The 72,089-nt window shown below is 24.3% G+C and overlaps 2 long non-coding RNA genes across 2 annotated transcripts; both read right to left on the minus strand.

Annotated features, from left to right (window-relative positions):
* Positions 1–27,579: 27,579 nt before the first annotated feature.
* Positions 27,580–28,613, minus strand: LOC135923613 (uncharacterized). Its single transcript, XR_010571252.1, has 4 exons — positions 28,484–28,613; positions 28,337–28,438; positions 28,100–28,267; positions 27,580–28,048 (listed from the first exon to the last, which is right to left on the minus strand). It is a non-coding gene; the product is annotated as an uncharacterized LOC135923613 (long non-coding RNA).
* Positions 28,614–29,208: 595 nt separating this feature from the next.
* LOC135923614 (uncharacterized) lies at positions 29,209–31,216 on the minus strand. The gene is made up of 5 exons (XR_010571253.1): positions 30,864–31,216; positions 30,296–30,437; positions 29,947–30,256; positions 29,558–29,852; positions 29,209–29,515 (listed from the first exon to the last, which is right to left on the minus strand). It is a non-coding gene; the product is annotated as an uncharacterized LOC135923614 (long non-coding RNA).
* Between the last annotated feature and the right edge of the window lie 40,873 nt (positions 31,217–72,089).

Below are 72,089 nucleotides of genomic sequence, written 5' to 3' on the forward strand. Positions count from 1 at the left end.
CATATTATTTTCAAAATATTTTTTAGGATAATGTTTAACACCTAAATATACAAGTATAAACCAAAAATGAAGAGATTTTGATCAATAACGCCAGCAATATGTTCCTTACAAACTTACTACTATTTTTCGCTTCTAACTCATTAATTAATTCTCAAAGAAACCTCTATTTTTAAAATTTTTTTTAGGTTTTTCACATGTATTTACACCCAAATACAAAAAAAGCGCTATCCAATATTTATTCTGGTTACCTAAGAATATATTTTCATATTTATGTATTTAACGCCCTCTTATGGATATAAATTTGTTAAATTTTGTAATTGAAAAATAAAATATAAGTTATAATAAGCTAGTAAATATATTTTTTTTCCAATAAAATTAATTAAAAATAGAATTTTAAATTATTTGATATTTATTATCAATTTTTTAATTAATTAAAAATTGATTTATGTAAAATAAATAAAATGTTTTTGAAAATTTTTTTTTAAAAGATATTATATCATCAAATTATGATTAATTGCTTTTTAGCAAGACAGTTTAGAAAGACAGTTTAGCAAGACAGTATTTAGTCATACCGGTAATACAAAAATACTTATTAATTATTTTTGCATTTTCTTTATATTATATTTGATGGGTGATTTTTAGATACAACTTATATATATATCTATTTTAAATATTCATGAAATACATAATATAACAAAAATAAAATATAAATAAATAATTATATGCCTTTCCATTTATTTAAATAATAACTGAAATGTATTAACAATTGAATGAACAAAAATAAATTAAAAATTATATTTTTCAATATATATAAAATATATAAGAGTTATTAAAAACCTATGCTAAGTTTATAATAGAGTTATACATACTTCTCTATAAGAAAATATTTAATATCTAAGAATGTTATATACTAAGTATATATTTTATACTTATATTAAATTAAATTTATAATTTATATTATATATGTAAAGCAAGGATCACAAAATACACTTGCTTTAAAGCGAATGGTTTAGCCCCAATATAATTTTAAATAACATCGTATAAAAAAAAATATATGTGCTTCTTTTATTACACTATTATAAATATATATATATATGTATTCACTTAAATAAAAGTATCAATTTATTAAATTATCGTTTATAATATTAAATTTAAATTACTTAATATATTCTTATAAATTATGCAAATTAGTTCATTCTTACAGTTAAAAACTTTATATTAAATACTACATTATCTATATATAAGCGTATTCGATAGGCGGTGTCCAAAACTAAATAAAATATTGAAAGTTTTAAAAGTTACGAAACATTTCCAAAATAAATTTGAAATATTTAAGTATCGTTTAAAATCTTCAATAAAACATTAACAATGTTAATTTGACGAATAGTTCTATTTTTTTTAAATATTTGATACTTTTAAAAATAGTTGCTCAAATTTTTTAAATGTAGAATAAATATGATAAATTAAAATAAATATAATTTATTTTAGAAATATATATGATTATTAAAATTATACAACTTAATTTTTATAATGATTGCACATTTCCAAATTTTTCCTTGTCAAAATAATAAATTTTTGTATTACACTTAATAAATAGTCTTGAATTTATTCTTATAAATAATTATAACAAAATTTGTTATAAAAAGTTAAAAGTTGCAATTAGAAGTTAAAAGTTGCAATTAGAAAGATATTACTTTAATATTAACAGCCAATAAATAGTCTTAAATTGCTAATATAGTTGATTTATTTGTATTATACCTTAAAAGTTACTTTTATTGCTACTTTACTTTAATACTTTCGATTATAAATAGATATATCTCCTTTTCTAAAATAAAACTAAACATTGATATCTCAATAATTCAATAGAATTATGTTTAATAATTATAGGCTAAAATCATTTACTTAGCATTCCTCTTTTTAATTTTTTTTATTCGTTTCTTTTAAAATATAATATATTTTCTCTTATAAATATATTTCTTTTTATATTTTACTATAAATTTACATGTGTATATATATTTTTTTAATTAAAAAAATGATTTTTTAGTTTTTATATTGCTAAAATTGAAATGCATAAGAAAATAAAAATGTAATTTTGTAATGATATATTAAAGATATTTCTTATTCATGATTTAAATGAAAAAAAATTATAGTTTGTCAAAGAGTGTGATTTAGACAAAAAATTTATGTGTACCAATAATTGTGTGTAAATTCATTCCACAAAAATTTTTTTTAAAATTGGTATCTTAAAATATGTAGATTTTATTATAATTTATATAATAAACAATAAATGGAAAGGCATCAAGATACAATTAAAATTTTTTAACCCCTCTATGAACATATTATTATAAATATATCTAACCTAAATATTAACGATATTATAAGGTGGCTTATTGCCAATAGAATGATATATAATATGGCCAAGTCATTTATCTGTTCTAATACTTACTTTCTTTCTATGATATTTCAGCCTAAGAAAGTTATATGGTATCGATAATAAATAATAAAAAAAATAACCTAAATTGAAAGTTTCAACCACTTTTTATAAACTGACATGATTAATTTGCTAACCATTTTTTACTCTCAACCCACTCTTTGTTAATGGCGATAGTGTTTTCACAACTAACTACCAATCATAAATCTCGCTTCATACAATTATTATGGACTGCGCTCTATAATTGTTGTCTATTCGTTTTAATTTTTTCGATGTCATAAGATTTTTATATCCATATTTTTTTTTATATATCGATTAATAAAAAAAAAATTTACTTTTATATGTTTCTTTTGTTCCAGTTTACCATTTAATTATACATAAACGATTTATATTTCTAAAATTATATATGGTAAATAAGTATTAATATATTAATTTTCTTCAACTATAAATATATTTACTTTTACTTCAAAATAAAATAGTTAATTTTGTAATATTTATATATAAATGTCTTCCAGGGCATAGAAATTATTATAAAAACATGCGATAAACTTTCCATGTCATTCCCAACTATGGGGTCTACTTTAGAAATGCCAAACGATGCTAACTTCTAGTCAGTCCCTATTTGAATACATATAAATTTTATGCAGTTAATATAAAAAGTAATTATATACAATTAAATTTAAAAATAAGTTTATATAAAAAATAGAAAAAAGATTATAATTCTTATATAGAGAAAAAGTTTCTAAAAAAATAATATAATTATAATATACATATTAATAAAATAAATCATTATCAATAAATCACAATGAATTATTACGATAAATAAATAATGATAGTCCGTCAAGCCTCAAGTCAGTTCTTCTCTTTTTAAAAAATAATTTATTAATCGGGTCGTGCTACAGATATATGGATACATATTACAACCCGACAATAGCTCTAGCACGAACAAAGTTTTCAAAGAAATCGAGTTGAGACCGGTCGGGTTTTGGAGAGTCCGTGTTGGAATACAATGACATTGCCCAATAAACTGTGCGCTATCCAAAAAAAAACATGCATGTGCATGAATTTTATTATATATACGTAAATAAATCATTGTCGAAATTGTGGTACTAGCTTAAAGATTATAAGATTTAGATAAGGTCTGTGCAGCAAGCTTTTTCTATCTACGTTCGATTCATAATATAACGGGATTTATTATTTATTAAATTCAAATAAATTAGAGGACATATTTTGGTTAACGGGCATTTGTTAATAATATCTTAATCAGCCAATCTATATGACAACTCTGTCTATACTTAGCCTTTTTAAAGAAGATGGATGACATCTTTTGTTATCTATTTTTTTTTGCTTGTTACAAAATTTATTCTAATAAGTCTTTGCTCCAAAGGCAAACATTATGATTTTCAGTAATTTCTTATTTTGTGTTAATATACTTAATATTGAAATAGTCAAGATAACATTTGGAATTATGATTTTACCGAAATTGTATCTATAAACATAAAATATTTTTTTGATATATTTTTTTTTTCTACGTAGTGAACGGTAATATTTTTTTATTAAAAACATTGTTTAAATATATTTCGATTAAATTTTTTGAAAATTGCTTTATAAGTGTCTTAATAATTATTATTAGATTTATAGATAATTTTAAAAACGCTATTTCAAAAATCAAAAATTTATTTTTAGCTAATGAGTGTAAAATTTAGTTTAATTATTTATATAATTATATTTTTTATTGTTTTATAATGATCTAATCTAAAAGAATTTTAGATTTTCTTTGAAAGAGAAAACGATTACATTACATTTACAAAATTATAATACAATTTAATCAAAATATATTTTTTGCTATATTTTTTCTTTCTTTATTTATTTTCTAAGCTGAGAACGGTAATTTTTTAAAACTTTTTTTAAATATATTTCAGTTAAGATTTTTGATAATTGATAAATTTATTATAATTATTATAAGATTAGATGATTTTAAAAACGATTCATTTATTTTTTTAGCTAATGAGGGTAAAATTTAATTTAGTTATTTATAAAGCTATGTTCTATTTTAACTGAGTGAAAAATATACTATTATTTTATTTAAACAATTTTAATAAATTTCAACAATCCAAAAAATAAATTTAATGCTTGATTTGTTATTTCCTGTCCTCCCCATATTTCACTATATCCTAGGTTCTTGTGAAAAAATTACTTTTAAATAACTCTTAAATAATTCCCAAGCTAAAATGAATAGTTAAGTTGGATTTTGTTTGTTTTGTGGTTAACTGACAATCCAATCTACTTAATAAAATAATAGAACGAGTCAATTATAAAATTATAAGCTATATTTTACCTTATTTACATATATCCAGATAAATTTAAACTTTAAAAATGCATTATTATTCCTTTTGACTTTGATTATTTTGTATGAATTTCTGATAAACATATAATATTAAATAATTTTTATTTTCTTTTTTAAAAAATTTTCATAAGATGAACAAGAAATATTATTGTCATTCTGTCTAATTTGGGTCCATTTTAAAAAAATTCATTATAAAATTTTTAGTTAGAATTATATTATGTAAGCCTCTCAATTCTGTTATCTATAAGCAAAATCTCCAGACTTAGAAAATATTACTTTCGTTAAAATCTTGATATGGATCTTTTTAACAAAACTAATAATGTTCTGCTGTTAAAACTTTATTTTTGCCACAATATAAAACGTTCTAAGTACGTTATTATAAAAAAAATAAATAAAAATATTTTAATCTTTTTAAAAGCAAATATAATTTTTTTATTAAAAGGACAGCAGAATTAGTGACTTTATATAATTATGATTTACTAATTATCATATTTTTTTTCAATATTTGTGATTTAATATTATCAATTTATTTCTGATATATCGTCTATATAGCTATATTCAATCTCATTTACGTTATTTCCAACACAAATTAGACTGTTAAAATTATAAATCGAATGTTTAAAAATCTTTTTAAAGCTGTATCAAAAATATTAAAAATTAAAAATTTGCATTTTTAAAACTTTAACGAAAAAGGAAAAAATTGGTTTTTTTTAAATAAAAATTAAAAACATATCCAAATAATTAATTCCAGAAGATTTTAAAAATTTCAAAAAAACATTTTTTTAAGAGATGTCATTTTATTCAACTAAAACTTTTTAAATATATTTTTATAATTATGATAATATATAATAAACAAATACATATATTAGTAATAAGGAGAAAAATAACAAAGAAAAGGGAAACGGTCACAAAAATTATTGAGGTTAAAACAAATTATCTTGTGGGATGGGGCTGCCTATGAAGCTAATATAATTTGCCTTTTGTATCGCTATAACGAGTCTTTGTTAAAAAGAAGCCTTTGCGAAGTTCACCAATTAGTTGACGAATGTGAGAGCCAAGTTTCTTGAAAAAAGATAAGGCGCTAAGTTGTAAGGGTCGTGGAAATGATGGGAATGAAAATGTATTCTTGAGAAATTTCAGAATATTTAGCTATTTTAAGTGACTCCTTTTTCTCAAGAATATTAAATGTTTGGTTGGATGGTGCAAATGGATAAATACAGGAGTAATTCCAGACCAAGAATTGACCGCGCTTCCAATTTGAGAAATCCCGCCAGCTGTTTTCCATCAAATCTTAAAATATCGGAAGGTTCAAGAATAGAGGGGATTTGAGCAGATCTCAAATAATTTTACAATTTTTAAAACAGATTTTGGAAACAACTTTAAATAAAAATTTTAACTTTTTACAAATTAAATGATTTTTAAGAATTACGTTTAAAAAAAAATCTACAAACTAAAACAAATCTAAAATCTACCCAAACAAATCCTAGAAACTTAACCAAACTTTCTAAAAAACGAATCGTCAAGAATTATATGAAATTATCAAATCAAAAGACAAATAAAACTACAATATAAATCCAAAAATTTTATTCAAAAGAAAATTCATTTCTTTATAAAAAAAATATCCGCAATTTTTATAAAAATTAATTAATTAAAAATATAATAATAATCCACATATAATATATTACATCTAATCTTTCTATCCAATCAACCTTATTTTAATTGGTTGATTGGCATTTCGCGTAAAAAAAAATATAAAACGTTCACGTATTTACAAATACGACATGCCACCCCCTTATGGGCTCATGGCATGTCGTCATATATATATTTTTGTTAAAAAAATAATCGATATATAACGGTGTTGCATGATCAATCAAATTGCTATAACAAATTTATAAAATTTTATAAAGTCCTTCAATTTTATATAATTAATTCAATAATATCATGATTACCTTGAATATTTCAAAGAAATAGCTAATATAGCTAATTTCAATGTGAATGATCCATTGTGATAGTGGATATATCTATGAGAAACACCAATCCGAAAGGAACAATGGATATTTCCTAAAGTATTCAATTTCAGAATCGTCATTAATATTATTTTACACATTAACATTAAGTTGTTTTGCCGGTGATAATAAAATCCTTGTCAAATCATCTGCTACGTTTCCTGCTTCCTTTTTTTCTTTTGCAATATCCATTCATAATAAAGAATGTTCATTGACTAATCATTGATGGAACTGTGATTCCTTCGTGTACTGCTCAAATCAACGACGCAGAGAAATATAGCCGGGTGGTTGTCATTGCTCCGATTAGTTGATTAAACGATAATTCATGAGCATTGGCTTGATAATTAACTTGACACGAGTTTGTTAAGACTGTAATCGGTTAATACGAGTTTTTTGGGGAATTTAAAAAAAATAAACAATTTTATAATTTAAAAAAAAAATCTTTTACAAAAAAAATTAAATTAAATAAACACTTTTATTATTTAATTTTCATAAAAAAAATTAACACTTCATACACAAAAACAAAACCAATTCATGATTGCATTCCGAAACATAAACACATTTTAAACTTTACATATTTCCTTTTACGGAATTCCACACATACACGGATCATTAAATTATAAACAAGAGAAAAAAGGGGGGAGAAAAAAAATAAAGCAAAACTTTTTAATTTTAATTCCTCTTTTACAAATGTATTCCTAATACCAAATAACTCAAACACGCCGCACGTGCTAACCAAAAAAACAATTTTTTTAAAGAAACTTTTTAATTAATTATATCTTTTTCTTTAAAAAAAATATTTTCCCAGTACCAATACCAATGTTCAACAACCGTGATTTATCCTATAAGGCTATGAACAAAAATGTATTCACAAAATGAATTACAACTTTTCTATTCCTTTTATTTTTTACACTTTTATTCATTTACAATACATATATTACCACAATTTCAATCTTTTTTCCTTGTTTATTACCGACAGCCGGAACATTAAACCAGTTTAACTTAACATTACATATACATACATATACTTCAATTTCTCGTAATATTACCGAGATAACCTCCTTATTCAATTTCACTTTTTTACATAAACATCTATCAATAAATTCTAATACCATCATATAATAATACATAAACTCAAACAAAAAGGTTACCGACCGTTCACGTACATTTTACTCCTTCATGCTTTAACTTTGCATAAATATATATATTTACCACTTTAAGATGAGCCCCTCTCCTATTCGATCCTTTAACTTCCCATTCTCACATACAATATGTTACCTAAACCTTCATTTACACATTATATATTTGCTCGGAAACGAGTCTAATCCTTCGGGATGCACCTTCATTTTATTTATATATATATTTTCATATTTATATTATCATATGAGGTACCTCAGATTTACTCCCGCGGTCTTAAATGATCATTGTGGCGCATAACTGTGCCGCCCATTTCTAATTGAATCAAATTCAACGTTGAACCTCTGTTTACCCCAACAATGCCCTTGGCCCATTTCTTGCCCCTCCCGTCAAACAAACGAGTCCATACTTTTTCTCCAACTTCAAACCTAATCTTTCGGTCCTCCAAAATTCCCTTCTCGTGACTCTCGGCCCTTAGAAAATCTAGGGGAACCCTAGTCCACCGACCCAAAAACAATTCAGCAGGTGTCACTCCCTCCTTATTCCTAGAATTGAGGTAATACAACTGGGCCAAATACACCCCATTCCCCTGATTACCGGCCTTCCTTATCCAATTTTTAACAATTGCTACCATCCTCTCAGCTTGACCATTTGAGCTGGGATGATAGGGCGGGGTCAAAATGTGTCGAATCCTAGACTCTTTACAAAACTGCTTGAAATTTTCGCTAACAAAGGCAGGTCCTCCATCAGATACAATGGTATCCGGCAATCCGAACCTGGCCATTAATGCCCTCAATTTCCTTACAACAATTTTCGTGGTATATCCATGTACCTCCTCGTACTCTATCCATTTCGAATACGAATCTACTACTAAAAAATACGACCTTTTATCTAAATCGAAAAAATCAACATGTAAGCGTTCCCACGGTTTTCTCGACCTGGGCCATATCTGACCCACCTCCTTCTGGGGCATCGTCATGCACGAATTACACGGCTCACATGTCCTTGTGATATTTTCAATATCTTTTCCCATACCCGGCCACCAAACATATTCACGGGCCCACGATTTCATCTTCCCCTGACCCTGATGTCCAGCATGTAACAAATTTAAAATTTTACCCCTTAATTTGAACGGAATTACGGCACGATTACCCCTCATTAAACAATCATCTACCACAGACAACTCCTCCTTCACCTTTTTAAAAACTTTACAATCCTCCTCCCAAGTCTTTTTCCCCATTACACATAACTTTATCCTAGTCATTTCTCTATCTCTCAATGTACTCAACTTAAGATCCTCCCAATTGGTAGGACCCCCTTTGAGCATATGCGAAAGCAAACAAACCAGGGCTTTTTCACTGTTTCTAACCTTATCCTTGTTCCCTTCATCATTTCCTTCATTTAATCCTAATCGGGACAAACTATCAGGCAAACAATTCTCTTTACCGCAACGATATCGGATCTCCACATTAAAGCTGCCCACCGACAACAACCAACGTTGTAACCGGGAAGACATCATTAACTCCCGATTGTTTTTCCGAAATAAGTGAATTAACGGTTTGTGATCAGTAAAACAAATTTTTTACCAATCAAATATTCACGACATTTTGTCAACCCGAAAATCACAGCCAGGGCCTCCTGTTCAATCACAGAATACCTGGTTTCCACCTCACGAAAAACACGCGAGAAAAACAATACGGGTCTCTCCAAGCCCTCTATTACCTGTAATAACGCTCCACCAACTCCTTTATTTGAAGCATACACCGCCAAAACAATTTCCAAGTCATTATCAAAACACACCAAAACTGGCTCCTTTCCAATTTTTTCCTTTAAAATTTCAAAAGCAATCTGCTGTACATCCTTCCACTCATAATGAATTCCTTTTTTCAATAAATCATATAACGGCGCCGCAACCTTTGCAAAATCTTCCACGAACCTATGGTAATAATTGACCATACCCAAAAAAGACTGCAACTCAGCCTTAGTGTCAGGCCGTTTCATGTTCGATATATTCTTCAAATTTTTATCCAAAGGTTTCACTTCAATTCTATTAATCCGATGACCCAAATATTCAACCTCCATTACCCCCAGAACACTTTTCTCCTTACTAATTCTCAAGCCTTTATCGCGAATTCTCCTAAACACTTCCTCCAAACGTTGATTATGCTGCTCCGCCGTCACTCCAGTGATTAAAACATCATCCATATAGTAAAATACTCCTTCCAATCCTTAAAAAACTGACGCCATGGTCCGTTGAAAAATGGGAGCAGATACGCTCAACCCAAATGGTAATCTACAAAACGCAAACAACCCCTTTAGAGTCGTTATCGTCAATAATTTACGGATTTCCTTTCTCAAAGGTAACTGCAAATACGCCGACGAAAAATCCACCTTGGAAAAATATTTCGCACCCTTCAACTGAGCCAAAATCTCCTCAATCCTAGGCAATGGATATTTAACCTCCACCACCCATCGATTTACCGTGACCCTGAAATCCGCACAAAGTCTCAATTTACCATTTGCCTTTTTAACAGGCACTAACGGAGTTGCCCAATCGCTATATCCCACAGGAATAATAATGCCGTCCTTCACCCATCTATCCAATTCCTCATCGATCTCCTTCCTCCATTCGAAAAGAACTCGTCGACAAGCCAAAAAGATCGGTGAAAAACCCTCCCTAAGTTGAACATCAACTTGGTAATCATTTAAACAACCTAGTTTTTCATCAAAAATAATTCCATCTGCCTCACTAGAATAGGAATAGCTTGATTAACCTTATTCCAATCCTCTTTTTCCCCGGCCACAATTTGCTTATAATTTCCCTCATCATTATAATCCAACTTACTCGATTTCTCCATCATCTCCTCCGAAATTTCACAAATTTTATTATCAGTAATATCCAAATTTTCACTCTCTCCAACATCCACTATTACATTATCACTAGTATTAAATATATTCCAATAATTATTGGGAGGACCAAGCTTGGTAATCCAATCCCAACCCATAATAGTCTCAACATTTTCCTTTACTACCCATAAATCAAGGAAAAACATAGTATCCTTAAGAAGCACCCCCAATTACTTTTTCCTAAAACCACAATTTCAGACCCATCGAATTGTCTGACACACATAGACTCCCTCTCAAGTGTTCTTCCAGGCAAATACTTATAAAAATTTTCGCTAGACATAATCGAAATGCTAGCTCCCGTATCGAATAACATATCTATATTCTTATTGCTAACTTTCATATTAACCTTCGGACACAAACATTGTCCATTTAAGATCTCCGTCACTAAAATATCATACACTTTAGTAGGAGGATCCATGCTCACTCCACCTGAAATAACCACTTCATTAGAATTAATATTATCTCCCAAATTCAACTCGGAATTTAGAGATTTTTCACTGGCAATCATATTTCTTTTCCCCAGATTTTTGGGACATTTATCCCACCGAAAACCCCCGACATCCCTTCTATTCAAATATCGGACAATATTCACAGGATATTGTTTCCATTTAAAACCATTAATATTTTGTTTACGAGAATTAAAGGAAGAAACACTTCCTTTAATTTTATTATTACTATTATCAAGTTTTCCATTATCATATTCGTAACTATACCAATCTTCTCAGGATCTCGGCCTCCCAACCCCTATATGATTAATCCTGCCATCATATAGTCACCGAAAATTTTGAGGCATTTCATTGCATCGCATGGCCACATGACCCAGCTTACGACATTTAAAACATATTCGAGATTCATCCACCCGAACAACTTTTACACTGGCATTTACAACCTCAGATTTCTTTAACGGAAAACCATCCTTACTCTGCTCTGGGACTACGAAGGTATCCCTTTTATGTCCTCTCCATCCGCAACGATGGCAAATGATCATTTCTACAAATTTTTTATTTACCGAAACTTCACTATTTTCCTTGTAATCATTGAATTTCTTATTAATATTTCTACCATCCCCTTGGCTCTTAACCGTACTTTTGCTTTCCTTTATCAACGCATTGATGGCTTCTTTCATTTCTTTCATTTCCAGGAGGATCCTATCTGACCTCTCCCCAACATTTACAGCCTTGATTTCCTCTAAAACATCTTTTAGATTACTTTCCAAGTCTGCTATTTTCTTCCCATAAATATCCGATATTAAATTAAAATACGTTTCTGCCATTTTCTTTTTATAAACATCTGATACCGCAGTGTCCTTCTTCCAATTGCAATACATACCTGCCAGTACAGCAGTACCCCTTTTTATCAAATATTTCACCATAATGATCAATATATAAATTATTACCAATATTCCAATTACCATGCCCTGCTTAATTAAATCCAACTCATCAAACTTTTTATACAAAACTTTAAGACCCAAATTCTTATATAGTGAAATCTTAGCAGCCACACTATAATCATCATGATACCTAAAAAAATGAACCATTTGGTGATGAATCTTTTAGTCAATACCAATACTCAATTACAAACACTTTAAATATTTGTAGAAAATATTAATACAGCACCTTAAATAAAAACTTCACTATCAAAATCGTATAATGGTTAGTACAAATGCGCAGCCAAAAAATTTAAGAAAATTATATAATTTAAAATTTTTTTGTTTTACCTTCTAAACCGAATAACTCCTAGGAAACTATCAGCGTCACGCGCACCACTAAAAAAAAATCTACAAACTAAAACAAATCTAAAATCTACCCAAACAAATCCTAGAAACTTAAACAAACTTTCTAAAAAACGAATCGTCAAGAATTATATGAAATTATCAAATCAAAAGACAAATAAAACTACAATATAAATCCAAAAATTTTATTCAAAAGAAAATTCATTTCTTTATAAAAAAAATATCCGCAATTTTTATAAAAATTAATTAATTAAAAATATAATAATAATCCACATATAATATATTACATCTAATCTTTCTATCCAATCAACCTTATTTTAATTGGTTGATTGGCATTTCGCGTATAAAAAAATATAAAACGTTCACGTATTTACAAATACGACAACGTTTATAAAAATACATCTAAAAAGAGAATGGCTTACCGATTTTAATGAAGAACATAAATAACTGGAAGCCAATTGCTCAATAATTTTTCTAAAATAATTCCTATTCTTAATTTTCTGCTAGCTTATATGGTTTTTCCTAAAGTTGTTTTAATCTATTACTGGTTAAAGATACAACCAACATATTAAAATTGAATATTTTTAAATAAAAATATTGTTTTGCTTTGATTCGACTAAGATACCTTACTAAAATAATGTTTGAAATAGTTTTATGAGTATTTTTGACATTTTGCCACATGGCAATGATCAAGTAAAGTTTTTTAAAATATATATTAAATTCCTAAAATTTTATTATATACAATAAATTAGATATTATTTAATTAACTCTATGAAGCTAAATAAAATGTTTAAAAAAAATTATCAGAAACATTTAGAGTATAATTTGAATATTCGCATCTATTATTTGAACAATCTTTCGAATAAAAATGGGATTATTCTAATATTTATTTTCACTTTTCGAGTTTACTATAATTATAAATTTTCTTGACAGTTCTTAATTTATTTAAATTTATTAATTTTTTTTTCAATTATTAGCAGATATTATTCAGAATCCTCCCGAAGAAATGGAAGGTTTTTTTTATAAAAAAAATGCATATTAACCCATTAATAATCACACTAAAGGTCTGCATTGAGGAAGTTTTTCGCTTGTCCACCCAAGCTCGCCCACCCTTACTTTAAATAGGGGTATTCGGGTTTTTAAAATATTTTCAATATTGGACCTGTGGCGGGCGGGTTTTAAAATTTTTTTAAAGTAATGCGGGCCTAGGAGGGTAAATTATTGATATTTTTCAGGTAAGAATGAGCAGAACAGACTTCAATTTATTAAAAATAGTAGTTTTATTTCATAATATTTAATATTATAATATGTTTAAATAAAAATACATTAAATAAAGAACCAAAACACAGCCATTAAAATAATTTTTAAACATTAGGCGGGCGGGCGGGTTAATTAAAATTTATAAATAGGCGGGAGTAAATATTTTTTTAAAAAAATAAGTAGATGGGTTAAACGAATTTCAAAACAACGAATGGGAGGGCATTTTGGCTATAAATCCGCCCATTACAGACCTCTAGGTGACAATTTTTCTAGCTGATAAAATTTTTTGATTTTTTCAAATTTTATTAATTTAGTCTAACTAAGATATCGTAAAAAAATGGGCACGAAAAAATTATAGATATAATAAATTTGAACCGTTGTATAATATCTGCAACTAGTGTTGTTAAACGACTCGATTTGAGCCGATTTTTAAAAACGGCTAACTCAACATTATAGCCAGGAAAATATTTACTAAGCTTCGAGATTTCACCAATAGATGTTCAATCCTATATGCTCTTTATGAGCAAAATCTTTAGACTTGCATAATATTTTTCTGGATAAAATATTGAGTTAGCCGTTTTTAAAAATCGGCTCAAATTGAGCCGTTTAACAACACTATCTGCAACCATTAGGTGTATAAAAATAGATAAATAATTCGAAATACGATAGATAATTTCGAAATTTATTTATTCCGAATAACTTAAATATTCGATCAAATTATTTGAATAATATTTTAAATAAAAAGAATTATTTTAATATTTATTCTAGATTTTTGTGTAGTTCAATTTCTGTTTTTATATATGTAATTTTTAAAAAAATAGTAAAATTCATAGAAATTTCCATATTTTACTAAAATGATTTTTTTATCCTTTAAATTGATATATATAATATCTAATGTCTGATAACGATCAATTAAAAGATTACTATTATGGTTGGTATTGTATTATTATACGATTATCAACAATTACAATATTAGAGAAAAGACATCTTTATCAAAGTGCATAGGAAAGGATCACCTTGGATTAAGCTAAGAAATTAATTCTTAGTTTTATTATTAGGCCACATTTTTATATTGTAAGGATTACCTAAATAGGTGTCGGAGTTCGTCAGATAACTCGTATCTGACGTTTAAAGATTTGTTGGATCATAGTTAGTATATGATACTTACTCCAAATGGTTGGAAAAAGATCTATTGAAGTCTAATTCGAATAATAAGAAGAAAGTTTTTTTTTAATTACCCCCTATTAATATTTTAAAAAAATTAATTTCTGGGATAATAATAGTCAAAAAAATTATGTTTTTTTTTTCAGACAGAACCAAATTAATGAATAAATTATATTTTAAAAATATATTTAAAAAGTTTAATATTCTTAAATAAGATTATCCAAATACCTTAAATATATTCAAATACATTGCCATTATTTTCATTTAGTATAATTATTCGGATGCCTATTTATTAATATTCCTTAAGTAACACGCTAGAGTCATTGTATTTAAATTTATAGTATGAAAATTCTTTATTTTGATTGCCCGCGTACTCATTTACGAAAGATATATTTTGATTTATTCTTACAAGACAGTTTATATATTAATTAACCATTGAGTTGTTTTTAAGAAATAATTTTTTATTTATAAAAATTTCATATATATTTGCACGATAATTAATTGTGGCCTACCTTCAGGCATATAATAAAAATCAAAATTGCAATAATATTTATGTAATAAAATATGTTAGAAGAAGTTGTATTTTCTGCAAAAGATTTGTTTTTTTCTATTTAAGGAAAGTTTAGCATAAAAATTTTAATCGCGATGACTCATCTCTCATAAATGTCATTTTAACCAAGGTTTTATTTATAAAATTTTCGGGTTAGTTAAGTTTTGTGAAATTTAAGTTTAGGACCAGTAAACACATGATGTTTTAATTGGCTATGAATTATAATCTGAATATTTATTATTAAATAGTAGGTAGAAGATGTCATTGGTAAGAATATTTGTTTTATGAAAAAAATTAAATTATATTTTAATTAAAATATTATCTTAATAAAGAGTATATAAAATAAACTATATAAAATATGAGAAAAATGATTGGAAGAATATAGGATGTAATAAAAATGAAAAATAATAATAGAAAAAAACAAAAATACCCGAAAGAAAGATAAAAATGTATTTTATATTAAATTGTCAATTTTTAAAATATGGTCTTTGAGATATTTTGTTATATTTTTAACAATAAATTTTTTAATGTACATCTTTCGCTATTAAATATACTATATTTTTATCATATCTATTTAAGGCCATTTTTAAACTTAAAGATTAAAAATCTAATGATGTTGCTATTACTTAAAGAACGAAAATAATATTAAATGGTATTCAATCTTTTCTTTCTTTCTTTGTATTTTTATTTGTAAATATGTAATTGATTATATGTAAATTGGTCAAATATAAAAAATATTTTAACATTTGTTTAACACCTCGAAATGAGCCGCTCTTTAAAAACGGTTAACGCAATATTTTAGCAAGAAAAATATTGCCTAAGCCTAGAGATTTTATTAATATATTTTTAAACCTTTGTGCCATCTATGATCAAAATCTTAAAGATTGCTCATTCAGTTAAGAAATGAAGCTCATAAAATTAGATTAAATCGTATTTATAGCAAGCCTATGGTGAAGGTCATAATCTTCGCTCTATCAAAAATGCTCTTACCAATCTAACATATTAGTTTAAGAGCTTTTTAAGCGTCGACTAGGGTTATTATGTCTGGTATCTATTCTGACAAGATTATTATGCTCTAGTGTAGAAGTAATTCCTGCAAAAGTTAAAACCCGTTTGAGAGTTTTGTTTTACTGGAATTTCGAGGAAAACAACCTTTACATGACAAATTATATGAAATATTTAGATGTGTTCACACATACCTAGATTCATTTGCAAAAAAATTATATTTTTTAATAAAAAAAAATGTGGAGGGTACTGCTGAAGAAAAAAATAATAATCACACATTAACTTTTTAGGATTATGAAAAGTTATAATCTTTTCATCCCCCCCCCCCCCCCATATAAGTCTTTAAATTCTGGTTATGATATAATTTGTATTACTAAAGTTTATAATTTATAATTGTTTTTTTTAAAACAAGATTTGGAAGAATTTGCTGACGTTAAAAATATTGTTAATAAAGATATAGAAACAAGGTTGCCAAGTCTATCACAATGACTTGTATATTTATACAATTTTTTTTAAAAAAGTGTAAATATACCACAAACTCTTCACAATTATACCATATTTTTTTAATTTATAATCCAAAACTTGCATAAAACTTTAAACATTATTAATATTTTTCACAAATTATGTTTTTGATATAAAAATATTATGTATTATGCCAAAAATGTAAATTACCATTTCTAAAATTTATTAAGTTTTAACTGATAATCAATAAAAGAACAGGTATTCAAATGAGTAATGGCCACAATATATTAACACATTTGTATAAATTTAAATGAAAAAGAATAAAAAGAAACAAAATATCCTCCCTAGATATTTATAAATATTTTATAAATAAATTAGTTTTTTTTTTAGTCTAGGAAATATTTTCCTTTCTAATCCAGCATGAGGCCTGAAAAGATGGAGTTTGGAATAGAACCTCCAAACTATTTATTTTATGAAAATCTACCACAATCAAAATAATTTCTACCTGGCAACTCTTTATAGAGACGTAAAAAAAAACTAAAACAAATAGGGTCAAGTCATGACAAAACAACACGATTTTATTATAAACCTGTGAATAACCAATATGTTTATTTTAAATATTATACTATACAAAACAAATGTCGATGAATTATTATCCTCTTTGTTTAAAAATAAAGAAAATGCCAGAACATGCCTTAAAAACCGCTTTGAAAAAATGTTCTGTCTGGAAATGGCCTAAGAGAAATAAAATCAAAAAATAATAAAACTTTATGCGATAACTATAATTGAAAGGTCCAGGAAAAAAAATTAAGAAGAAAGAATATTTTTTCTAAAAAATTTTTTATTTTATCAAGAAATGGAAGAAGAAATTGTTCCGGGTAAGAATATTTATTTTGAAGCAAATTAATTTTATATTAATATCGTCATTTAAGAATATGAAATTAATACAATTCTGAATAAGTTAATTTTATACGATTTACTGAGATTTTTTACACTAAAACTTTAAGTCAATATTTATATGAACCTTACATTTTTTGCAAAAAGATTAAGAATCCCTATGAATTTCATATTCCGTTATGACATAATATCTTTAAAAAAATATATATATAAAATATGAGAAAGAAAGATGAATAGGATAAATTTTATAAACTCGATAATGTATATTTACGATTATTAATTTTTATTTATATTCACGAGTTACCTATTATTATATACAGTACAGATGAAAAGCTTTCTAATCTCTTAACACTATTATTAACTTCATATCAAATATTATCCTACCCCCAACCCCGATATACAAATTAAAAATTAATATATTAAATAATATATAATAATTTCATTTAAATATGCATTAATTATTTCTATTAAAAAATAAAATTATTGGTAGATATAAAAGTTAAGATAGAAAAAAGGAAGTTAAATATTTTAATCTTTACTAATATAAGAAAAATTCACAATAAAAAAAAAAAGGTTGTTTTAAATTTTTTTATGAAGTTTCAAATAAACATTAATAATTAAAAAAAAAATAATTTTGTTTTCAACAAAGGAGAAAATTTTTATCCGTTGATGCAGATGTCACACGAAGATGCAAGTTTATCTTCTAGGTGAATATTGCCAAGCCATTTGTACTTAAGTCATAAAAAAATTCTATCGAGTATATGATGTTGGCTCTTTTTAGGACAAAAATATTATGAACAGTGCAAATTTTCTCGATCCAAATATTACAAAGAGATGTATAGAAAGAGAGGTTACAATTGTTAAGGAGTCCGGTAGATGTTCTCTAATTTGCTGGAAGATCAAGATGTGAGATTTCGTTATCTAGATAGCATATCGTATGGTCATGAATTGGAATGTTTCACGTATATAATGTTGGAACTAATAAAAACGATTTGAAGTTTAGATTTTAACAAATAAAAATATGTAAGAGGTATTTCATAATAACACTCCTTAATTTTATTTATTAGATTTTTTTAAACAAATGTATAATAGTAAATAGAAATAACTACTACAAATCATTAAATTACACGAAATAGAAAATTTGAATCCTCAATGTACTTAAATATCTTAAGGAAAAACTAAACTTATTTATTTTGCATTTTTAATATTGAAGCTAATCATTAACTTTATCATTGGTGTCAATGTTAACATGTACAAAAAGAGTTTAGTTTTTGCTTTAGAAATTTAGGAACATCGATGATCCTACCTATGATGTATAAAATTGTTTATTTTGTATTTTTTGTAAAATTTTTATTTTCATTATTATATTTATTATATGAATTTGAATAGAAAAAAAGATAATGCTATTTCATTACGAATAAAATTAGATTACAAGAATTACTTCTTATAATATATTTTGTTATCTAACTTAAAATTTATTTAAAGGAAATAAATTTGATTATATAATAATATAATACCTTATTATTCTTTTTTTTAACAAGCATAACACGCGATTATAAAATAATATAATATGATAGAAAGTTTGTTCATATTAAGCAATAAAATTTGTTAAATTTAAAGAATGGTGTGCAAGCACAGTTATTGAATATAAAATTTTGTTTTAACTCTAAATATTTAGGCAATGCCAGGCTAGGAAATAGTCTTTTCTTTGGGGTATAAAGTATACGTTTTAAAATTTCAGAAATATATATTTATGGGATGATATTTTATAAGAAATAGACAGAGTTATACTATTATTCTGATAATTAAAAATACCGATATATATATATAACTTTTTATTAACAATTTGCATCAGAAGTTGCTCTAGGTAAGAATATTTAATATATAAAATTCATTCTTACCTTTTATAATATTAAAAATAGAGGATGTTAGAAGATAAAAGAATAATAATCAAAAAATATTTTATATTAACTGTTGTTTTAATTTTATATATCTTTTTATTAAAAAGTTATAGAAGAAGAAGCTGTACCAGGTAATAATATCAAGTTCTATATTTTAAAAAAAGAAACAAAATGATGATATAAATTAAAGAATTAATATTAAAATTATAGTTAATGTCTCAAACATCTCTAATGAAATAACCAATAAAAATTATCACTAAATATATTTTTATTCAACATTAACTACAGAAAATATATAATTATTTTTATACGAATACCAATGTTAAAAATAAAATAATATTTTAATTTTATATTATTTTTTACCTAATCAGTAACAAGTAACGTTTAGCATTATGAACACGGTGTTTTGAAACAAACGAATATAGTTTAAATAAATAACGCTATTAGTAACGATGTTACTTTAAAGCTTAAAATCAAGTGTTGATATATCTAATAAATTGATTTCCTACATTTTCATTATTGAACTTGACTCTAATATGCAAACGATATCATGTTTTTAGAAGTTCTTGCCAATTTAAAATATATAATTTTTTTAAAAAATGTATAAATACAATCAGTTGCTTTTTTTTTAGGGTAAACCAAAATTAAGAGACAATTTTAGAAAAAAAATTATAAGGGGAATTAATTTATTCATATTTTAAAAAATATATTATTGTACACTAACAATTTTTTGAAAGAATTTGAGTTATTATAACGTTTAAAAAAATCTAATAATGTTTTTTCGTTTTTTAAATTCTTAATTTATTTTGATTAAATATATATATCAAAATTTCTTTAGAAATAGAGGATATAAGTAATATTACTACTATTATAATAAATAATATAATCATTTTTATATACTTTAAACATTTTTTTTTAAATAATTATTTATTTCAACATTTTTTTAAAAATTTTTGATTTTGTGAAAAATATATTTCCAGCAATTTGTAAAATAAACCTATAAATTTTAGATTATTGCTAGATAATACCCACATTGAGAAAATTGGGGCATATTGCGTAATTGCTAGGAAAATTTAGAACTTTTTAAAATGTTTATTAAAATATTTTTTCTACAATTATAGTTGTATAAGGGTAAGATCAATAATATTTTTTTAAAATTTAGTACTTTATTTTAACAGATTTACCAATAAATGTATCTTTTTACCCAGTATCTTGATTAATTTCTTAATAAATATATTTTAATCCCCATAACTTTAATTGTTTTAACTTTATAATTTTAATTAATTTATGGTCATTATAAAATTTTTAAAATTGACATAAAATTTATTAGATTAGAAAAATTTCAAATATTTATAAAAAAAATTTTCTAAAAATCACAAAATAAATTTTTCTACACATGCTGGAATACGTTTCCACTAAAGTTATGTTTTGGTGATTTAAAAAATGCACACAAAAAATGATTAAAACATGACGCTAAACAGATATATTAGATAAATTAATATATTATATAAAATTTTATTTATTACTATCATAATATGCTCTATTTCTCCAACCCCAATAACCAAGGTAAACAAGGAGGAAGGTGCATCAAAATGATATAAGAATATAACTTATAAGGGTGTATCACTCCTCGTTATAATAATTTCAAGTGTATATTACATCACCCCTCTTAATTCATATTTTAAAACTAATTAAAGTAAATATGTAATGAGGAGATTTTCATTGCTTCCGTCTTCCCCTCCTTCCAAGATCAATAATATTGAATATTAATGGTCATGATAAAGATATCTTAAATAATTAATTTATTCGTTAAATATTTTCTAATTATATAAAGGGCCTCTACCAAAGAAATCAAATTACCAATACCCATTATTATCAATATACCATATATAATTTTTTATCTGGTGATGGATTCAATGCATTTCTTTATTTATTTGATTTTATAAAATTATTAAATAAATTTTTATTCCTATGTAAACAGTCACTTAATAATCCATTTTATATTACTGGGAAATTTATCAAAATCATTATATATTTTACTGCTATCAAAATAAAAATATTTTTTATAACTTAATATCAGATAATGGCTTAAGGCTATATGGTTCAACTCTTTTCCTTGGTCTTTAGTTAAGACCTTAATTTATGACTTTACGCATCTGTATTTCTAAAAAATTTTAATTCTAGTACTGTTGACATAGCCGAGAAATTAGGGGATAGATCTTTATTACTTATGTAACCTATGAGAGTGTTTACTTGATAAAACTATATTTTTAATTATAGAGGAGGGGGGGGGGGGAGGGAATATGAAATAAACTTCTCTTAATAATAAATAAAATATAAAACGTAATAATTTTTATATGCTACACTAAATAATTAAAAAGATCCCTCTAGATTAAAGATGTCAAAATAATGACCGCCAATTAATATGGTTGGACCTTTTAACTTGATTATTTAAAACCCATGTAGCTATTTTGTCTACTTTCCACACCTAAGAAATAAAAAAAAATATTTAACAGATAAGTAGATATTTTTATTTCATTTATTAATAAAAACTAATAATTCTTTTGTTTTAAAAAAATTAATAAATTATAAACAGATGATATTTTTTTATTATAGGTTGAATTTAATTTTATAATATATAAGTTAATAGATATTTATGTGGATATTGTTATGAATTTGTCGATTTTTTTCATTTAATATATTAACGCTAATTGAATTATTAAATGACTGGTTTTTTGAAGCTCTGAGGTAGGCCTCGACAGCACTAATATGCACTTTTAAATTTTCATGTATTTTAATAACTGAGTGCATGTGACGAAAATTTGTAGAGCCTGTTGTGAAAGTGTTTTCACATATTGCAAATGCCAGGCAGATTGAGCAGTACACAGCTTGGGCTCTATTGCAAATAATTTTTATGGTAATCCAATTTCTAGGTATTTTTTTACTCATTACTATTCGATAATATAATTTATCATATTTAATGTTTATTGGTTGTATAGGATGTTGCATTAAAAATCTAAGTTTTGCTGTTAATTGCAACTTAAAATTTTCAGGTGTATGCATATCCAATTCTGATAATCCACTTTGAGAAATATCAGAAGGCATTATTGATGTAGTTGCTTCTGACAAGTGTGAGGATAGTGGCAATGATTGAACTGATGCCATAATACATGAAGATGTTGCAGATAAGGTAGTTGTTTCAGGTAGTGGTGAATGGGAGGCAGTTGTTGATATCTCCAAAAAAATAGTTTATTTACATGAAGTAATAGTATTTGAAATACTTGGTATTGATTTATCAAAAAAAGATAATTTAAGTTGTTTTGGATCAGCACCAGCTGCTTTGAGACCAGCAGCATTTTTTTAATTTTTCAGCTCCACCTTTAAATTTCCTTTTGGCATTTCTATGCATATATGAAAATATATCAATTCAACTAAAATAAAATTTATTATAATTTTTTTTAAAGAATTGTATTTTAATATAAAGCATAAAGTAATCTGTTATGTTACAGGCCAGTACTAATATAAAAAAACATTCCTATCTTTGGGTTATGAAATATAAATAAGTTTTTTAAAAATATATAAATTCAACTAAAATAAAATTTATTATAATTTTTTTTAAAGAATTGTATTTTAATTTAAAGCATAAAGTTATCATCTGTTATGTTACCAGCCAGTAATAATAATAAAAAACATTACTATCTTTGGGTTATGAAATATAAATAAGTTTTTTACTTTTGACTATTTACATACATCTCCACTTGTAAAAATAGTATATCAAGTTGATTCTTTTCTTATATTATGTTTGTTTGCTAATGATCAGTAAATTGTTGTAATACAAATATTAGGCGCACAAAAGTTTTCTCTACAATAAATTAATGTATAAAATATAATATAATAAATTAATGAAAACTTAGCTTTCACTCTATTCAAGCCCAAGCTCAAAAGGATCAATGAATTAAGAACAAGAAATATAATCAATCACAATAGTTTCCTGTATACCATAAATTAATGTATAAAAATATAATATAAATTAATGAAAACCTAGCTTTCACTCTACTCAAGCCCAAGCTCAAAAGAATCAATGAATTAAGAAGAAGAAATACAATCAATCACTATAGTTTCCTATATACAATAAAATGTATATAAATTAATCAAAACTTAGCTTTCACTCTATTCAAGCCCAAGCTCAAAAGGATCAATGAATTAAGAACAAGAAATATAATCAATCACAATAGTTTCCTGTATACCATAAATTAATGTATAAAAATATAATATAAATTAATGAAAACCTAGCTTTCACTCTACTCAAGCCCAAGCTCAAAAGAATCAATGAATTAAGAAGAAGAAATACAATCAATCACTATAGTTTCCCATATACAATAAAATGTATATAAATAAATCAAAACTTAGCTTTCACTCTACTCTAACTCAAACATAAGCGTTTTCACTTCCTTTGAAAAAAAAACGAAAAGCACGTGGTAAATGATATATAGCGTCAAGCGACAAAATTGATATTTTATGCATTCAAATATAGTAAACGACATGATAATTCTTCTCAGGGAATGTTATATTCATATAATAGATATCATTAAAAATAAATAAATGATAAGAGAAAATAATGAGAACAAAATAATATATTTTTTTCCTACCGGCCTCTTTTTTGATATTTTTCTCTCATCGGCCTCAAAATCGACATTTTCTCGCCGCCTCGTGGGCAAAATGCCCACTGGGTCTCATGGCCAGTCCGCCCCTGAACGTGTGAAGGACTCCATATTTTTTTCCCCCTAAATCAAATGCCTAGTTTGATAGATTTGATGAAAACCTAGCTTAGCTCTGTCTATCCACAACTATAGGGCAAAACGTTTTAAATACGTATCAGAAAATTACAAATTTCTTAGGGTTGGTTAAAAGAAAAATAAGTTTTTATTAAAAACAAAATTAAGGTAATAAAATGTTTTGATTAATAAATTTTAACCTTTTCGAAATTCTATAAAAGTTAATTCAAAATAATAGTTTTACCAACTTAAAATTTGTAATGCTTATAAAATGCTTCCAAAATTTAGTTTTATTTATTTTATGAAATGTGCATAAAGGTAGATTATATATAAAATATTTCTTTATTGTAAAACAAAATGTTATTAACATAAAACGTAATAAACCTATAAATATAATAATTATATATTCATATTCATAATCTTCCTTCGATCTTATATTAATGTAATTTGTATCTGATAAAATAAAAAAGATGTTAAGTTAATAAATATTACTAAGTTTAGGCCCCAATTATAGTAAGTACGCGTAATAATCAAGCGTTGCCTTATTACAAAATAACAAGAGATAGGTTTAAATTTATAAATATGAAGCGTTATGATGATAACGCTATGATAAAATTTGAAAAACATATGTTGCGATGCTTCGATAAAATATATGGATACCGGTTATAAAAATAAGATGACGGGGCTACATTTACGAGTAGTAGGAGACACTTAACCACTCATTTCATGCTAGCGTGTGTGAGCCATAATAGGTTAATTAAGAGCAACTTAGGAATTTAATATTAAAACGGACAAGAATAGGGATAATAAGAAGCGCAATTATAAAATTAAAATAAAATTGGCGCAAAACGTTTTTGTGAAAGGGAGTTGTGTTTAGTTTTATACATAATTGTGGATTAAAACCAACTTCCTTACACTTTTCGGAACACAAATTATATCTTCAGATTCACAACTATCTCCGGTATACATAAATTATCTAATTTCTAATTAATTGAATACCTTACAAGACCCTGATTAAAAGAAAACACAAAAACCATATGTTTTACTTTTAATATAATTAAATCAAACAAAAGGGTGACTCTAAAAAAAAATCTATGCCTTTAAGGTTAAAAGAGGAACAAAAAGTAAGAGAAACAATCTTTAACAATAAATAAAAGCGAAATTCAATAAAAAGGTATATGGTTTTTCTTAAATATTATATAAAATTTATATATCTATTAGTGATCTGCATCGGGCCTAATTTTTCAAACCCGGCCCAAACCTGAAATTTTTTTTGAAAAAATTTACCGGCCCGGCTCGAAAATTAATTTTTATAATTACTCAAAATAAACGGCATGTGTTATATGTCGTTTAGTTTCAATAAATTAAATCAAATATTTTTATTTTAGATAAAAAATCAATATAAAATTGAGAAATTTAGACGAATTTTAAAAAAAATTCAATATCTGACCCGACCCGGTGTAACGTGTGAAAGAGATCTGTGAGATTTCGAAATCTCACGCAATCACTTTCACACGGATGGGTTGTGAGATTTTGATGATAATGGCCCCCAATGTTTTTGAAGCGATAAATCTAAAGCAAAAATTTTCATGACATGAATTTAAATGATAATATAATATAGAGACATGGTATAAAACCTAACTGTTAAATTATAATGCTTTGCAAGATATATATCGTTTCATTTTAAGAACTCATCTTTATTTTTTTAAGATCATTAAGTCGAAGATTAAAGATAAGGATATAAAATATAATATAGAGACAATAATGGTATCACACCTTTATAATCTATGTTTTAAAATAATATTTTAGTAAATATTGTTTCATTTCAAGAGCTCATCTTTATTTTAACATCATTAAAGTTAACAATATAATAAAATTTCTCTTTTTGAAATTTAATTAAAAAATAGATTATATATAACAAATAAAATTAAGCATTAAAAGGTGTGATGTGTAGTCTAGTTAGTAAGACTTACATTACCTATCCTCAAAATGCGGGTTCAAAACCATATAGCGTACATTTTTAAAAATTTTTTTTTATCTATCTTATCTAAATAGTCGCCGCCTCTCTATAGTTTTAAATTTATATTTTTAGTCTGCATATCATACCAAATACTGTGTAATAAGATATGCAGATTAGAGGTCTGTAATGGGCAGTTTTTAGCGAAAAGATTTATTTAACCTGCCCTCGCTCTCACTTATAATTTTTTTAATATATATTTTGTTTTAAAATTATTTTATGGCTGGTTTGGCTCTTTATTTATTTTAATGTATTTTTAATTAAACATATAATATGGAATATTATGAAAAACTATTTACTGTTCTGCTCATTTCGCCTGAAAAATATCAAATTTTCCCAAATTTTTTAACCCTCTCGCCCAATGTTGAAAATATTTTTTTTAAAGTACGGGCGAAAAAACCACCCAATCCAGACCTCTAGTTCAGATTATTGATAGGAGGCTCCAATCAATATCATAATTAAAGTTTAGCAATATTTAGGTAGGGAAGAGATCCTTACTAACATGCTAATTTACACAACATGAAATTTATAAAATAACCAGATACTCCGATCCCATGATATTTCTTATACAAAGTACATCTTCTCGATAGACATTAATTTAGACAAAGCTCATATTTGACAGAAAATTTACTAGAGGCAAACCGCCTTCTCTACCCAACCCTCTAAATTACTGCAAAGAAACAGTTAGATAAATTCTTAGCCTAAATGGCTTAATCGTAATGCTTATTTTGTTTACCTAATATAATGTTTTAAAGATAATCTATCTCTCTATTATTTTGTACTGAATTGGGTCACAAATATTAGGTAAAACTTTATTTGGTATAAGAAAATAGACGAAGAACTTTATTGATATAAATATTTAAGCATAATTTAAAATTTAATAAAAACATCATGGAAAAATATAATTATTATCATATATTGCATATCAGTATGTAATTGAATATTATTTATAAACTACAACTGTCATAAAAAATATATATAAGGCGATAAATTATAATATGAATGAAATATATTTATATATTTTTATATAAAAAAATTTTTTTAATAAAAATAATAACTAGTGATTAGATTGAAAGATAAATCGCAATCTAAAACATTTTCAAAATGACTCCCCCCCATTTTTTATATAAATAAAATTTTTATTAAATATTTTAATATTGTCGCGAATATAAAATGGGTCATATCGGGCCCATACAAAATTATCATTATATTTTATATAAGTAAAAATAGCCGTATTTAACATTGTGGCCATCGCCCTGACTTCTGTGTCAGAAGCCCATATGTGATGTGTCATTACATTATTTAAGACATAAGTTTTTATGTCTATTTTTTTGTTCGTGTCGTAAAAATAATTTTCAATTACCTTTCCCATCTCGGATGTTAGCATAAATTGTGTCAATCATTGCCTGAGTATAACATGGGAATTTTGAGCTCCAGTAAGCTCTACACTAATCGCCCTAAATTATATAAAGTAGAATAAAATGAAATTTTATATTAATATGTTTTACCTATAAAAACAATTCCAATAAATTCAATTTGCACCAGGATGGTGGGTTCACCAAGTTGTTTCCCATAGTCAACATCCCGACAACGTTTTGGAGGCTTTAGACCATATGTTTTAGCATGATATTTTTTTCATACATTTGTTGTAGGAAAAAAATATCTAGGGATATTTTCTAATTTATTTATTATCAAAATATCATCATTCAATTCTGTATACGTATATATATCAGAAATAACATTACCTATGAGAGTCTTTGGATTGATAAAATCCCTGTCAAGCTGAATATTTTTATCTTCAAACTCATCATTTTGGGAACCACTATCTATAAGTAACACACGTGCTGCTTTATTTTCAAAAAAATAATTCAAATATATCCTATATACAATACCTCTGGGAGACTTTGGATCAACAAACTCCGTAGCAAGTGGAATAGTTTCAACATGAAGGCCATTTTGGGAATTACTATCTAAAGGCAATGCATTTATTATAATAAAAACATAAAAAATAATTTTAAGATTATCATTCAAAAGATAATTCAAATATATATCCTAAATACAATACCTCTGGGAGAGTTTGGATCAACAAACTCCGTAGCAAGTGGAATAATTTCATCATAAAGGCCATGGGAACTACTATCTAAAGGCAATGCATTAATTATAATAAAAACATAAAAAATAATTATAAGGTTATTATTCAAAAAATAATTATAAGATTATCATTCAAAAGATAATTCAAATATATATCCTAAATACAATACATCTGGGAGAGTTTGGATCAACAAACTCCGTAGCAAGTGGAATAATTTCATCATAAAGGCCATGGGAACTACTATCTATTGGCAATGCATTAATTATAGTAAAAATATTAAAAATAATTATAAAGTTATTAAATATTAATTTTTGTATCTAAAAATATTTTTTTTACTTCATAAAAAATGTAATTTTTTAAAAATCATTACCATTTTCATCTGGATATTTATTGTTTCTTACAGTAAATTCTTTTAAATTGGATAAATTATATTTTTTTTTTAATATGAGATTATTCGTGATTATTAATTCATATACACCTTGATATACAGTAATAATTATTATAATATAAAATTATTACCCTTATCAAATATTTTATTGATCAAATAAGGGCCTATCCAGGGGTTCAACATTTTCCCCCCTTTCCATCTGACCTTTTATGGTTCCAAGCAAGAACCTTTTGTCCCAAAATAAAAGATTTAGAACCATTTGATCTTTTTTCGTAATCCTTTTTTTTGTTTAAACTGGGCTATACCAGTATTTTGTATAGCCAGTTCCGTTATTTTTTTAAGATGAGCCATTTTAATTTCTAACTCTTCTTTTAAACAATGATCAATTGTTATTTTTGCCATAACCTCTGGTAAGGCTAATACATCCTCAATTTTGTTTTGTAACTAAATAATAATGAAAAATATAACATTAAAAATTATTTCTACTGTAAGAGGGCGTCGTGGTTTCTGACCATACATCAGTTCATAGGGCGAAAATCCCATAGAAGAGTGTATGCAAGAATTGTAGGTGCCACACACCCCTACCAAAGCATCTGGCCAGTCAGTTGGGATATCCAAAACCGATTTTGCTATTCGGTTCTGAATTGTTCTGTTAACTCGCTCAACCACCATTTGCTTGTGGGTTGTAGGCTGAGGTTATTCTCTGGACAATCCCACAATATTTATGGAATTCTGTACAAACATTGTTACAGAATTCCCTGCCTTGATCATTTATCTGAATCTTTAATAAATATATATTTTAGTTTTATTAAATTTAAAAAAATATATATTAATATAATAAAATTCAGTTAAAATTGGTATTTTTATTTTATTACTTCATAGCTTTGGTGGGTGTTGACAATGATGTATAAGGCTTTTACAACAGATTTAGCTGTTTTATTCTTAATAGGAATAGCCAATAAATATTTTGAAAAATAGCATATGGTACATAAAATATATTTCTATTTTTCCTTGGATTCTGGCATCTGGATTAAATCGATGCCAATTTGATACCAAGACTTTGGCACAACTTTAATATTGTGCAAAACATTTGAGGTTTTATCAAAACGACTGCTTGATTTTTGACAAACTTCACAGGATTTGATAAACTTTCTAACACTTTTATTGCTCCCCAACCAATAAAAGCTTAAAAAAAATAATTAAAAGAATATTGGAAATTTTTACTTTTCAGCTATTATTTGATTAGTTTTATTAATCCCCAGATGCTCTCCCATAGCAATACATGCAACTGAAGATACACCCCCCTCATGTATTGTTTTAATTATTATTTTTTGTTCATCTCCTGTCAGTATAACTTTTCTTTCTTCTAAAATATCATTAAATTATATATATAATAATATTTGTGATGCAGAAAAAATATATATAATCAATGGCTAGAATAATAAACTGCACTTAATTTTGTCATACAATTTTAATTGTATATATTATAATACCTAACTTTAATAAATTAATTATGCAATCATTTATAAGCCCATACTTTTCATCTTCATGTGATAATCTAAATTAAATTTTAGTTTTAAAATAGCATTTAATAATGCATATATGTAAAATTTTATCAAATGTTCTTACATATATATATATATATATACACTTAGCAGCTATAATTAATTTTAGATGAAAAAAAGATAATAATCAATGGCCTGAGCATTTTTCAATGTTAAAAAATAATATTTTGCATTAAACTTATAATGGCTAATTTTAATAAATTAATCATAACATATCTAAAATTTACTTTCCCCATAGAATAATTGATTTTCTATAATCTTGAAGGCGGTTATCTTTCTAATAAAGTTAGCCTTATTAACATTCACTGGAACTTTAGAACATTTTAGGAAGTCATATATATCATTATAATTTGAGCTAAAATATTTCTGAAATAAAAAATATATTGTTAAAAATTTACTTCATAATGAAAATATATAGAAATATTTCTAATTTGACAGCCTCATTCAAATCTGACATTTTAAAAGTATATTTAAATTAATAATGCGAGATTTTAAAAATATCTATGAGATTTTGAAATATTGAATAGCCGTGAGATTTTGATGATTTAAATGGCCCCCAATGTATTTGATGCGATAAAAATCAAAATCTCATGAAATCACTTTCACACGGTGTCAGCTGTGAGATTTTGATGGTGTGAGAATTCGAAATCTCACGGTAATCACTTTCACACGTTACACCGGTCCGAATTTTTAAAAAAATATTAGACCCGGCCCGGCCCGAACCCGATTATTTTAAATAGAATTAGGTCGGGTAGGGGCCGGACTCGGGCCGCGTACAGGCCGGGCCTAACTTTGCAGATCTCTAATATCTATTTTAACTTTATCTTAAATTTATTTTTCAAAACTGAATTAATTGTTATATAACGATGCATTAAGTAACGCAGCGGTTGAAGATAACGTGCTTATTATAATTTCAGCCTAATCCTAGTCAAATAATAATATATAATTGAATGAATAATCTAAAATTAACTATTTATAAAATTTCATCTATATAAATGATCTTAAAATAATTCTTAAATAACTAAATAATATTTTACTATTAGTAAAAATAAATTAATATTTCTAATTTTATAACAAAATTATATATGTATTGGTTTTATAAAATAAATATTGGAATTTTATTCCTTTCGTACGTTACTTTACTAAACATAATTCATATAAATAAAATGTAAATACAACTAATAAAAGCTTGATAACTTAGATTAAAACACTTTATGATGAAATGTAAAAAAATATTACCCTAATAAAATATTCGCATAGTTTAATGTTTGCAACGTGCGGCTAAAATAAGACCAGACCGATGGTTAAGTCAAGTGAGACATGGGACTATCGGTCCTGTCCTCGGCCCGTCCCATTAAAATTATTTTTTACTAAGCTACAAAAGTTTTATTCTGCATTAAATTTATAAACATGTGTTAAATCACCAATATTTTATTTATATCAGCAAATCATTTTTATTATATTATACAATTACAAACATTTCAAAATATTAAATACAAATTTATAGAATATAATTTAAATCAATTTGATTTACACATTTAATTAGTTTTTTTTTGATATATATATAATGCGATAGATATTTGGAAAATAAATTATATATCATAAAATATTTCATTTATTTATCCATGATTCATATTAGTAGTACTGTAAACGTTACCACAAAAAAAGAAACGCGTTACCGTTACATCTGAAAAAAGGAACTTATATCCGTTACTCGTTACTTTTGTAAAAAAGGAACGTGCGTTACCGACTTTTCCTAAAAGCAACGGGCTACTCGTTACTTAAAAAAATTAAATATATACAAAAATAATATTTATTTTTTTTCTGACAATACATAATAAAATAAAACTGTGCAAAAAGAATATATAAAAAATATTTATATTATTTAATTATAACATAAATAAAATTACAAAAGATAACATCTTTATGTAACAATTTTTTATTAACTATTAAAATTATTTTAATCTAAGAATAACAAAGAAATAAAGTATAAAAAAAGGAAAGAAAATAAATAAGATAAGTCTAAGAAAGCAAACAAGAAGAAGGCTGTCGTTTTACCTGATGTAGTTTGCTTTGTAGCCAGTCTCTGTCATATAAGCCGTCTTGAGACTCGTCTGAGAGTTTAAAAAAATAAAACAGGTTTACCTTAAGTTAGTAAATTTAATTGGAATGAAAACACCATCTTTTTAGATTTCCAGGTATTTGAAAATTTTGAGAGGTGATTTTCCCAAACAATAAATTGATCCCTTTCCACGAGATCAAGCTGATTCCATTAGGATACTCACTATCCGATTTAATGAAAATTGAAAGGAATTCTGAAGATTGAAATCAAGTGAAGATGAGTCGTTCGGTTGGTAGCATGCTAGATCATATTCAACGCAGCGAGCTAGAAATAATCCCAATCATCTTAATTGGGTATATATGATAGAACATCAACGATACAGGTTTTCTATAGCAATAAAGCGTCTTATAAAAAAAAATCATTTTTAGAGATGAGCATGCACGGGTTTGAAAAAAGACACAAAATAAATTAATGAGAGCAAGATTAATGGTAGATCTGACCCCCAACAACCATTTTTTTAGTAAGGGCCTGAGCCCATACAGTTTAATATAATCTTATGCTCAAGATATTTTCGGTTAGATCTCAAATCCCCTTTTCATAAATAAGAAGGATGAGAAATTTAGATATAGGAGTTGATGAATACGAAGCACAAATGATGAGGTGCGAAAGAAGTTTTTTGAAGATAATTGACTAGAATATCAGATGAGGATGATAATCAAGCTTAGGAAGGATATCAAGAGTAGAATGGAAGATGGTGCATTTGGTAGTGAATTAGGCTGCAGGCGTATCTAAATGTGTAAGTTTCTATTTAAAAAGATTTTTAAAAGTGTGAAGATTCGAATAATAGGAATTTGTTTGCAGAAATTTGTATTTGTTAGGGTTGATATGAGAAAAGCGAATCCCCTCTCCTTAATTATATGTACATCTTCTTGATAACCATATTATGAAAAATAGTAATTAGACCAAAATAGAAGGAATCCAAGTTTATCAACTGAATGCTTTTAGTTTGGAGTATTTAACGAGAATTGAATTGAATAATTAAGAAATTGGTAACAAGTGTAGATGAATTTGGCGTAATAAGAGGAATGGTGAGATCTGCAAAAATCAGTTATGCTTGTTATAAGGATTTGCAAAATCAATTTTGATATATATATTTCATTTTTGGAATTACTTTCCTGATAAAGACGTGTGAGATGGGTTTTTTCTTTCACCGAGATAAAAAAAATATAAATTCTTTCTTTCTTTTTTTCTTCTTTCTTTCTTTCTTTCCTTCTTATTTCTTTCTTTCCTTCTTTATTTATTTATTTCTTTCTTTCTTTCTTTCTTTCTTTCTTTCTTTCTATCTTACTTTCTTTCTTTCTTTCTTTCTTTCTTTCTTTCTTTCTTTCTTTCTTTCTTTCTTTCTTTCTTTCTTTCTTTCTTTCTTTCTTTCTTTCTTTCTTTCTTTCTTTCTTTCTTTCTTTCTTTCTTTAATTCTGCTACTCCACAGTATATTTGTCAATTTTAAATTATAAAATATAATTTACAAAAAATTAACACTATATTTAAATTATATTATATTGAAATATTTTGCAATGGCATAAATTTTCTTTTTTATTTTATAAAATAAGTAATCCATATTATAGAAAAAAGGTCTCGCTAAAAAAAATATTTGTATTATACTTAGAGATTTTTTATATAAAAATAATTTTGATCCATATCTTTTGGAAATGATAGCGATTATTTATCCAATGGATTAGCTGAATCCTTAGGATTTAGATTAATAAAACCTTTACAGGTATTTGAATAAAATAGATGAAATAAATATTTTGAAGAATTTTTTTTAATAGTTATTTATAATGTAAAATTTTGATAATTTTATATTCATATTTTTTTATAAAAATATTTACTTTAGATAATCAAAAAATTATTTTAATCTTTTTTAGTAGTTTAAATTTAAACTATTAAAAGTACAAAAATTTTACATTTTTGTATGGAAAGGTTAAAACTGGTAATATAAATATTTACTAGTAAATAGTATTTTAATTTCTTGAAAAGAGTTCGTAGTTTTTAAATAAAAATAATTATAATATTTTATAAAATATAACAATTTAATTAGTAGTTTAAAAACATTTGTTGAGATTTAATAATATAGAAATTTAGGTAGCAGGATTACACATATTTAAAAAAATAATCTGAGTTTACAGATAAATTAAAAAAAAATCATAATGTTGAACTTTTATATTTTCAAGTTCATTTATTTATGTAATTAAAATAAAATAATATTGAACTCCCATTTTTTATTATATAATAACATGTTTACCTTTTTTTGTTTAAAAAAATAAATTGTTATTGAACCATTTAAATTTTTCTTTTTAGAAATTAATTTTTAAAATTTAAAAATATATATAATATGAGGAATATATCATTCAAGCCTGATAATGGAAAGATATCCGTCATGGTCATAAGTCTCTATTTGATTTTATTGACATGCCATGGAAAAATGGAGTGGAAAATAAAATATGATGGACTAAAAAGTTAGCGCTATACAAATAAACACAATATCATAATAAGACTTTACAATATATTTCTATTTGGCTTATTATAATATCAAAATGCAATGAACAATTACTTTTTCATCTAGATTTTAATATCTGCTTGGACTCATATAATTAAATTATTCGTCGTAATAGCTATAGTACTCATATAATTATTAATCTTAAAAACAGGTTTACAATTTTAATTTTAATAAATTTTGAACTTTGACATAATGTATACTGATTTTAGGGTGGGCGGTAGGTTTTTCTAGAATAATGATATATCTTTAATTCTGTAATGAAAGTCCGGAATAACTTAATTTTAGATTTTCTACGAAAGAGATTTAAAAATAAGATCGTAAATGTATTTCAACATGTTTAGAATTCTTCTCATAAATATTTAACATATTTAGGAAAACATAAATTATATCAATTAATTTATTAAAATTAAATGCAACCAATGATCTGTTTATTATCTATTCATACTTTTAAACAATAGAATTATTGGTATATTGAAAATGAAACAAATATATATTGACTTCACTGTTAAACATCTCTCTAAATTCTGAGGAAAGTAAAAAAATAGCGCCAAAGGGTTTTAGATAATGACGGTTAACGGTCCTATAACGGCTATAAATTGATAGGTGACCGGATTATTTTTTAATCTAGATAGGTCTGTTTAATTGCTTATTACATTGTTTGGCATATAAAAATTGTTAACTAATAGATTTTTTCATTTATTCACCTCCACCCCCCTATAAATAAAACATATAAAGTAAACACTCTGTTAAGTTACACAAGCAGTAAACATCTATCCCTTGGTTAACAAATTTTAACCAAATCTAAGATCTTGCATGCTTTCGATTGTATTAGTATTATAATATTTTAATATGAAAGAAATAAATTAATATTTTAAAAAAATACTGAAAATATGGAACCCATGCTTTCACCATTCTTTTGTCTGAACTAGTTTGTGAGCATCATTCTAGACTGGATCATAGCCTTTATTAATTTAAAATAAATAAATAGTTAAAGAATTTTTAAAATTATTTATTAATCATCCCTCTAAATTGTGGTGTCTGATGAGAACATTAGAAAGCACCGTTAATAATCACGATCCTTTTTTGATACCGATTTTGGGCAGAAATGGGCTAAGAAGAAATTGATTTTGTAAATCATAGCTACAAAATACCTACCCTGTTTTCATGAACATATATTTTGAACTACTCTTAATTTTTTAAAAATTATAATTATATATAAATAAATTGATTTTTTATGCAAATAAAGGAAAAAATAATTAATTTTGAAATAATCTAAAAATCTTAGAAAATTTTATAAAATTGAGAGATTTCATAATCTTTATAAATTTAAATTATTAACAAAGCTTTACAATTTTTAAAAGGTGTAAATGTAATGGTAGAAGATAGAGGGTTTTTAAAAATATTCAAAATTAACGATTCAATTATTAAAGGACTGGTTCAAAAACATCCCCACACAATTAAAATGAAGATCTCTGCTAACTTTGACAGTTGGGAATACGAGAAAATAGTGATAATTTTATATATTATAAATAAATTAAATAAATAAAATGAAATAATAAATATTAATTAATAAAGAAAGAAATAAATAAATAAATTTTATTGATCAATTATATTTCAAGATCGAAAATACGAGTATAATCAAGATTAGATTTCCATGTGATTTCAACACTTACCATATTTACTTCTATTTGATATGCCCGATCCTTTTGACTTCACCTCAAATAGCATACTCTTATGTGAAAATCCTCGGTAAAATAATAGAAATAAATACTATATAAATTATTGACGAGATAATTTTTAAGTAAGTGTTAACATTCTTTAATCATTTTATTTCTAAATATGTCTATATATTTAGTCTTTACAGTGTATTTGATAAGGATTGTCATAATTACTCCGGTTTAGTTTAATCTTTCTGGATATCTTTGAACTATATACCTTAGCGCTTTTATAAAATAATATATATATTTATCGATAAATAAGTTTATAATAATGTATATATACCTTTATATTTAGAATATTACTTATCAAAAATAGGTAATTTTTTAATTTTTATTAATTCTTATTTAATAAATCTTTTTAATTTTTAAACAATTTAAAAATTTTTAAAACTTTTTTATAATATTATCTTAATTATGATATTTAATAATTTAATATCCCATTATTCAAAAAATAACAGGGAGTACCTCTACAGATTTTTTATTATATTAGTAGGACAATAGCTAGGTATCTTCAATTGAGGGGCTAACTCAGATTATATGGGGTGGCCAATTTTTATGAAAAAAAAACAAATAGTCAGATAGTCAATATTTTTTTGTTAATTTTTATTATAAAAATGCATACAATGATTATATTTTTTAATTTCAATTTAAAAGAATAAAACAAGTTTCATATTTTTTTCTTTCTTTCATATTAGCATCAAATTTTTTCTTGGTCATCTTTCAATAACTTTCTGGCGCTCGATAAAACCTTATTGAGTAAGAATACGGCTAGAGAATAAGCTATTTATACCCAAATAAGAAAGGCTTATGAATAGAATATAGATATTTTTTTCTAATCTTATGATACTTATTTATATTATATCATTTTAATAATGTTAAGGGATCATGTATATTTCTTTCAACTACCTCATACGCTTTAAAAATTCCTTTACTTATAGACTGTTTCAATATTAAAATTTGCTAAGTGTATGATAATCAACAATTCCTTATTATCTAATATGGAAAATTAGACAACTAACCACCTAACATTAGAATCTGCTCAACATCTAATATATGACCAGTCCCACTATATAGAAAATAAATGGGATTTATTTTGCAGGTTCAGTTGACTAATTCCTTACAACAGTCATCTTGAGATCAATATGACTCAATAATTTTTAAAGCTAAAAACTGGCTATAATGACTTGAGGCACTACTCAGTTTCAATTTCTAATTGCACATCTAGGCAAAAAATTTAAAATCTATATCGTACTCCATTTAGGCTGTCACACAGTAAATATCTAATTGTGTTAACTGTGCTAAAATAGAAGAAAATAAAGGCCGCCATCAATATAGTCTCCGCGATCGCCAACCCTCCAAAAAGCTATTGACAGCGTATATTACCATCTTTTAAAAGGCTAATCCTACAACCTCGAATAAGATGTCTTAATAATAATTTAAAAAATACCAGATGGTATCATTTAGAAACCTTGATCCAAGCGAGAGGTGTAATCTATGATCATGGATTTCTTTAGAGATCTTTAAATTTAACTTTCTAAACATTCATGCTTTCCTTGAATGACCCCCACACTCTATCTTTTAAAAAATTATGTAAATTAGATTTTATCATAGCAACTCATTTAGATTTTTATTGATATACATTTTTTTAGAAAAAATATTTATTTTATATTAATCTATTAATTATATAATAGATGTTTTTATATTTAATTTTTCCATAATTTTTTTTTAACCGAGATGTAAATATGTGCGTGACAAATCTCTTTAAATTGAAATATTTTATTTTTTTGGTAAAGATTATAGATCAAAAATGAGATATTTTGATATGCTATTTTATACTTAGGAATGCACGTGGCGATGAGGCTCTTCATATTCAAATCACTGGGTAAAAAATAAAGTGAGGATTTATAGCTTTGCCAAATGGATGTCATTTACAGCTCTGATTTTCTCATAATCCAGTATTAAAAAATGTTACTGATAGTGTTGTGTCTAGTTTTTGAATTAATAATAGTTGGAGTCTTGTACCGAATTAATAATAAATCTAAAAAAGTGTTTCATTAATATAAAAACCAAACTATTTTTATACATCAAAATTACCAATTCATAAAATAATATTTTAGTTATCATCGTATTATATATTTAACAAAAACTATAAAAATATAGGGTTAATAATCCTTAGATTTCAAATTAAATATTAAACATACTGTTATGTAACATAACAATAGTAAAACATTTATCTCGATTAAATATTTCTATATAATCTTTAGAATATATTGGATATTCATTTCGATCATATATTAATAACTTTCTCTTAGAACGGTTGAATTATCGCAAAGAGACTCCATCTCTTGTACGTTTCAATTTAGTTACATCCCTTTGGGCGGCCAACACGTATAGAATGAAGATATTGACAATGACAACTGATAACAAAACAAAAAAATTAGAAATTGTAGAAGTGAATATTATATATGACACAAAATTCTTCATAGAAAAAATAACTCGAAAATATTTTTGTATTTAACTTTATTTTATATGTGATTTTCCTCTATTTTTTTTCTTCTTCTCCTCCTTCTTAACATATCACTGTGATATTGATTTAAAGGTATTATTGATAGACCAGAGTTAACTAATTTTTATAAAACAGCATACTCAAAATTTAAACCACAAATATCATAAACTTAGGGATCTATGTCATAGATGGCAGACATGTCTGAACACTTAATGACAAATTTCGAGAAAATTATTTGATTATCGCCGTTTTTAAATATCGAAGAAAATGAGTCGTTTAAAATTTAATCAAAAGATGAAATTAATACATTGTAAATAATAATATCATAGTCATAACTTCATTACCATGTTTCAAAATATTCAACGAAAATAAAATCTTGATATAAACTGCAGGCTTCGCAATATAAAAGGATTAGCTAAAATATGTTATTAAAAAAATTGGAAAGAATTTAAGGTTATCATGTATCTAATTGTGTTAACTGTGCTAAAATAGAAGAAAATAAAGGCCGCCATCAATATAGTCTTCGCGATCGCCAACCCTCCAAAAAGCTATTGACAGCGTATATTACCAGCTTTTAAAAGGCTAATCCTACAATGTGTTTAAGATCTTTATCATAGGAATTAATGGGGAGAGGGGACTCCTTTCTTCCTGTTGAATCAAAGAGAGGGACATTTTAGAGTAATTTTGAAACCATAATCTTTTAAGAATTCGCCATATTCTTGGAATTGAGATAAATAAGAAAAAATAAATATTTTAGGAAGAAATGAAAATTTTTTCTATAAAAATTATTTTATTTGGAGTATTAACTTTCAGTGGTAATGTATATTTTTAGTTAATAAGCTAAGAGGAATAGTAAAAATTTGAAAGGTCTGAGAATAGATGTAAATTTTTAGAAATAATTTATGACTTTAACGTTTTGAACATAACATCTTTCCATTTTTATAACAGAAAGAATGGTAAAAGTCTATTAAGATGTTATCATCTTATCACCGTTAAAAAAATAAATTATAGTTGTTTATATTCTGATAAAGTTCAAGAATTCATCATTCAAACACGATTTCAAACAAAAAGGTATTTACAAACTAAGTTTTCAAGTTATGACATGCAGAACCTGGTCTAATGAAACTATTAAACATGTCAAAATAAGTATACACATAAATTTTATTTATTTTTTTAGAAAAACTTTATATAAAATTTATGACCAAAATTGGGACATTCAATTTATCATCATTTTACACCTAATTATTTAATGCCATTTTACCTTTATTTTTTGTCCATTCTGCAAGAGCCCCTATAACGGTGTTAGTGATTAGAAGATTTATTCGTTTATTTTACCCTATCTTTACTTTAAAAATTTTCTGCTTTCCTATATTTACCAATTTATATAAATATACTGCTAAAAATGTTTCAAAAAATAATTAACTGTTTTTTGGGGAAGGGTTACTTTCCAGCGGATATTCTACTTACATCGCTTACTAAATGTAGGTGGCTAATGAAAATATGCATGAGTTTTAATAAACATTTGGATTTCGATTCGGATATACTAACACAAATAAGAATTAGAATAATTAAGATAATATGGACAAATTTTTTTATTATAATTCAGACCTCTCTTATTATAAATATTATATATTCTTCAAATTAAAAACATAACTATAGATGATAAACCTCTCAATAATTACACTAGTAAATTCGTTTTAAATTATTTAAATATTTATAAATAAAGGAATACTAATATGATATAACAAAAAATTTTCCTTCTATTCTCATAAAATTATAAATAGGTTCCGATTATGTAATATTCGTGAATCGATCTACTTTCGAAAATAATCCAAGTGTGGACATAATGGTATTTCAGAAAAAATTTAAGGGTATGACTTTAATGCTATATTAAATATTCGCTTTACTATTTGATTAATTTTTCAATAAAAAAATTAATTGTTTGGTAATATTTTTTAATGTTTTAGAATATATAAAAGTTTTCTAGTATTTATTCTTATATAAACTAACTGTTACCCTCTTTATTTTATAAGCTGCAATAAGATATATAGATAGGAATTAATTTTATAGGGATAAAAAATGCAAAGGGTTTGGTTTTTCCCGAAAAAGAACAAAATTTTTAGTAAATAATATATTTTCTTTATATTTCTATTTATAAAAATGTAATATTATGATTATAACAAAACTTGAGCAAAATGAGTGTATAACATATTAAAAACAGTTATGAAATTCTGTACCGATGGGGATAATCAATAGATTTATTATTATATTATTTATACTTGGTAAAATAAATATTTTCTAATTGGATCTAAGTTGTTTTTAATTTTATTGAATATCACTAATTAATGATCAATTAATAATTACATTGAATAATATTATTCTAGAAATATTTTCTAAGAATACAAAAAAAAGGAAATAGAAAAAATGATAATAAAATAACAATTACAATTACACTATCAAAAAATAAAATATATTTTTTTAAAATTAATTTATATTTTAAAGATTTTCACCTTTATAAATTATATCATCCCTCAAATATTATCAAAATAAATATAATTATCTATTTTTTTAAAACTATTGTGGAAATAAAAAATTTTAAGTATAAATGACGATTTATAGACATAACGTTGTTAAAAAATAATTTTTACTATTTTTTATTAGAAGCTCTCAAAAATGGAAATATTTCAAAGAATGATAGCACATTGTCTTTATTTGTGATAGCTTATCATCACATAGATAAAATAAAAGGTTATACATATTTTATTATTATTACGAAATATTTGAAAGGTAGTTTTAATCGTCTTGAAATAATAGGTTCTGATTTAAAAATTTTAAACAATATATTTTTTGTATGTTTATATCTTAGAAATCCCGAATGCAATTAATGTTAGTTAAGACATTTCAATTGAGAGCGATTTTCTAAAAATAGGGAATTTTGGGAATTTTTAAGAAATTTCTATCAATCTTAGCGATATTAAAAAAAAAACTCAATTGAAATATAGAGGCAACAGGAGATAGTGATACGCGGGATAGGTAATTCTTCTGAAATAATTTTTAATCTAACACTTTAAATTTAAATATTAAATGTATTTTATGAGACTTAATTCGTTCTGTTTCGCAAAATATGATCCTTTTTTATATCTTGAATAAAATAATACTTTCTTTTATTTATAATTCATTTTGTTTTATGATGATTATATTTAACTTCTATATGGATTCAATAATATAATAAGTTATAATATTCTATGACATATATGTTATTCAAATAATGTTGATTATTATAACCTTTATAAAATAAACATATCTCATTTCCCTCCAAGTTCAAGTTCTTCTATTAATCCTTTTGCTTTCCTTCCCTCATTGGATATCGATTTTGAATTCTTTCTTGACTTAATTCAATTGTTTCTCTGTTTTATTTTCTCCTAACTTTATATTGTCAACTATTATTATTGATTCAGGTTCAACTAGTTCTTCCTTTGTTTGTAGTTGGTCGGCGTATTTTCCATCTTTACGTTATTAGAGAATTTCGTTTGTTGATTTTTTATTTTTCCTTTTTGCCATAAATCGTTTTCTCCAAAACATCTATGTGTACCTTTTTCTAACTGGAATAAGTGTCAAATTTTTTAGGTTTGATCCGTCAAATGTAATTAGTCTTCTTCCTATAAACAGTTTTGCTAGTATTCGCCCTGTTAATGAGTGTTCTAAATTTCTATACATAAATAGCACTTCATTTAAGTATATCATTCGTTTGTTCTCAATTTACGAAATATCGATTTTCGATAGTCTGAATGTATCTTTCTACTAAACCATTACTTCTCGGATGGTATAGTTTTTATATGTGTATATTCTTGTTTTTATTCTATTTATAAAATTCATTTCAAATAAATTAAGGACCATTGTCCGTGACAATTTGATGTGAAATACCATATCGAGTAACCCATTTTTTAAATCTATTTATTAAATTCACACTTGTATCTATCGATCTCAATAAATTTTGAGTAAGCATTGATTCCTACCAGCTAATAAAATTCGTTCAGCGGTCCTGCAAAATCTAAATGTACCTTTTCCCAAGGTTTGGCGGATTCCACAGCTATACGGCAACATTTGGTATCTTAGACATCCTATTACATTTAGCTAGTTTTTCAACATCTTTATCTAATAGTTACCACCATCATATAGTCTCTTAATGGATTACATTAATGTAATACCCGGATGTCTCGTATGCAATATAGGTAAAACATTTTTTTGAAGTAAGTCGGAATGATTAATCTGCCATAACAAAATTTTGTCATCATTTTCTATTTCCTTATTCTAAAAGCTTGGAGATCTGGTGCTTGATTTTGTATATTTGTACTTTTTATTAATATTTTTCCCCTTCTTAAGATTGGGTCTTTTGCAGTTTAATCTCTAAGTACTTTTCTAGATTGAGTTAATGTGTCATACCTAAGATGTCTTATATAATTCACTCTATTATTTTTGCTTATAATTAATTCTATCCATATTTTTCTCTATTTGATTTCGCAAGCATTTTCCATTAGATTATTAACGCCATTCTGATACAGATTATCATAATCATATGCATAGTTAATTAGTCTCTGTTATTGCCATATATCTTTATAAGAGTTTGTGACTTACATCCATATAAATAGTTTGAAATTTTTCTATGCCGTTTATTATTGCCTTAGTTTGCTTCTTTGTCAATTGAATAATTTTTTTAAGCGTTTTGTAAGGTTCTTGAGGTGTATGCTACTAAAAATTTGCCGTTATTATATTTTTACAGTAGTACAGATCCAAATCCTTGGATAGATGCATCTGTTTCTAATATTAACTCGAGGTTCTGTTTATAAAACTTTATAGTATTTTATTCTCTTACTATTCCTTTTGTTTTTTTAAATAATATATCATCTTTTTAGTCCAAATCCAATTAACAATTTTACTAGTTTTATGTAATTAGGCTATAATTTCATGTAAGTTTGGTATGAATGGTGTATGATAGTTTAATATACATAAAAATTATTTTATATCATGTCTAACTTTTGTAGTTTGATTATTTTGTATTGTTATCATATTCTTTTATTCTGGGCGTATTCCATTTTTATCTATTATGTATCCTAAATATGATACTATCTTTCAAAAAATTTATAATGCTTGTTTTGACTTTTAATCCTGCATTTTGTATTTTTTTGAGATGTATCATATTTTCCTGTGATTATGACATCATCTAAATAAATTGCTGTATCTAGAGTCAGCTAATTAATAGGTCATTTATAGTTGTAGCTATACCAAAAGGTAATCCAAAATTACGGTAATATTCATTTGGTGTAACCATTGTTAATAATTCTTGCGATTCTTCATCAATACTCATTTGTAGATTGCTCTTTAAAATCTAGTGTTGTATACTCCATTAGAGATCTTTGCGATTAATTCAAACGTTGGTAGAATATGATAGTCTTTAAGTTAAAATATTCATTTACTTTGAAATCACCATAATAATCGTAGTTCACCTGAAGTTTTACATATCTCTACCATTGGAGTACTCCAGGTTATTTTGCTGATGGATCTATTTTTTTTAATATGTTATTTTCTTCCAAACATTTCAGATCTTTTCAATTTCTACTTTTAAAGGAAACGGTACCCTTCTAACTGGTAGTGCAATTGGTTTTGTATTTTATTTCAATTGTAGTTTTACTGGTTCAACATTTTTTTCTAATTTATTATTAAATACTGCAAATTCTTTATATAGTTTTTCAATATTCACGTTACCATTATCATTATATTTATTGCTGATCATATTGACTTTTGCCTTTGTTGGTAACGATAGATCAAATTCTATAGTCCATGGAAATCCAAATAGCACTGCATCATTTGTTTTTGTAACTAATAACGGAAATCAATTTATTTTATCATCTAATTGTACTTTTACATAAGCTTCTTAAAATTTTTTATTGTATTATTTCCATATTTAGTTGCAGCTCCAGCTATTCTAAGTTTTAGCCTTTTAATTTTATTCGATATTGCATTAATGATAGTTACTGCTGAACCTATTATTCCATTTTTATTTGGTGATATCAATATCAAAAATGTTGGGATGTGATCTTTATTTAAACCATTCTTATTAAGAAATCTGAATCTTCGTCATAGTTTGTACCGTATACATTTTCTCTAGTATTACATAACACTGCAAAGTGTTAATTTCTTATATTTGCTGCAGGTTTCTCCCAAAGAATTTAGAATAGCATGAAAACGATTACAAAAATAGCAGTCTGGTTTATTATTATTGTTTGTGTGGTAGTTATAACCTTTCACTGCTATTCTTTTTATGTATGTTTTATTGTCATTATAATATTGCCGATTATCATTATTAATATACTCTCAATTTTTAATATCATTTTGATTTAATCGCTTATTACTTATATGTTTGTTATAAATATTTTAATAGTAATATTTACTTTTAAATCGCCCCCTTCCATCGCTAATGTCATCTCTATAACCATGTTTAAGCTTAACAATTGGTCTTCGTCTCTAATTTCTGGGTATCTTAAACGTAGTTCTTTATCTAGTTGCGACATCGTTGACCCAGAGATTAATTGATCAAGAATTCTTAATTCTATATCATCTCCAAATATCGCATTTTCGGACTAACTCCTTTATATTTTTAAATAACTTAATAAGGATTCTGTTCTTGATGCCATTGTTTTGCAATTTTATAAAAATCTGCCCATACCATATCATCTTTATTGTAAATAGTAAAGTGATGTCAGTTTGAGTAATACTCTTTACATTCAACATATATTTAAAATATGCATAATCGTTAAGAGAGCATTCTTCTTTTTGAATTGATTTAATGTAATATTTGAAATATCAACTATAATTTCTAAAAAGATATATATATTTTTTTTAAAAAAACAGAAAAAATAATATACAATTCTATTTAATATTTAAAATGATCGAAGACCTCGACTTATCTTGAATAAAATAATACTTTCTTTTATTTGTAATTTATTTGTATATAATACTGATAATTATTATATTTAATTTCTATAAGTATTTAATTAGATTGACTTTAATAATATAATACGTTATAATAGAGTATGACTTGTAAATGTTATTCTAATAATGTTGAATATTATAACCTTATAATATATTTATAAAATATAACAACCATGAAAAAGTTTTAAATGCAAATTTAAATTTTAACACAACATATGAAACTCTTTAATTTTACTAAGAATTTTTTTTCATAAAAATAATTCAGACTTTTTATCAATTTTTAAAAAAATTATATATTGTAATTTAATATCCTAAAATCAAATTTTATATTAAATGTGAAGACCTATGTTAGGTTTTGGTGATGTGCTTTAATGAAAAATTTTTATGCAGGAATTTACTTTTATTAAATAAAAATATAACTATAGTTGATAGACTTATTTATTGTAAATTATATTATAGTTTTAAGTGATAACAGTATTATTTGTTGAAGAAATTATTATAAAAATAAAATATTGATTTCATTTTTTTCAATAAAAAATAATTACAGCAAGTTAAACAAATTTTAAGAAAGTTGCTACAAATATATGGAAATGTTATAACAACAAATCATATTGATACTGTATATATAATATGGATTATAATTTTATATAAAAAAATTAAAATTCCTAAAAATAAAAAACACGCAAACGCATGCATCAAGAAAGGCATCTATGGTGTTTTACATTTTTTTAAATTTTTGTATCAATGATAAAATATTTTTAAATTAAATAATAATTTCTATATAGATATATTTAAAGAATAAAACGATATTTAAATATTTTAGAAACTAGTCTATATTATAGACAATATTACCCTCTTCCCTAAATAGAGCCTTCTTATTTTTTTTTGTTTCGGCAATTTAGAACCTATCAGTTATAAAAAAAATTTTAAATTAATAAATAACGATTTAAATGAAGAAATGTTAAACAAGTGTAAAATTTGGTAGTTAAATTGAATTTATATATTGTATTTATTATAATGATTCTTGATTTTTTTTTCATATATTTTAATGATATAGCGCAAAAGATCATAACTTATATAATTGAATATAAAACGGCTGAAATGAATAATTCTCTCTTTAGATTTGTTTTGAATCATAATGCCAGAAGGAAAAGTATAATTATTAGCAATGAACTTTTATTTGTACAACTATATAAATTATTTAAAATTTTAAAGAATTTCATATTTTCTTTAATTATAGTTTATATTATTTATAATTTAGAAAAGAGAAATATTCCTAGGCTAAAAATAAGTAAATTTATAATTTAATTATAATTAATTAATTTAATACTTCTTACCATAAAACATCTAGATAATTTAGAAGATGTTTTGGAAGGATTAATAGGTATTAATTTATAAACAAACTTAACACTATTGTCAAGGCTAGCTAAGTATGGTATTCAAAATGAACTTTCTTTTTCATATAAATAATTTGATTTGAAATTCCAAACTTTTATCATCACTTGATTACGTTCGTCTAAAGTTAGCTAAGACCTTTTTCTCTTTTTATAAATAAATTAAATATTCTCTTAACCGACCAACATATGTGTTATTTCATGTTAAGAAATGATTTGTTGGGATTCAGACTCAGGTTCTGCATAGTAGGACAAATAATAATGGTCAATGGATTTTCAGTCCTTGTTTTTAATGGTAGTTCATATACTAAAAATATTACTAATATTCAAATATTATAATCAATTAAACGACAATTGGCTTGGCAACCTTTCTATTTTAATATTATCTGAAAATTTATACAGGCGTCTGTTCTAAGATTACATGTTTTCTTTTAATAATGCGTTTGGTACTTTGAAAATAATTGATTAAAAAAATATATATAATTCTTTATAAACCAGATCGCAGCAACTCTTAAATACATTTTTTTTTGAATTCAATTGACATTAAAATGCTTGAAACTTCACACAAAAAAAGATTTTTGTGAGATTATACCTTAATATATAAAGATTGGTTAGTTCAATTTTATTTAGCAGAGTTCCTTTTTTTAAAGGATCATTTGTTTATCCTAATCAATATATTTACTATATTTATAAGAAACAATATTTTCAGTCTCCTAAATATCAGTTAATTTTAAACCTTTCATAACTTTATCGAATGGGACGAAACATGTCTTCGAAGCCAGTAAATATTTTTTAAAAATATTTAGATACTAAACAAGATTAAGTTTTCTTATATTTTTATAATTTGTTTATACACTTTGTAAAAGTTTTTGATCATACATTTTTTATTATTACAAAAATTAAGATTTAGGAATGCCCTTTCAAAGTATTATAGTTATTATTTCTTTTCATTAAAAATTTCATCTATATTTATATATAAACATTTATAATATTTTTTATAAGTGAACACTTTCCATTATTTGCAAGATGAAAGTATTTCTTTTCATTATTATAAAAAAAATATATATAATCTACTTCATATATTTTCTAGATATTTTGGAGATGGTTGCTAATCAAATATTAGCCAATCAAATAGGTTTATGCGTGATACATTTTCTTCCAAATTAAAAAAAATTTGTTTATTTTTATGCTTAAAGAAATCTATAAAACTTTTAATAATGAACGTTAATAATATGGATGGGGATAGTAAATGGAATTTAAAAATTTTTAAATTCTTTCTTCCCATCTGCACTTATATATGCTAACATTTTAAATATCTTTTATAAGAGATCCATTATGTTCCTTTCAATGAAGGTAATATTTATTTTTATTATTAAAAAGTATAATCTATTATTTTTTTAGATTTCTTGGAGCTTGCTGCAGATGTAGGACTTAACGATGAATTAGGTTTATGAGTATATTTTTTTCTATGTTAAAAGGAATTCTATAAAATTTCTAATAATGAGTATAAATAATTGGAGTCGGAATGAATTTCAAGTTTAATTAATTTCATATTTTAATTTCCTTTTACTTGCTCTTCAGACGAGAAATATTTTGTTATTTTAATTTTAGGAATACTATTATTTATCTTTCATTTTAAAAAAATCGTAGTTTAAGCTCCCCATATAATATTGGCAGTATTTGTTGGATAAAATCTCCTTTTTATGAAAATTAAATATAATTACACCATATAAATATGGAGTATAGTATTTTTTTAAAAAATTTGGATTAAATATAATATAAATTTATACTTTTAATATTTTATTAAAGTTCAGCCAGGTAAAATCTTAAATTTTTATAAAATAAAATTCTAAATAAATATTTTTTAATAATTTTTTTAAGAGGAAATTTTGATCGTTCCTGAAGGTAATTATAATTTGTATTTAATTTTATAATCTAAATATATGCAAATAAATTACCCAATACTTTGCTTTGTGTTTCACAAAGTATACTAACTACTAATTTTGTATATTTTTTGGCTTAATTGGTTAATAAAATAACTCTCTTTAGATATTTCATATTATTTAAAATAATTTGTCTGATTTTTCCCAAGATTTGCATTTTTTATTTTTACGAAAAAAACAAAATAAAATCTTCAAGATTTGCTCGAGCTTTGAATATAAATCAATAAAATAAAAAAATATTTTTAGTGGATGAAATCAACAGTAATACAAAAATAATTAATAATTATTTTTGAATTTTCTTTATATCATAATAGATGGGTGATTTTTAGATACAACTTTTCTATTTATCTATTTTAAATATTCATGAAATACATAATATAACAAAAATAAATATAAATAAATAATTATGTGCCTTTCCATTTATTTAAATAATAACTGAAATGTATTAACAATTGAATGGGCCAAAATAAATTAAATTATATTTTTCAATATATATAAAATATATAAGAGGTATTGAAAACCTATGCTAAGTTTATAATAGAGTTATACATATTTCTCTTAAAATAAGAAAATATTTAATATCTAAGAATATTATTTACTAATTATATATTTTTTACTTATATTAAATTAATTTAAATTTATAATTTATATTATATATGTAAAGCAAGGATTACAAAATTGCTTTAAAGCTAATGGTTTAACCACAAAATATTTTTATATATTACAATAATAACATCTATAATTTTATATTTTAAAAAAATATATATACTTCTTTTATTACACTATTATAAATTTATATATGTATTCACTTAAATAAAAGTATCAATTTATTAAATTGATGTTTATAATTAAATTTAAATTACTTAATATATTCTTATAAATTATGCAAATTAGTTCATTACTTTTTGTTAAAAATTTTTATATTAAATACTACACCCATCTATATATAAGGGTATACAATAGTCGGTGTCCAAAACTAAATAAAATATCGAAAGTTTTAAAAGTTACAAAACATTTCCAAAATAAATTTAAATAATTTTTAAAGTTTCGTAAATATTTAAAATTTTCAGTAAAACATTCACAAATTTAACATGACGATTAGTTCTATTTTTTTAAATATTTGATACTTTTGAAAATAGTTGCTCAAATTTTTTAAATGTAAAATAAATATGATAAATTAAAACAAATATAATTTATTTTAGAAATATATTTGATAATTAAAATTATACAACTTAATTTTTATTGCACTTTTCCAAATTTTTTCTTGTCAAAATATAAAATTTTTATTACACTTAATAAATTTTTATTACACTTAATAAATAGTCTTGAATTTATTCTTATAAATAATTAAAACAAAATTTGTTATAGAAAGTTAAAAGTTGTAACTTGAATGATATTACTTTAATATTAACAGCTAATAAATAGTCTTAAATTGCCTATATAGTTGATTTATTTGTATTATACCTTAAAAGTTACTTTTATTGTTACTTTACTTTAATACTTTCGATTATAAACAGATATATTTCCTTTTATAAAATAAAACTAAACATTGATATCTCAATAATTGGTTAGAATTATAAAATGTTTAAAAATTATAGGCTAAAATCATTTAATTAGCATTCCTCTATTTAATTTTTTTTAAACGTTTCTTTTAAAATTTAATATATTTTCTCTTATAAATATATTTCTTTTTATATTTTGCTATAAACATGTATATATATTTTTTAAAATAAAAAATGATTTTTTAGATTTTATATTGCTAAAATTGAAATGCATAAGAAAATAAAAATGTAATTTAGTAATGATATATTAAAGATATTTCTTATTCATGATTTAAATGAAAAAAATTATAGTTATTTAAAGACTGTGATTTAGGCAAAAAATTTATGTGTACCAATAATTGTGTGTAAATTTATTCTGAAAAAATTTTTTTTTTAATTGATTTCTTAAAATATATAGATTTTATTATAATTTATATAATAAACAATAAATGGAAAGGCATCAAGATATAATAAAATTTTTTTTAACTCCTCTATGAACATTTTATTATTATAAATAAATCTAACCTAAATAATTAACAATATTTTAAGGATGCTTATTGCCAATAGAATAATATATAATATGGTCAGGTCATTTATCTGTTCTAATACTTATTTTCTTTTCGATAATAAGCCTAAGAAAGTTATTTGGTATCGATAATAAATAATAAAAAAAATAACCTAAATAGTGAAAGTTTCAACCCCTTTTTATAAACTGATATGAGTAATTTGCTAAATTTTTTTCACTCTACCCACTCTTTGTTAATGGCGATAGTGTTTTCACAACTAACTACCGATCTTCAATATTAATAAATCTCGCTTCATACAATTATCATGGACTGCGCTCTATAATTGTTGTCTATTCGTTTTAATTTTTTCGGTGTCATAAGATTTTTGTATCCATATTTTTTATATATATCCACTAATAATAAAAAAATTTACTTTTATATGTTATTTTTGTTCCAATTTACCATTTAATTATACATAAACGATTTATATTTCTAAAATTATATATGGTAAATAATCATTAATATATTAACTTTTTCTTGAACTATAAATATATTTACTTTTACTTCAAAATAAAATAGTTAATTTTGTAATATTTATATTTAAAAGTCTTCCAGGGCATAGAATTTATTATAAAAACATGCGATAAACATTCCATGTCATTCTCAACTATGGGGCCTATTTAAGAAATGCCAAACGTTGCTAATACCTTCTAGTCAGTCCCTATGTGAATACATATAAATTTTATGCAGTTTAAATATAAAAAGTAATTATATACAATTAAATTTAAAAATAAATTTATATAAAAAATTAAAAAAAAGATGATATAATTCTTAAATAGGGAAAAAGTTTCTAAAAAAATAATATAATTATAATACACATATTAATAAAATAAATCATTATCAATAGATCACACGATAAATTATTACGTTACAACCCGACAATAGCTCTAGCCCGAACAAAGGCCTCAAAGAAATCGAGGTTTGAGACCGGTCGGGTTTTGGAGAGTCCGTGCTGGAATACAATGATAATGCCCAATAAACTGTGCGCTATTCCACAAAAAAAACATGCATATGCATGAATTTTATTATATATACACAAATATGTCATTATCGAAATGGTGGTACTAGCTTAAAGGTTATAAGATTTAGATAAGGTCTGTGCAGCAAGCTTTTTCTATCCACGTTCGATTCATAATATAACGGGATATATTATTTATTAAATTCAAGTAAATTAGAGGACATTTTTTGGTTAACGGGCATTTACTTGTTAATAATATCTTAATCAGCTATCTATATGACAACTCTATACTTAGCCTTTTTGAGATGGATGACATCTTTTGTTATCTATTTTTTTTCTTGTTATAAAATTTATTCTAATAAGTCTTTGCTCCAAAGGCAAACATTATGATTTTCAGTAATTTCTTATTTGTGTGTTAAAATACTTAATATTGAATTAGTCAAGAGAACATTTGGAATTATCATCGAAATTGTATCTTGCTACATAAAATATTTTTTTCCTATAAATTAATTTATTATAATTATTATAAGATTAGATGATTTAAAAAACGCTATTTCTAAAATCATTCATTTATTTTTTAGCTAATGAAGGTAAAATTTAATTTCTTTATTTATAAAACTATGTTCAATTTTAACTGAGTGAAAAATATACTAAATTTTATTACAATTTTTTAATGAATTTCAACATTTAAAAAAATAAATTTTATGTTTTATGCTTGATTTGTTATTTCCCGTCTTCCCCATATTTCATTATATCCTAGGTTCTTATGGAAAAATGACTTCTAAATAACTCTTAAATGATTCCCAAGCTAAAAAAAATAAATAGTTAAGTTGGATTTTGTTTGTTTTGTGGTTAACTGACATTCCAAACTACTTAATAAAGAATAATAGAACGAGTTAATTTATAAGCTATATTTTACCTTACTTACATATATCCAGATAAATTTAAACTTTAAAAATGCAAATTTTATTATTCCTTTTGAATTTGATTATTTTGTATGAATTTCTGATAAACATATAATAATTTTTATTTTGTTTTTAAAAATTTTTATAAGACAAATTGTTATTTTGTCCAATTTGAGTCGATTTAAAAAAAATTCACCATTAAAATTTTAGTTAGAATTATATTATGTAAGGTTCTCGATTATGTTATCTATAAGCAAAATCTCCAGACTTAGAAAATATTACTTTGGTTAAGATCTTGATATGGATCATTTCAAAACTAATAAGAATGTTCTGCTGTTAAAACTTTATTTTTGCCACAATATAGTACGTTATTATATAAAAAAATAAATAAAATATTTTAATCTTTTTAAAAGCAAATATAATTTTTTTTTCAAAAGGATAAGAGAAATTGTGACTTTATATAACTATGATTTACTAAATATAATAGATTTAATTTATAAATTAATTATTAATCTATACCTCCATATAGCTATATTCAATCTCATTTACGTTATTTTTCTAACACAAATTAGACTTTTAAAATGATACAACCAATGTTTTTACAAATCATTTAAAAGCTGTATCAAAAATATTAAAAGATAAAAATTCGCATTTTTAAAACTTTATCGAAAAAGAAAAAATTAAGTTCTTTTTTAATAAAAAATTAAAAACATATCCAAAAAATAAATTCCAGAAGATTTTAAAATATCATAAAATTAAACATATAATTTTAATGCCAATTTTTAACAATAGATTTTTGAAACAACTTTAAATAAAAAATTAAAATTTTTTAAAAGCGTGATTTTTAAAATTACGCTTTTAAAAATACTGCTATAAAACAGAATGGCTTATCGATTTTAATAAAGAACATAAATAACTGGGAGTCCTGGTGGATAAAACACCTAAATAATTTCTCTAAAATAAATCCTGTTCTTAATTATCTGCTAGCTTACCTGGTTTTGAAATTTATTTAATCTATTACTGATTAAGGTTACAACCAACAAAATTGAAATTGAATATTTTTAAATATAAATATTGTTTTGTTTTGATCTGACTAAGATATCTTACTAAAATAATGTTTGAAATAATTTTAAGTGTTTTTGACATTTGCAACGCGGCAATGATCAAATAAAGTTTTAAAAAAATATATAATAAATTCTTTAAAATTATATTAATAAAATCAATTAGATATTATATAATTAACTCTATGTAGCAAACAAAAATTATCGGAAACATTTAGAGTGGAATGTGTTCATTTTCTACAAAAGCGAATACAAATCTAATAGTATATTTGATTCGTTTAAAAGAGTCGAGTAATTTACTATTAGTATTCGTGTGAATAATAAAATTTGTTCTATCTGAATTCGACTCGGATGTTTCTATCTTTAAAAATATAAAATATTTTAATTGTACATCTGAGTTAAACAGAAAATAAATAATTTAATAATCTTATGATATATAGAACATCGAAATTTGCATATTCCAATAAGAAATTTTTCCATGCAATTTCTAGTCAACAAATTAGTTTTAACCAGTGGCGTGCTTAGGAATTTTCCTTAGAGGGGGTTTATACATATATAAACCAGTGGGGCTTCGCCACCCAGACCCACCTATAACGGGCCTTCGACCTGTTTGGCTAGCCTTCGGCCGGGTTTATTTTAAAAATCATATTTAATAAATATATTTTTTAAATGCATCTATAATAAATTTTCCTTAGAGGGGGTTCATAGATATAAAAACCTGAGAGGCTTCGCATTCTCAATGATTATAATAATGCTATCCAGAATAATTTCAATAGTAATATAATATCCATACACAAACATCAAAATCAGAAAAATATAAATATTCATGGTATTTTAATAATATAAAGTCACTTTTGAATCTTTTGAACGTATAATCTAAAAAAAATTTTGCTCTGGGAGGGGTCCCAACCAGGGTTTTTAGATCAAAATTTTCAAATTGCGAAAGAAATTTGGTATTTTGCGGGAGAAATATAAAAATGCGGTAGAAATAAAAAATTTGCTAAAAAAGGCCAGCAAAATCCGGGCCTAGATTTTGAATTGACTTAATTATCCGCCTATTATTTTTTATAATTAGTTTATATAAATACAAATTTGGTAATTTTTTAAAATAAAATAACAACTTGATTTAATAAATTATATTAATTTATAAAAAAGAATGTAAACAAGATAAAATTTTATAAAAAAAATAAACTTAATTTTATAATGTAAAATATATATTTTATGCGAATGTCTCGCAAAACATCCGCAATTGGAAATCTACCTTGTGTGTGTATAAAATATTATAGGGATAAGAGCTTAATTATCACGTATCACGTTTAAATATATAATAAGGTAATATTGTAATCATTTCAATGATAATTATTTTATTTATTATTGTTCATTCACATTATTATAATCAGTGCAGGAGTGTGTATCTACATCCATTGCAAAACAAAAATATTCTCCAAAAATAAGACATAATACAGGTGCAACTACGGCAGCAATTGTAATCGCTTATCTTTTAGTACAACGTTCACAGAGCTACTTATCATTACAATGTAGGTAGAATCTTTCCCCATAATATTTAACGACTCCAATATAAATGAAAATTTTACTTGTAGAACAAAAATGAGCAAGGATATCATCAATGTTTTAGAACCTGAATTCAGGAGGTCAATTCTTAACGATTTGAAAGCATACATATGCAATTCTAACAGATGCATCTAATAAGAGAAATATTTCTTTTGGTCCTTCGCTATTTCAAATTAAGGACGTTTCAAGAATACTATTAAATTTTTTCCCCTTAAATAGTGAAAAATCCAAAGATATAGCTAACCATATAATGGTAAATATAGTAGATTCGGGATTATTAATTAATTACTTGTCAACTTTCTGATCTGATAATGCCTCTGTGAATTTGGAAAAAACCAGAATGTATTTACAGAATTGAGTCAGCACAATGATGGTTGCGATATGTTCCTAATACCCGCCATCTATAGAATTTTAAAATTTTATAAACCTTTAAATATTTCTTAAATAAAGATTATAAAGGCTGTCCTCATTTTGAAAATTTTTTTCACTAATGAATTGCAGAGGTATATTTAGGAATGATTTCACATGTAGGAAATCTACTACATAATGTTAATGTGCAGTTGCAATCAGAAGAATCTTAACAAAGATTCACAAAATTATGCTGCAGATGTGTTAATCTTTACATTATAAAATTGACAATAAATTTTATAGCGCCATTGCTAAACTATATTAAAATGTTCAAATATTTAAAAAAAACAGATAGATATTGATGTCCTGTTTGAGGATATTGTTAGGCTCTCTATTTTTGATTTACAATGTAAAAAATATATTTATTTTCTGCGAATGTATAAATAAAAAATATGGAATATTATTTATAATGTAGATTTTAATAATGGAACTAAACGTTTACCGTCGTTATTGAGATATTTATAAAATTCCTGGCATAACATATTATAAATTTGTCTAACCATTAGCTCGGCTTAAATGTTGTTAAAGCAATCCTTTATTCAGGCAGTCCTCATCAGGCTAAAAATGCGCTCGGATGAGGTATTAATAGGTAAAGAAGACATACTACAATTTTTTTCCAAGCATGGGGATTTATTTAAATTACGAAAATATTCTACCCGTTTCTCCTCTGCTTTTAGACAATCTAACTTTAAGTATTCTGGATGTTAAATACAAGTAACAATCTTTACTAATGGATTTTGTATTGTAGAATACTTTAGGCTTAAAACGATATATTATATTATATTATATTTAATATTATATTGATGTTTTGAAAAGTTATACAACGATTTTATTTTAATATTAAATTGATGTTAATTTTGTATACTAAAATGATCATGATTACTTCTACTTTTTTGTTTTTATTTAATCTTAGTTGAAAAAAAAGAACTTAATTATTAGTATTCCTAATTTTCACGGATTCTACAATTGATGATATATTTTTAACCTTCAATCTTCCGTAGTTATTCAATACAATCGCCCACATTTATTCTATATTATTTATTCTTGTTCATTACTGGCGAATCATATAAAATAGAGAGAATTACAATCTCCTCTAACAAGACATCAATGTCTTACTGTATTTTTAATACATTTATTAAATTACAAAAACCTTCAACTGACGGTTTCTGTTCCAAGCTCATAATATTTATACATTTGTAAATAGAGTTATTAAAATCAAATTTTGATCGTAAATATTCTAAAATTGTCTTAATTTAAAATATCATTTAAAAATGTATTAATTAGAGTATTATTTGAACATTTAATATTTTTAGCAAAAGCTTCATAAAATTTATTATCAAATTTTAACTGTAGAGGTAGCATAATTTTGTGAATCTTTATTAATAAAGAATAATCTGATTGCAACTGAATATTAACTTCATGAAATAGATTTCCTACATGTGAAACTAATCCCAAATATGCTTCTACCATTTCATACTTGAAAAAATTTTTCAAAATTTTAGGACAGCTTTTAAAATCTTTATTTAAAAAGAATTTTTTTAAGTGTAAAATTTTAAAATTCTATCGATGGCAGATATTAATGATAAGCACTTGATAGGTACATATCGTAATAACTCCCACCATTCCAAGTCAGACCACTCCACCAACTCTTTTAATTCATTTACTCTTTTAGTTGATGAATTAAATTCGTTAAAACATCTCATCATAATTATTTCGACATCCACAGATAGTAAAGCATGTTTCATGTAGTGTATGGCATATACAGTCAATTGGTATTATTTCATTATTGTGCTGCCTCAATTCGGTAAATACACTTTGGTTTTTTCCAAAATTTACAGAGGCATTATCAGCGCAGAAAGCTAACATGCAATTCATTGATAACCCTGAATCAGCTATATTTACCTTAGCTACATCATTGGATTTTTCCATATCCGAGGAAAAAATTTTAACAGATGTATTGAAATGTCTTATTCTTGTTGAAATAAAAGATCAAGGGAAATGTTTTAATATTTCCTTTATTAGATGTAACTATCAGAATTGCATATGGATGCCCATCTTTCAAATCGTCTAGAATTGACTTCTAGGATTCATGTACTAAAACACTTGTAATAGCCTTGCTCATTTTTGTTTTATCACTAGTAAGTTTGCAGTTATATTGCAGTCGTTAAATATCATGGGAAAAAGATTCGACCCACTTTGTGATGATATAGCTCTGTGAATGTTGAACTACATGATAGGTGTATACGATTTCCGCAACTGTAGTTGCATCTGTATTATTTATTATTTTTGGATAATATTTTTGTATTGCAATCGATGTTGATAATCTCCCCTGTACTGATGAATAAAATGATGTTGATTTATTACTGGATAAAAATAAACAGGATAAAAAAAATTTACAAACTAGACATGTTTTTCGAATAAATATTTAATTTTTATTTTAAAAATATAAAAAATCATTTATTGTCTCTCAAAATTATTATTTATATTATAAAAACGTTAAAAAAAATTGCGGTAGATTTTTTCAGGAGATTTCTAATTTCGGTAGTTTTGCTGGAAGAGATGTCTGCGTGTTAACTAAAAAATTGCGGGAGTCTCTCGCTGATGAGGAAGGGGCATGGCAAACCTGGTCCAAACCCGAAACCCCCCCCCCACCCCACTAAGCTACGCCACTAGATTTAATTTAAAAAACCTTTTACATCTTGTTAAATCATCTTATAAATTGATAGGGTTAAACAGAAATGACTGCCGAATTTTTATTAATTATAACTTGAATATTCGCATCTATTATTTGAACAATCTTTCGAATAAAAAAGAGATTATTCTAATATTTATTTCCAATTTTCAAGTTAACTATAATTATAAATTTTCTTGATAGTTCTTATTTTATTTTAATTTTTTTTTTCAATTTTTAGCAAATATTATTGAAAATCCTCCCGAAGAAATGGAAGGTTTTTTTTATAAAAAAAATGCATATTAACCCATTAATGATCACACTAAAGGTCTGCATTGAGTAAGTTTTTCGCTTGCCCACCCAAGCTCGCCCGCCCTTACTTTGAATAGGCGTAGTCGGGTTTTTAAAATATTTTTAATATTGGACCGGTGGCGAGCGGGTTTTAAAATTTTTTTTAAGTAATGCGCAGGCTAAGGAGGTTAAATTATAGATTTTTTTCAGGCAAAGCAGAACAGACTTCAATTTATTGAAAATAATAGTTTTATTTCATAATATTTAATATTAGAATATGTTTAAATAAAAATACATTTAAATAAATAAAAAAATAATTTTTAAACATTAGGCGGGTGGGCAGGTTAAATAAAATTTATATATAAATAGGCGGGAGTAAAATTTTTTAAAAAATAAATGAGCTCTCCCATTACAGACCTCTAGGTCACAATTTTTCTAGCTTATTAAAATTCTTGATTTTTTCAAATTTTATTAATTTTAGTCTAACTAAGAAGTCTAACTAACAAATCTAAAAAAAAATCGACACGAAAAAATTATAGAAATAATTAATTTGAACCGTTGTAATATCTGCAACGTTGACCCATAGGTGTATAAAAATAAGACAAAATTATATTATTGTAAAAATTCGAAATACGATAGATAATTTCAAAATTTATATTACGAATAACTTGAATATTCGATCAAATTATTTGAATAATATTTTAAATAAAAAGAATTATTTTAATATTTATTCCAGATTTTTGAATTAACTGTAAATATAAATAATCAAGACAGCTCTTATTTTATTAATTATTTTTTTCAATTTTAGCAGATATTATTGAAAATTCTTTTCCGAAGAAATTGAAGATTATTTTTCTTATAATGATATTATATCTAATTACTCAGTCAATAAATGTACATGATTATTGCAAGGCTTCTACAAATTAGATTTATCATATCAGAATACAAGTTATTATTTTAAAATATCATGAATATAATGCTTATATTTTGGAAACTTGTAGTTCAATTTCTGTTTTTATATATGTAATTTAAAAAAAAATAGAAAAATTCATAGAAATTTCCATTATTTACTAATATAATTTTTATATTCTTTAAATTGATATATATAATATCAAATGTAAAGATTACTATTATGTTTGGTATTGTATTGTATATTATACGTTTATCAACAATTAAAGACATCTTTATCATAGTGCATAGGAATAGGATCAGTACTAAGAAATTATTTCTTAGTTTTATTATTAGGCCAAATTTTTATATTGATATAAAGGATTACCAAAATAGGTGTCGGAGTTCGCCAGATGACTCGTATCTGAAGTTTTAAGATCTGTTGGATCATAATTAGTAGAAGTTGATACTTTCTCCAAATGGTTGGAAAAAGATCTATTGTAGTCTAATTCAAATAATAAAAAGATAGTTTTTTTTAATTCCCGGATCCTTACTAATATTTAAAAAAAAATTAATTTGTGGGATAATAATAGAATTCAACAAATATGTTTTTTTTTCAGACAGAACGAAACTAATGAATAAATTATATTTGAAAAAATATATTTAAAAAGTTTAATATTCTTATATAAGATTATCCAAATACCTTAAATATATTCAAATACATTGCCATTATTATAGTTAAGTTTAATTATTCGTATGCCTATTTATTAATATTACTTAAATAACAGGCTAGAGTCTTGTATTTAAATTTATAGTATGAAAATTATTTATTTTCATTGCCCGCGTACTCATTTACGAACGATATACTTTGATTTATCCTAACAAGACAGTTTATATAGTAATTAATCATTGAGTTGTTTTTATGAAATAATTTTTAATTTATAAAAATTTCATATATATTTGCGATAATTAATTGTGGCCTACATTCAGGCATATAATAAATATCAAAAAAGATTGCAATAATATTCATGTAATAAAATATGTTAGAAGAAGTGGTATTTCTGCAAAAGATTTGTTTTTTCCATTTAAGAAAATCTTAGCATTAAAATTTTAATCGCGATGACTCATCTTTCATAAATGTCAAACCAAGGTTTTATTTATAAAATTTTTGGGCTAGATAGGTTTATGTGAATTTTAATTTTAGTACCATAAACAATGATATTTTAATTGGCTATAATTAGCATTATAATCTGATATAATATATTTATTATTAAATAGTAGGAGAATATGTCATTGGTAAGAATATTTGTTTTATGAAAAAAATTAAATTATATTTTATTAAAAAAATTATATTATATTTTAATTAAAAATATTATCTTAATAAAGAGTATATAAAATAAACTATATAAAATATGAGAAAAATGATTGGAAAAATATAGTATGTAATAAAAATGAAAAATAATAATAGAAAAAAATAAAAATTCCTGAAAGAAAGATAAAAATGTATTTTATATTAAATTGTTAATTTTAAAAAGATGGTCTTTGAGATATTTTGTTATATTTTTAACAATAAATTTTTTAACGTACATCTTTCGCTATTAATTAAACTATATTTTTATCATATCTATTTAAGGCCATTTTTAAACTAAAGATTAAAAATCTAATGATGTTGCTATTACTTAAAGAACGAAAATAATATTAAATGGTATTCAATCTTTTCTTTCTTTCTTTGTATTTTTATTTGTAAATATGTAATTGATTATATGTAAATTGGTCAAATATAAAAAATATTTTAACATTTGTTCAACGACTCGAAATGAGCCGCTCTTTAAAAACGGTTAACGCAATATTTTAGCAAGAAAAATATTGCCTAAGCCTAGAGATTTTATTCATATATTTTTAAACTTTTGTGCCATCTATGATCAAAATCTTAAGGATTGCTCATTCAGTTAAGAAATAAAGCTCATAAAATTGGATTAAATCGTATTTATAGCAAGCCTATGGCAAAGGTCATAATCTTCGTAGTATCAAAAATGCGCTTACCAATCTAACAAATTCGTTTAAGAGCTTTTGAAGCGTCGACTAAGGTTATAATGTCATCTTCTGACAAGTTTATTATGCTCTAGTGTAGAAGTAATTCCTGCAAAAGTTAAAACCCGTTTGAGTTTTGTATTACTATAATTTCGAGGAAAACAGCCTTTCCATGACAAATTATCTGAAATATTTAGATGTATCCACACATACCTAGATTCATTTACCAAAAAATTATATATTTTAATAAAATAAATAAGGAGGGTACTGCTGAAGAAAAAAATAGTGATCACAAATTAACTTTTTAGGAATATGAAAAGTTATAATCTTTTCATCCCTACCGCCCCCCTCATATAAGTCTTTAAATTCTTGTTATGATATAATTTGATATTACTAAAGTTTATAATTTATAATTGTTTTTTTTAAAACAAGATTTGGAAGAATTTCCTGACGGTAATAATATTGTTAATAAAGATATAGAAACAGGGTTGTCAAGTCTATCACAATGACTTGTAGACTTATAAAATTTTTTAAAAAAAAGTGTATATATACCACAACTCTTCACAATTCTACCATACTTTATAATTTATATACCTAAAAATTGCATAAAATTTTGCACATTCTAAATATTTTTCAAAAATCATGTTTTTGATATAAAAATATTATGTATTATGCCAAAAATGTAAATTACCATTTTTAAAATTTATTAAGTTTTAACTGATAATCAATAAAAGAACAGGATTTTAAATGATAAATGGCTACAATATATTACCACATTTGTATAAATTTAAATGAAAAGAATAAAAAGAAACAAAATATCCTCCCTAGATATTTATAAATATTTCATAAATAAATTAGTTTTTTTTAGCCTAGGAAATATTTTTATTACTAACCCAGCATGAGGCCTGAGAATAAGGAGTTTGGAATAGAACCCCAAAAATATTTATTTTATTAAAATCTACCATAATCGAATAATTTATACCTAGCAACTTTTTATAGAGATGTAAAATAAAAACTAAAACAAATAGGGCCAAATCATGACAAAACGTTTTTCAACACGATTATATTATAAACCTGTAAATAGCCAATATGTTTATTTTAAATATTATACTATACAAAACATATGTCGCTGAATTATTATCCTCTTTGTTTGAAAATAAAGAAAATGCCGGATCATGCTATCACGTTGTCCACTTGCAACTACTAATTTACTACAAATTCTCTTCTTTATTTAACCAATAAAAAATATTATAATTTTTAAAACGAAAAAAAGTAACTGTAAAAAATTAATTCAAAAAAATGAATTCAAAAAAAAAACGAATTGATAATTTAAGCAATAATCATCACAAATAAATAATTAAAATTTAACAATCTAAAAATATCTTCTTTTACAATTATAAAGCGCCTAATCATGCCTCAAATTAAAATCATAAGATAAAAATATATTATTAGACATTATAAATTATCCCTTCATAATGACTTTACAATAATTAACTTTTATAAATCTTAAAATAAAATATTAACGCGATTAAACTAAAACATAAAATTATAAAAATAACAATGACTCACCAAATTAACTATAAAATTAAAAAAATAAAAATGACTCATCAAACGCATTACATACTGACTTTACCAAAAATCAAATTTTACAAATAAAAGTCTCCCAATTATGATACATGACTTAAAAACCGCTTTGAAAAAATGTTCTGCCTGGAAGTGGCCTAAGAGAAATAAAATCAAAAAATAAAAATTTTATGCAATAACTGCAATTGAAAGAAGGTTAGGCAGGAAAAAAATTAAGAAGAAAATAATATTTTTTCTAAAAAAATTTTCATTTTATCAAGAAATGGAAGAAGTAATTGTTCCGGGTAAGAATATTTATTTTAAAAGCAAATTAATTTTGTATTAATATCGTCATTTAAGAATATGAAATTTACAATTCTGATCAGTTAATTTTTTATGATTTACTGAGATAAAGTACAAAAATTTTATTGGTAAGATAATTTTGGTAAGATAATTTTTAAAATATGCAAAAATAGATTTATTGTCATGGATAACTTTAATTTAAAAATCGTTCATAAAGGGATTAAGAATCCCTATGAATTTCATATTCCGTTATGCCATAATATCTTTAAAAAAATGTATATATAAAATATAAATAAGAAAGATGAACATGTTAAATTTTGTAGGGCTCGATGATTTATATTTATTATTATTAATTTTTATCTATATTCACGAATAGCCTAATAATCATATAAAGTATAGATGAAAAGCTTTTTAATCCCTTACCACGAACTTCATATATAATTTATCCTACCCCCAACCTCGACAATTAATATAATATATAATAATTTTATAAAAATGTGCATTTCCTACAACCTAAAAAAAATTATTAATAGAGATAAAAGTTAAGATAAAAAAAAATTAATTAAATATTTTAATCTTTACAAATATAAGAAAATTTTACAATAAAAAACACAAAGATTTTTTAAAAAATTTTTATGAATTTTTAAATAAACATAATTAAAAAAAATAATTATCTATAACAGATAGATGGGGTGATATTTTCTTACCTATTATTCTTAAAAATAAAGGAATCATTATGATTGAAGTTTAACATAGAAGTTGATACGAATGAGTATTTATTTGTTTTGTTTTCAAGGAAGGAGAGAAAATTTTTCTGCGTTAAATTTACAAATGTCACACGAAGATGCAAGTTCATCTTCTAGGTGAATATTGCCAAGCCATTTTTCTTAAGTCATAAAAAATTCTATCGAGTATATGATGTTGGCTCTTTTTAGGGCTAGAATATGATGGTCTTTCTAGGGCAAATTTTCTCGATCGGAGTATTATGAATGTATAGAAAGAGAAGTTACAATTGGTATGGAGTCCGATAAATGTTCTCTATTAATTTGCTGGAAGATCAAGATAATTATCGTTATGTAGATAGCATATCTTATGGTCATGAATTGGAATGGTTCACGTATATAATGTGGGAACTAAGAAAAACGAGTTTGAAGTTTAGATTTAAACAAATAATAAAATGTAAGAGGTAATTCATAATGCCACTCCATTTTATTTAATTTATTAGATTTTTTTAAACAAAAGTATAATATATAAATAGATATAACTACTAATGTTTATTTTCATTAATATATTTATTATATGAATTTGAATAGAAAAAGATAATGCTATTTCATTACGAATTAAAATAAAAATAAATTTCAAGAATTATTTCTAATAACATATTTTGCTAAATCTTTACTTAATTCTAATTTATTTAAGGAAATAAATTTTATTATATAATAATATAATTCCTTTTTTTAAACAAAATTTTAAAATAAAAAACGCATAACATGCGATTTTAAATTAGGATAATATGATAGAAAGTTTGTTCATATTAAGCAATAAAATTGATGTACAAAAAACTTGTACATATATCTACTTTTTATATCAATTAACACCTTTAATCCAAAAATCTTAAAAATAGCAACTCAGAATATGGAGCGTCGATATTGAGAATAAAACAATTAATTGCGAATTCGCGGCGATTTATATGAAATACGCTGTATTTTTTGTATTTTCCGGCGCGAATTCCTGCTAATTTGAAGGCAAATTAAGGTCATTTTTTTCTTGTTTTTTATTGGTAATTTTTTTTAATTTAATATCTGAAAATAGAGTACCCTATGGGAGCTTAACATTATTGGATTTTTTATATATCTTTATTGAAACCTTGTTAAATTTAAAGAATTGTGTGCAAGCACAGTTGTTGAATATAAAATTTTGTTTTAACTCTTTGAAAATATTTAGGCAAAGCCAGGCTAGGGAATAGTCTTTTCTTTGTGGTATAAAGTATACGTTTTAAAATTTCAGAAAAATATATTTATGGGATGAAGAAATAGACAGAGTTGTACTATTATTTTGATAATTAAAAATTACCTATAATTATATATATATATATAACTTTTTATTAACAAATTGCATCAGAAGTTGCTCCAGGTAAGAATATTTAATATATAATATTCATTCTTACCTTTAATATTATAAAATAGAGGATGATAGAAAATGAAAGAATAATAATAAAAAAATATTTTATATTAACTGTTGTTTTAATTTTATATATCTTTTTATTGAAAAGTTATAGAAGAAGAAGCTGTACCAGGTAATAATATCAAGTTCTATATTTAAAAAAAAGAAACAAAATGATGATATAAATTAAAGAAATAACTCTTTTCAAGCTTAATATTAAAATTATAGTTAATGCCTTAAACATCTCTAATAATAGAACCAATAAAAATTATCATAAAATATATATTTATTCAACATAATTAACAACAGAAAATATATAATTATTTTTATACGAATACCAATGTTAAAAATAAAATAATATTTTAATTTTATATTATTTTTATTATATAAGTAAAACATAAATCCTTATGCTTAAATAAAAGCAAAAAATTATCAGCAGCAGGATAAAAATAAAAATTATAATGTTTATATAAATAAAAATAATTACATTTTATTTCAATTTTTTAAAAAAATTTCCCTCACAAGAATAGTAAATATATAATTTTTTTTTCTATTAAGAAGTAGTTACTGAAGAAATTCTTGGTAATAATATTTGTTTTATAAATATTTTTTCAGTCACCTAATAAATAATCGATTTGAACTGTTCCATTTACTTTTTTCTTATAGGTCGTACATATGATAAATTCTTTAAAAACAATCGAGAATATAAAGTAACACCATTTAATAAAATCTAAAATTTAATTATAAAAAAATGATGACTCGTTTTAGCGGAATAGATTTAAAAATACGATTTCATAATATCTACAGGAAAATAAAAAGAAAAGATAGAGAAAATAAATATATGGTTTAATTTCATATTTATAAAATATTTTGGAGATATTATAGCTTTCATTTTTGTCAAATAAATACTGCAGTAATAAACGAATACTTCAACGAAGAAAAGCCCTTCTAGTTAAATTTTTAAAAACAGAATGCGTTACAGTTACTCGTTTTACTCGCTATATTCATAATAAAAGTAACACATTACTCATTATATTAAATATTATTTAAAAAACTATTATTTTGTTTTTCCCCATATATAACAAATATAATATAACATCAGGTCTTTTTATAACATTCATTTTAAATATTTTGATCAGTTGAATAAGGAAGCTTAATATTCAATCCCTATGTTTAGCTGGTAAACACACTTTCAACTATTGCAGAGTATAAAAGGGTTTTATTATTTTATTTTAATAGATAAAAATTATGATTGGAGGAATTTATTAAAAAATATTTAAAAAATTGTCATTTTTAGAAAATACCTATTATATCTTTATCAGAATTTTCAAGATCCTCATCAAACAATTTTATAAGAACTTTGGCATATGTGAAATAAGATCTCATCTTAAACAGGAAGTGAGTTTAAGCTTTTTTGTTTTTGACTTTTTATTTTATAGACCAAGCTTAAATAATGTACTTGATTACTGGAAATATATATTCATCTGATGTTGAAATCTTTTTACATAATATTTTAAATGTACACCTTTATATATGAATTGTAGGATTAAATTAATAAGATGTTTACAAAACTTGATTATATTTAATGCCATTATTTAAAGCTTTAATATTATAAAACAATGATTATCATGGGAGAATATGATAAATTTTGGAATTTCTACATATATATCATATTATGATATAATTACTTTTATTTTAATTTTATGATTGAGTTTTTTAAACAAAATATTATGAAAGAATACATCTCTATGATTTAATATTCTATTAAAATTAATCATGTCTGTATAAAATTGAACAAAAATATCATAAGAACTTTGGTAATTATCTGAATTAAATTATTTAAATTTTGTGAACCATTGTTGCCCGAAATTATTTTAAGCAAAAAAATATATATCTAAAATATTTATAAGGTTGATTTATTTTGAATAAGTCTATTGTTATATTTAAAAAAATTAATATAAATTATTAAATTTTGATTTGTTCATTGGATTAAATGAATCAAACCCCCTTTGATCTAATAAGTAACAAGTAACCTTTTGCATTATAAACACGGTGTTATTAATTAAATTTTTAAACAAACGAATATAGTTAGTAACGACATTACTTTAGAGCTTAAAATCAAGTGTTGATTTATCTAATAAATTGATTTCCAACATTTTCATTATTGAACTTGACCCTAATATGCGAACGATATCATGTTTTTTTGCTTGCCAATTTTAAATATAAAAAAAGTATATTAAAATACAATCAGTTGACTTCTTTTAATATAAACCAAAATAAAGAGACAATTTTACAAAAAAATTTATAAGAAGAATTAATTTATTCATATTTTAAAAAATTTATTATTGTCCACAAACAATTTTTTGAGAGAATTTAAGTTATTTTACGTTTAAAAAAATCTGTTAATGTTTTTTCGTTTTTTAAACTCTTAATTTATTTTGATTAAATATATTTATCAAAATTTCTTTAGAAATAGAGGATATAAGTAATATTACTACTATTATAATAAATAATATAATCATTTTTATATACTTTAAACATTTTTTTTTAAATAATAATTTATTTCAACATTTTTTAAAAAAATTTTTATTTTGTGAAAAATATATTTTCAGAAATATTTGTAAAATAAATCTATAAATTTTAGACAATTGTTAGATAATACCTACATTGATAAGATTGGCGCATATTGCGTAATTGCTAGGAAAAAATAGAACTTTTTAAAATGTTCTTTTAAAATATTTTTTTTACAATTATAGTTATCTAAGGGTAAGATCAATAATATTTTTTTTAAATTTAGTACTTTATTTTAACAGATTATTCCCAGTATCTTGATTTATTTTTTAATAAATATATTTTAATCCCTATAACTTTAATTGTATTAACTTTATAATTTTAATTAATTTATGGTCATTATAAAATTTTTAAAGTTGACATAAAGTTTATTAGATTAGATAAATTTCAAATATTCATGGAAAAATTTTCTAAAAATCACAAAATAAATTTTTTTACACATACTGGAATACGTTTCCAGTAAATTTATTTTTTGGGGATTTAAAAATGCACACAAAAATGATTTCAACATAACGCTAAACAGATTATTAGATAAATTAATATATTATAAAAAAATTTTATTTATTACTATCATAATATACTCTATTCTTATTCATATTTTAAAACTAATTAAAGTAAATATGTAATAGGAGATAATAATTGCTTCCGTCTTCCCCTTTTTCCAAGATTAATAATATTGAATATTATAATGGTCATGATAAAGATATCATAAATAATTACTTTATTCGTTAAATATTTTCTAATTATATAAAAGGCATATACCAAAGAAATCAAATTATCAATACCCATTATTGTCAATATACCATATATAATTTTTTATCTGGTGATGGATTCAATGGATTTCTTTATTTATTTGATTTTATAAAATTATTAATTAAATTTTTATTCCTATGTTAATATTCATTTAATAATCCATTTTATATTACTGGGAAATTTATCAAAATCATTATATATTTTATTGCTATCAAAATAAAAATATTTTTTATAATTTAATATCAGATAGTGGCTCACGAATCTGCATTTCTAAAAAAATTAAATTCTAGTACTGTTGATATAGCCGAGAAAAAAAAATGTATTCTAAATTAACAAATTATTTTTTTTTTACAAAATGTTATCTCTTTTCTTGAACATATGTTGATCGGGAGTATTAATTAAAAAATTATAAGCTACAAAATAAGAGCCCTTACATCAAAACTCGAGGAATATGAAAAATATTCTAATCACTTTCTTAAAATTTTTAATTTTTAGTCCATAATTACGTTAAAATAAGTGTTTTTATTTATATTTTATTATAGAAATAGAGTAAGAAAGAAGGAAAGAAAGAAAAGAAAAGAAAAGAATGAAAGATTTAATTTCATATCAATATATGTCGTAATTTTTAAAGGGATCATGACTGTCCGGGATCTTCACCCGATTTAAAGGGATAACTAAAAAATTAGGGTTTTAAATTAAGGAATGATAATACGGGATTATTACGTTTTAATCGTGATAAAGAGGAATCTTATTTTAAAAGCGTTTTCCACGAGTTTTGTTGCGTTTTTTAATTTTTAATTTTGTTGTTTTTGGCCTTATGATATTAAATATGTCTAGTATAGGTAATCAATCGATAGCTAATCAAAAGATCTATATAATTGGAGGTCAATTTCTGCTCCATAATGGGCGGTCTAGTGGGTGGATGTGCGGGGAGAGGGGGGTCTTAAAAATATTTTTTAGAAATGGGTATTAAATAAAAGCTAATTTTAATATGGCTATTTTTGATAAGTAGTAATCTAAATATAAAGGTATTACATTATTATAAACTTAATTTTTTATAAAAGCGCTAAGGTATATAGTTCAAAGATATCCAGAAAGATTTAACTATAAATTCTAATCAAATACACTGTAAAGACTAAATATATAGATATATTTTAAATAAAATGATTAAAGATGTTCACACTTTCTTAAAAATTATCTTATCAATAATTTTTATAATATTCATTTCTATAAATTTACCGAGGATTTTCACATAAGAGTATGCTATTTGAGGCGAAGTCAAAAGGATCGGTCATATCAAATAGAAGTAAATATGGTAAGTGTTGAAATCACATTGAAATGTAATCTTGATTATACTAGTATTTTCGATCTTGAAATATAATTCATCTATAAAATAAATTTATTTCTATCTTTCTTTATTAATTAATATTTATTATTTCATTTAATTTATTTTATTTATTTATAATATTATTAAATTATCACTGTTTTCTCGTATTCCCAACTGTCAAAGTTAGCAGAGATCTTCATATGTATTGTATAAGGATGTTTTTGAACAAGTCCTTCAATAATTGAATCGTTAATTTTGAATATTTTTGAATACCCTCTATCTTCTACCATTACATTTACACCTTTTAAAAATTTAATTTGTAAAGCTTTGTTAAAAATTTCAAATAATAATAAAGATTTTGAAATCTATCAATTTTATAAAATTTTTAAGATTTTTAGATTATTTCATAATTTATTTTTTCTTCTTTGTTTGCATAAAAAATAAATTTATATATATATAAGTATAATTTTTAAAAAATTAAGAGTAGTTCAAAATATATGTTCATGAAAACAGGGTAGGTATTTTCGGGTAGCTATGATTTACAAAATCAATTTGTTCTTAGACCCCTTCTGCCCAAAATAAGTATCAAAAAAATTAATTCTTGGATCCGGATCGTGATTATTACCAGTGCTTTTCTCATCTAACACCACAATTTAGAGGGATGATTAATAAAACATTTTAAAAATTCTTTAACTATTTATTTATTTTAAA

This window comes from Gordionus sp. m RMFG-2023, chromosome 2 (genome assembly GCF_954871325.1).
Source record: "Gordionus sp. m RMFG-2023 chromosome 2, tfGorSpeb1-WG-v2, whole genome shotgun sequence".
Lineage (NCBI taxonomy): Eukaryota > Metazoa > Nematomorpha > Gordioida > Chordodea > Parachordodidae > Gordionus > Gordionus sp. m RMFG-2023.